General features: G+C 38.7%; 3 protein-coding genes across 5 annotated transcripts; all 3 read left to right on the top strand.

Moving 5' to 3' along the window:
- The first annotated feature begins 19,127 nt into the window (after positions 1-19,127).
- LOC111019592 (LOW protein: ammonium transporter 1-like protein) lies at positions 19,128-22,697 on the top strand. Its single transcript, XM_022295984.2, has 9 exons — positions 19,128-19,482; positions 19,577-19,636; positions 19,769-19,816; positions 20,621-20,753; positions 20,838-20,914; positions 21,880-21,975; positions 22,066-22,136; positions 22,234-22,324; positions 22,419-22,697. The coding sequence occupies exons 1-9, from the start codon at positions 19,261-19,263 to the stop codon at positions 22,527-22,529; spliced, it is 909 nt and encodes a 302-aa protein (XP_022151676.1). The 5' UTR covers positions 19,128-19,260; the 3' UTR covers positions 22,530-22,697.
- An 11,485-nt stretch (positions 22,698-34,182) lies between these two features.
- LOC148210766 (uncharacterized) lies at positions 34,183-37,723 on the top strand. Its single transcript, XM_088125180.1, has 2 exons — positions 34,183-34,489; positions 34,860-37,723. Exons 1-2 carry the CDS (start codon positions 34,183-34,185, stop codon positions 37,721-37,723), a joined length of 3,171 nt encoding a protein of 1,056 aa, XP_087981306.1.
- An 8,213-nt stretch (positions 37,724-45,936) lies between these two features.
- LOC111019594 (heme oxygenase-like, multi-helical) lies at positions 45,937-56,388 on the top strand. Of its 3 annotated transcripts, XM_088125939.1 has the most exons (8): positions 45,937-46,464; positions 46,540-46,714; positions 53,661-53,769; positions 53,933-54,223; positions 54,313-54,727; positions 54,821-55,084; positions 55,530-56,110; positions 56,200-56,388. In XM_088125939.1, exons 2-7 carry the CDS (start codon positions 46,671-46,673, stop codon positions 55,943-55,945), a joined length of 1,539 nt encoding a protein of 512 aa, XP_087982065.1. In that variant the 5' UTR covers positions 45,937-46,464; positions 46,540-46,670; the 3' UTR covers positions 55,946-56,110; positions 56,200-56,388. The 3 variants fall into 3 exon arrangements, with proteins under 3 accessions (XP_087982065.1, XP_087982064.1, XP_087982063.1); XM_088125938.1 differs by lacking the exons at positions 45,937-46,464; positions 46,540-46,714 and adding an exon at positions 51,908-52,362 and having other exon boundaries at positions 56,204-56,388; XM_088125937.1 differs by lacking the exons at positions 45,937-46,464; positions 46,540-46,714 and adding an exon at positions 51,908-52,362.
- Positions 56,389-71,992: the final 15,604 nt, after the last annotated feature.

The raw sequence follows: 71,992 nt of genomic DNA, 5'->3' as shown, positions 1-71,992 counted from the left end.
TGTTTGGAAAGTATCCATGGGGTAGATCCACATACGATCTCACCATATAATATATTAAGAAAACTATGTGAGAGAAATCATCAAATTTTACTTTGCATAGCTTCCCCCTTGCACTAATCTGTTGAGCATGCGAGGTAATTCCAAAACTTTTTGACCTAACATTTGGAATTGCATTAAAAGAGGTGAAGATCAAATCCCATGGATGTTGAAGTGGATATCATTACACGGCCTGATTGACACTACTATCAAGAAAATGTTCTCTTCAATCGATGTAAGTTTCTTATCTTTGATTCACTGATTTTATCTATTTTTGTTCTTACTTTTACTAATTTTACTAACTTTGATATATGCAATTTTAAGTAATCACTATGATGCCTATTGTCGATGAATTATCTTCTTGCATTTTCTCGAATTTGGTGATTGAAGAAGAAAGAGAAGACATGTTGCTAGAAGATGAACTCTCCACAATCAGAATGAGATCGAAGGAGAAGGGAAATAGATATTGAAGCAAAGACTTGACTTCTTTAAATAAGGAAAATGATCAAGAAGTGAAAAAGGTGTAGAAACATATTTTAGAGATGTTGGTTTCTCTAATAGAAATAATCAATGAAAGACGTCCACTGAAGTCAAACGTAGTTGAAAAACAATCTCAAAAATCACTTCAAAAGAATCAACCTTCAACGGCAAGTTTATAGCTTCTTGTTGAAAATATAGATGTTGACAGGATTGTTGAATGTATACAATCACTTTTCAAAAATCAAAATGAGAAAGATGGTAAAAATGAGAAGGAGAAAGAAAAAAGGATAAATCTAAATTGTTTTACTTTTCTTAACATTGATATACTTGCTATTGGAAGGATGATAACATCGAAGAAGAAGCAATAGAAGAAGAAGGAACAAAAGAAGAAATAGAGAAAAATGCCAATGAAGATGCATTGTAAGTAAAATGATCGAATAAGTAGTTTTATTAATTACTTACTCGTTATTCACTCATTAAAACTTATCAATAATTTTTATTATAGGGAAACACAAAAAAATGTCAAAAAAAAGTTCACGATATAGTGATCAAACAGGTAGATTAGTGCTTTACTATTGATTGATACCCATTTAATACTATACCATTGATATATAACTGATATATGTGTAATATATACTTAATATACGTTTGCCACAAATATACAATTGATTTAATTATGATATAACTATGATATCTACTAATATAACTTTTAATATGATTTACCATTGATTTACTACTGATATATGTGTGATATATACTTGATATGCCTTTGATTTACCATGATAGCTACTAATGAACACATATTCCTTTGTTCGTTCTCAGGTGAAAAGAAATGTATATACAAACAAGGAAAATGAAATCCAAGGTCATTGTAGAAACGGTTGATGTGTGTTGGATCGGTATGGCAACCTTAGGGGGGTGAATATGGTTTAATTAACAAAATGTAGACTTTTTAATAAATGGGTCCAATTTAAATAAAGATATAAATTTTTTGAGATATGCAATTATAACAAAGTAAGATAAAATAAATTCTAAGGCAAACAAGAAAATTCTAAAATTAATTGCAAAAATAAATAAGAGATAGTGTTAGAGAAATTTGACACTGCGAATTTTTATAGTGGTTCGGCACAACTGTCCTACCCCACTTCCCAAGAACCTTTTGGGTTGTAAATTGAAATTCTGACTCTTTCAACGGTAGGAGTCAAACCAGTACACTGTTCTTCTCAAGAGCAAAGACGATCCTCTCCACTGTGAGGATCACACTGTTACAAAGAATTTGAATTTTTGAAACACACACATACAAACTCTCAAATAGAGTGAATGTACAAATTTGAGCGCACAAAAATTCAACCTTCACAACAATAAATTTCTCTCACAAATAAGATGAAAAGAAAAATTGAGAACTTGGAGAGAATAAAAATTAGAAATTTTGAGGTTATGGAAGATTGAAAATAAGAGAATTGTGTATAATTTTGAAGTACAAGTTGGGTTTAAATAAAAAAGAGAAAATGGTAGAAAAAATCAAGTTTAATTTTGAACTATTAGATCTTAATTATTGAAAATGAAGGGTTGAAATAATTTAGAAGAAAGAATTAAGAATTATATATATACTTACGTGAGAGATAGACCACATCATCTTCATCAAGACCATTCTCACCTTCGGAGTCAACTTCCAAGGTGATGGTCTTCAATGCTATGCTCTTCTCTTTTTTTTTCTTCTCATCCTCCATGTTTTTCTTGATCTTTATCTCATGCATCATCAACTAACCAATGAGTTCGTTGTTGCGTCCACATAACCGTGTTGACAACACATGCAAGTATACACGAAAATTGCCGATTGTAGCACGAAACGACGTTGAATGGACAATATTCTAACTATATTTGCAGATACCAAAATGTAAAAGCAAAGAAATATATGTGTTGGTGTCGTAACTAAATGCAATATAATAAACAAAGCAATAAAATATATCAGTAGCAGACACACTTCGCAAATCTGATAACAGGAAGAGAGGATAACACAGAATATGGAAATGAGGAGTTAACAGATATGGAAAAGTGGGGGGAATTCAACATGCTTTCATAGACTTCTCGACGTACCCTGTAGCTTACAAATATTCATTAGTGCCTAACTCGACTTGGTTCCCTCCCGAGACACCCAAATATTGGATACCCACAACTCCCATTACTAAGTTCCAAGCAATAAAAACAAGTTTTAGGCATGATTAGGGGACCCAATTCTTCAGCACCACAAATTACTATAGAAAAATACTAATCACAAATAAAACAAGTCGGTAATCTGTAAGCCGTTCCGGGTCAATACAGAAGCTAGTAGACAAGACAAAGTAGCCAACAATATCAGGTAAGATTAAGAAATAAAAACAGCTTTATTTAAAAAAAAATGAAGTAGCTAGAGGTTCAGTTGTTCGTCAGTTAGAACATATGAATGTCTCCCAAAATGGGGTTTAGCTGATGGATAAAAAGAAGAAAATACAGTGGGTGAAGGAAGAAGACAACCCATTCAAGGAAACAGCAGAAAACCAAGGAAGAAGATGACAGGTTGATGCAGTAGTCGAATATCCCCACTATCGTCAGCTTTCTACCCTCGATAATGGAGAGATTCCTCCTCCTTGTCGTTTCAGCTCTAAAAAACGTGTCTCTATTGGGATCTGTGTGTGGCAGCTAGGGTGGGATGATACGAAATAGAGCAGTTGCCAATTGGCATGCGAAACACCTGCTCGTTTTCGGGTTGGGTTCAGGGCTCCCATTTCGAGTCAAGATCTCGATAAACTCCCCTGCAATTAAGCAGGGGAGTGTTAATATTAATATTAATATTAATAATTAATATATATAATATATATAATTAATTAATTAATCATAGTAATTAATAAATGTTAATTAATTATTAATCTAATTAATAATTAATTAATATGTATATATATCAAATAAATAATTCACCCTTAATTATTTATCACATAAATAGAATCATATTCTATTGCATTTCTCTCGTATAACCTATAGTTCTAATGTACATCTTATGCACATTATTTTTAACCTATAGTCTTAATATGAATCTTATTCATATTAATTTTATTTGAATCTCATTCAAATAATTTCTCTCATAATATGTAGTTTTAATTTAGAATTAACTATATATTATAGTGTATCAATATACATATAATCCCTTAAGAAATTTGACCAGTTCAAATTCTTCCAAAAACTTGATCTTTGTTTTACCCGTTATGAGCTAGCAAGGGGATCTAATGGACCTACAGATCCGAAGCTCCAATGATATGAGATTAATTGGTCAAACTCATTGACCGAGTTAATCAACATTCGTTAACTACGGGTCACTCCACTAAAGACCTGCAGTTGCACTCTTCTCACTGCAGAATGTTTTCGTGTCCATGGATATACGACCATTAATGACGAGTCAATCCTTCACAAGTGCTCGTAACTCAAGTTGGGTTAAATTACCGTTTTACCCCTGAGTTACATCTTACTCCTTAAATACCACTGCTCCTCTAATGAACAACCCGGTTATGGTCCGACCAATAACCGGAAGTCTCTCTCGGGCCAATGAGAGGGTGGGGCCCCTTGTTCAAGTCTTGGAGTCAGCATTTAAGGGAACACTCATCTACTCCCCTAAAGTCGGAGAGGAGTGAATTTCATCTTGTGAAGTTATGTTCCCAACTCCTCACTCAGTCTCGTCCCCAAAATGGTAGGAATATTGAGTCAGCATCTCGGGCCACTCTCACCCATACAGATCAAAGGACAAGCCCTCACGGGCAGGAGTCCATAACTCACTCAGGATTGAGAATGAGCTGTCTGGTCATCCTAAGAAACAGCAATCTATTAGTTAACGGTGTTACATCTAAAGATTGGCTATTTCGTGGTCCGGTCTTATACAAACTCATTGTATAGGATACCCCCACTCGCATGTGTCCACACGAACGACCTGGATCGAGTCGTCTGTAACCTTCACAGAGTGGGCCGTACCCATAGTGCTGCCAGGATAAGGTACCCAGCCTTATCCATATACTATAGACCTTTTAGGTTATTCACGGGACATTATCCACTTGTATATCAGGGTATATCAAATATATACCCAATACATATACTGTCCTGGTTACACTAAAACAACCTCGGATGTTTAGTTTATTGCATTTTGGACAATGCAATGCTATGAATTCAACAACAAATTTATTGAATAAAACTTTATTGAATATAGATTTGTTTTTACAGAAAATACAAACTACGAGTTTAGGGCAACACACCCAACAAACTCCCACTTGAACTAAACTCGAGTGGGGTGTACATTATCATAAAGCAAAGGCATTACAATAAACTAGGGCATACACTATACCCATTACATTTCTCCCACTTGCCCTAGACTAATCGTACAAAGCTCGTAGACCTAGACTTTCTAGACGGCCCTCAAACACTTTAGCCGTGAGTGCCTTTGTAAAAGGATCAGCAAAATTGTGCTCCGAAGCAATCTTTGTGACGATCACATCTTCTCGTTGCACTATCTCCCATATAAGGTGGTACTTCCTTTCGATATGTTTGTCTCTCTTGTGGCTTCGAGGTTCTTTAGAATTTGCCACAGCACCACTGTTATCACAATAAAGTGTGATGGGCAAGTTCATGTTTGGAACGACTTCCAAATCTGTCAAGAACTTTCTAAGCCAAACCGCCTCTTTTGCTGCTTCACAAGCTGCAACGTACTCAGCCTCCATGGTGGAGTCTGCGATGCATCCTTGTTTGATGCTTTGCCAAACTACCGCTCCTCCATTAAGAGTGAATACTGACCCCGACGTGGATTTCCTTGGATTCTTGTCTGTTTGGAAGTCAGAGTTAGTGTATCCTGTAAGGATCAAATCCTTAGCGCCATACACGAGCTTGTAGTCCCTCGTTCTCCTAAGATACTTGAGGATTCCCTTAACAGCAGTTCAGTGATCATATACTGGGTTGGATTGGTACCTACTGACCATCCCTACCGCATATCAAATGTCAGGCCTCATGCACAGCATAGCGTACATCAGGCTGCCCACTGCTGAAGCATAGGGTATACGTCTCATATCCTCAACTTCTTGAGGTGTCTTAGGACATTGTTCCTTAGACAGATGAATTCCATGCCTGAAGGGTACAAAACTTTCTTGAAATTCTGCATCGAATATCGAACAAGCATCTTGTCGATATAAGTTGCTTGAGACAGGGCTAACGTTCTGTTCTTGCGATCCCTTAGAATTTGGATGCCAAGAACATACCGAGCTTCTCCCAAATCTTTCATTTGGAACTTAGTCGCTAGCCACTTCTTTATGTCAGTCAGGTATCCTACATCATTCCCAATGAGTAGGATATCATCCACGTACAACACTAAGAAGGCTACAGTTTTGTTGACGACCTTCTTGTATACACAAGGCTCATCAACGTTTTGGTCAAAACCATAAGATTTGATCACAGTATCGAACCTTATGTTCCAAGATCGAGATGCTTGTTTCAGTCCATATATAGACCGTTTAAGCTTGGAAACCTTTTGCTTTTGACCTTGAGCTATGAACCCTTCGGGTTGAGACCTATAAATACTTTCTTCAAGATTGTCATTCAGAAAAGCAGTCTTGATGACATTTGCCATATCTCATAGTCATAATATGTGGCAATGGACAAAAGTATTCTAATGGACTTAAGCATAGCTACAGGGGATAAGGTTTCTTCATAGTCCACCTCTTCCCTTTGTGTGTAGCCTTTTGCCACAAGTCTCGCCTTATAGGTCTGTACCTTTCCTTCGGGGTCTCGTTTTCGCTTATAGATCCATTTGCACTCTATGGGTTTTACCCCGTCAGGTTATCTACAAGTTCCCAAACGGAATTGAAGTACATCGACTCCATTTCCAGGTTCATTGCTTTGACCCATTTGTCCTTTTCAGTATCTTCCATTGCCTTTTTGTAGGTCAATGGATCCTCAACCCCGTCATCAGGTATGACAACTTGGGTTTCAGTTAAACCCACATAGCGGTCAGGTTGTGACACAATCCTCCCACTACGTCGAGGCACCCTCAACACTTGAGGTGGATGTGACTGACGTGATGTACTGACTTCATCAATAACTCTTGTTGTAGTGCCAGTTTGATCAACAACCCTTGTTGACGTGTTTGTAGCCTCTTCAAAAATCTCGTTAATCACTACCTTACTTCGTGGTTTATGATCTCGAACATGGTCTTCTTCCAAGAAAGTAGCAGTTGTTGATACAAACACTCTGTTTTCTTGAGGATCGAAGAATAGACCACCTCTCGTCTCTTTAGGGTAACCTACGAATAGACATACTTTTGAACGAGGTTCCAGTTTCTTTGGGTTAGTCATGAGCACGTGTGTCGGGCATCCCCAAATACGGAAGTGACATAAACTAGCTTTACGACCCTTCCATATTTCAAAAGGTGTTTCAGAAACACTTTTTGATGGAACTACGTTCAAAATATAAACTGCAGTCTCCACTGCGTAACCCCAAAACTAGTTACGCAACTGAGCATGGCTCATCATTGATCGAACCATGTCCAACAGGGTTCTGTTTCTCCTTTCTGATACACCGTTTTGTTGAGGTGTACCAGGGGCTGAGAGTTGGGACGTAATTCCATGTTCTATCATATAGTCCTGAAATCTCAAGTCCATATACTCTCCACCTGATCGAAGTGTTTTAATGATTTTACCTAATTGATTTTCAATTTCAGTCTTGTACTCCTTGAACTTTTCAAGGGCTTCAGACTTATGTTGCATTAGGTATAAATAACCATACCTTGAATAATCATCTATAAAAGAGATGAAGTATTCATACCCTCCTCGAGCTTTAACATTCATCGGACCACAAAGGTCTGAATGTATAAGTTCTAAGGGCTCTTTGGCTTTATAACCTTTTCCAGTAAAAGGTCTTTTAGTCATATTGCCTTCAAGACAAGACTCACATGGTGGTAAATAATCGTCTTCTAACTCACTTAGAATGTCATTTTTAACCAGCTCACAATCCTATTGAGATTAATATGACATAATCTTAAGTGCCAAAGATAGGTATTTTCTTTTTGAGAAACTTTTTGCCTTTTATTTTGAGTTCTAGCATTTTTAAACAACTCGGTATTTAAAACTGCTTTAGTTATGGTTGGTCTTAGCACATACAAGTTGTTTTCAAGCAAAGCAGAACAAATATTAACACCATTTCTCGAAATGAACGCTTCATTCAATTGAAATGAAATGGAATACATATGTTCTAACAAACAAGAAACTGAAATTAAATTCTTTTTAATTTTAGGAACCACGTACACATTATCTAATAATATATACATATTCTTGTTTGTAAACAACTTGAGCTCCCCTACCGCCAGAGCTGAGACGACCTCTTCCGTTCCGACCTTGAGAGTCATCTCTTCGGCGTCAAGCTGCCTCCAGAAACTAATTCCTTGAAATGAAGAACAAATGTGATTAGTGGCTCCTGAATCCAGTATCCAGGCAAAGTCATCGTTCTCCACTAAACATGTTTCCAAAACAAGTAAATCATATTTACTATCTTCGTTGGCTTTCTTCTTTTCGGCCAAGTACTTTGGGCAGTTGCGCTTCCAATGCCCGTCGATATTGCAGTGGAAACACTTTCCTTTCTTTACAACCTTCGCCTTGCCTTTCTTGGTAGCGGTAGCAGCGGAGTCAGGTGTAGACACCTTACCAGCAGCCTTCTTCTTCTTAAAGTCTTACTTCCAGAAGAAGAGGGCGCAGACTTGGTTCCAGAGGACGAACCTCGGTTGAACCTTTTTGAGGTGGCAACATTTGCCTCCCCTTCTTGTCCCTTACTCTTCATAAGAGACTGGTAGGTCTGTAGCTCGTTTAAGAGCATGGTAAGAGTGTACTCCAGCTTATTCATAACCGCATTGTTGCGGAATGGAAGGAAACTCTTCGGAAGAGATTCCAGAATAAAGCTGACCTGACTCTGCTCGTCTATGACAGCCTCGTTCGACTCAGCCATGTTGAAGTGGACCATGAAGAGATATGAATCTCGGAGCGGAAGCGGACCGTTGTTCATGAAATTTGGGAAACAAAATCAAAATGTGTAAAGATGAAAATACAGAAGAAAACCATACCTTTGAAGAACTTTTCTTCAACGGTTTCCACCCGAACACCACCACCGTGTCTTCCTCGCTATCCTCTTGGGTCTCGAGAGCGTGCTTGTGGGAGCACCGATTTGAAATGTTAGGGAGAGTTGAGAGAGTTGGGTGGGAGTTCTTTTTTGTTCTTCTGTTCTCTTCTTTGCAGAACAGTTCTGCAAATCAAAAAAGAGAAGAAGAATGACGTGGGGTAACTCCCCATGTTATATTAACTCCCCACTCCCCTGCAAATTTGCAGGGGAGTTTAATAATATTATTAATATTAATAATACATGACAAATAAATATATATAATATATATAATAATTAATATATATATAAATAATTAATACATTAATTAATATATATATATCAAATAAATAATTCACCCTTAATTATTTATCACATGAATAGAATCATATTCTATAACATTTCTCTCGTATAACTTATAGTTCTAATGTACATCTTATGCACATTATTTTTAACCTATAGTTTTAATATGAATCTTATTCATATTAATTTTATTTGAATCTCATTCAAATAATTTCTCTCATAATATATAGTTTTAGTTTAGAATTAATTATATATTATAACGTATCAATATACATATAATCCCTTAAGAAATTTGAACAGTTCAAATTCTTCCAAAAACTTGATCCTCGTTTTACCCGTTATGAGCTAGCAAGGGGACCTAATGGACCTACAGATCCGAAGCTTCAACGATACGAGATTAATTGGTTAAACTCATTGACCGAGTTAATCAACATTCGTTAACTACGGGTCACTTCACTAAAGACCCCCAGTTGCACTCTTCTCACTGCAGAATGTTTTCGTGTCCATGGATATACGACCATTAATGACGAGTCAATCCTTCACGAGTGCTCGTAACTCAAGTTGGGTCAAATTACCGTTTTACCCCTGAGTTACATCTTACTCCTTAAATACGAACAACTCGGTTATGATCCGACCAATAACCGGAAGTCCCTCTCGGGCCAATGAGAGGGTGGGGCCCCTTGTTCAAGTCTTGGAGTCAGCATTTAAGGGAACACTCATCTACTCCCCTAAAGTCGGAGAGGAGTGAATTTCATCTTGTGAAGTTATGTTCCCAACTCCTCACTCAGTCTCGTCCCCAAAATGGTAGGAATATTGAGTCAGCATCTCGGGCTACTCTCACCCATACAGATCAAAGGACAAGCCCTCACGGGCAGGCGTCCATAACTCACTCAGGATTGAGAATGAGCTGTCTGGTCATCCTAAGAAACAGCAATCTATTAGTTAACGGTCTTACATCTAAAGATTGGCTATTTCGTGGTCCGGTCTTATACAAACTCATTGTATAAGATACCTCCACTCGCATGTCTCCACACGAACGACCTGGATCGAGTCGTCTGTAACCTTCACAGAGTGGGCCGTACCCATAGTGTTGCCAAGATAAGGTACCCAGCCTTATCCATATACTATAGACCTTTTAGGTTATTCACGGGACATTATCCACTTGTATATCAGGGTATATCAAATATATACTTCGTATATCAGGGGTATATCAAATATATACCCAGTATATCAAATATATACCCAGTACATATACTATCCCGGTTACACTAAAATAACCTCGGATGTTTAGTTTATTGAATTTTGGACAATGCAATGCTATGAATTCAACAACAAATTTATTGAATAAAACTTTATTGAATGTAGATTTGTTTTTACACAAAATACAAACTACGAGTTTAGGGCAACACACCCAACAAAATGGAGCATCATTCATGACATTGGGGCAATACACATTTGTAGATGCACCCATCCATCATAAGATAGTTGCACTAGAGGTCACGCAACAGCTTCCCGTGGAGCCTCATGCGAATCTCTTTAGCTTTTCCTTGGCCTTTACAGTTAAAGCTAGTTGATAGGTTTCACTCAACTGTCAGCGACAGGGTTCCCGATCTTCATTAGCTATTTCTGGCAGGAGCTCATTCGTTTACAAGGGACGCAATTTAATATAAGTATAGCTTTCCATCGCCTCCATCTCTTTCCCATTCTTTATGATTCCTGGGTGTTCAGTTCGTTAACTCCTCACGCCGCTACGGCCGTTTCTAGGATCGACCAATGCCTCACCTGCATAGGTACCTGCGTAGTGTAGTGTTGTTTGCCAGGATGAATTAGTTTGGTCTGACCTCTCGCTCGGATGTCAGACTTCCGCTATGATAAGTACTCCACACTGCTATTGGAAGTTCGCATTTGCATGAACACATGATTTTTTTTTAGTTTTATCGTCATGCGTCAAGTGCATATCTCATGCACTTAGCAAGTTTAAAAGAATCTCTAAATCCTACACTTAGGTGGCACATCCTTACTAGAAGAGACAAGTTTTATCACCTCGGTATTTCGACTGTCTACCCCAACCGACGCCTGTTATGGCCAAGTCGACCAAGATCTCATTTGGTCTCGTTCCCATTCTTTATTTGAGCCGACCTAGATGTGTCTTGCTTAGCCACATATTTCAACAAACTCCACGACAACACATCGTGATTCACGCTTACCTTAAGGAGTCATTGAGGCCCCTCGGGAATCCTATCAGAGACCTTGCCTGTATATAGAAATCATTTGCCTCTATCTTAGGTAAGCAAACACTATATTCTCTCTCGAATACTGCTCCGATCCTTCCAGACTTGAGCATCAGAGTGTTTTCTCTTGCAGGTCTCCTGCTCAACACATTTCAGCTTATCCTCAAGGTCATCCTTCCATCTGAGCCAAGCTCGCAAGCTTGGTCATTTTTGTGATCAAACATTTATCTTCGGTTAAATTGAACCCGATCAAAGTCGAGGTCGAAGGCTATGTTATAGCCAGGTCCATTGCACTATCTTCGGTTAAATCGACCCAATCCAAGTCGAGGTCGAAGCATGTGTTAAGGCTAGGTTCATTGCATTTTATCTTTCGGTTAAATCAAACCCGATCCAAGTCGAGGTCGAAGCTTGTGTTAAAGCCAGGTCCGTTGCATTATATCATTCGGTTAAATCGAACCTGATCCAAGTCGAGGTCGAAGCCTGTTGTTAAAGCCAGGTCCGTTGCATTATATCATTCGGTTAAATCGAACCTGATCCAAGTCGAGGTCGAAACCTGTTGTTAAAGTCAGGTCCGTTGCATTTTATCATTCGGTTAAATCGAATCTGATCCAAGTTGAGGTCGAAGCCTGTGTTATAGCCAGGTCCATTGCATTATCATTCGGTTAAATCGAACCTGATCCAAGTCAAGGTCGAAGCCTGTGTTATAGCCAGGTCCATTGCATTATCATTCGGTTAAATCGAACCCGATCCAAGTCAAGGTTGAAGCATGTATTATAGCTAAGTCCATTGCATTATCATTCGGTTAAATCGAACCCGATCCACGTCGAGGTCGAAGCCTGTGTTAAAGCCAGGTCCGTTGCATTTTATCATTCGGTTAAATCGAACCCGATCCAAGTCGAGGTCGAAACCTATGTTATAGCCAGGTCCATCGCATTATCATTCGATTAAATCGAACCCGATCCAATTCGAGGTCGAAGCCTGTGTTAAAGCCAGGTCGGTTGCATTTTATCATTCGGTTAAATCGAACCCGATCTAAGTCGAGGTCGAAGCCTGTGTTAAAGTCAGGTCTATTGCATCTTATTCGGTTAAATCGAACCCGATCCAAGATCGAGGTCGAAGCCTGTTGTTAAAGCCAAATCCGTTGCATTTTATCATTCGGTTAAATCGAACTCGATCCAAGTCGAGGTCGAAGCCTGTTGTTAAAGCCAATCTATTGCATTTTATCATTCGGTTAAATCGAACCTGATCCAAGTCGAGGTCGAAGCCTGTGTTATAGTCAGGTCTGTTGCATTTCATCTTTGATTAAATCGAACACGATCCAAGTCGAGGTTGAAGCCTGTGTTATAGCCAGGTCCATTACATTATCATTCGGTTAAATCGAACCCGATCCAAGTTGAGGTCGAAGCCTGTTGTTAAAGCTAGGTCCATTGCATTATCTTCAGTTAAATCGAACCTGATCCAAGTCGAGGTTGAAGCCTGTGTTATAGCCAGGTCCATTGCATTATCATTCGGTTAAATCGAACCCGATCCAAGTTGAGGTCGAAGCTGTGTTATAGCCAGGTCCATTGCATTATCATTCGATTAAATCGAACCCGATCCAAGTCGAGGTCGAAGCTATGTTATAGTCAGGTCTATTGCATTATCATTCGGTTAAATCGAACCCGATCCAAGTCGAGGTCGAAGTCTGTGTTATAGCAAGTCCATTACATCTTATTTTCGGTTAAATCGAACCCGATCCAAGATTTTTGCCTAGTGTCAAGCGAGTCCATCTATATCATACCTTCTTTGAACAAAATTTTCGCCTTCCCAATACTTTGTGTTTTGCCTTTATCTACCCTTTTAGTTCTACAAGGATACACAAGGGGGGCAAGCTGGAGACACCGTTATTGTTCCAGCTAATTTTTTTAATTATTTATTATTTAAGAAAAGTATTACTTTATTATTAGTTATAAGCTAAAGTTTAAATTAAATTAAAAATATAGATTTTGTTTTAAAGATTTTGATTTTATTAATAATAAGAATTAAAAAAATAAAGATTTTATGTTAAACAAATGGTTTGATTTTTAACAGAATTGATATTTTCCTTGTCAAAGTTCCAGTCACATGGTGTATCCTAGCTTTCCTTTCTTTCTTTTTTTTCTCTATGGTTTTACTCGACGCACACATGTTACTGTTATTTTTTTGTGTATTTAAGGGCACACAACACACAGAGGGGAGGACAGGGCAGAGAGTTAGAAACCCATCACCGCATCTTCTTCTCTCCATCTCTAAAACTCATATTTTTCCTCAATAACAACCAATTCATCTCTTCTCCTTTCTTATCCCACCATCACCACCTTTTCTCCTTCATACCCACGACCTCCGACGACGCAAGGGAGCGACGCGAACAACACAGCAGCAACAACCTTCTTCACAGCTTCTTCCAAGCCCGCTGGCACTCTGACGATCTCCCTCCCGGTAGTGCGTTTTAGTAAGCATAAAATACGTTGGAAAGAATCTTTTTTTTTAAATAAGGTAAAATTGGCTTTGGAAATCATGCTTTTAATTTGAAACAGATTGTTTTGTTTCTATAAAAAGAATTTTTTTTTTTAGAAAAAAAGTTTTTTTTTAAGAAAAAAGTTTTTTTTTTACTTTTTTGGAAAGAAAATGCTTTTAATAAGAAACCATTTTTTTTAAGATACAAAAGAATCTTCTAAATTAATTTTAAATAAGTTTTTGAAAATAAAATAAGGATTTTGATATTTTAAAATTTGTTTTAAAATAAAAAGGTTTTTCTTTTTCTAATAAAGAAGAGTTTTTTTAAGGAAATAAATATAAACTTAATTTTATTTTAATAAAAGATTTTACTTTAAAATTTTGGTTAAAATACGTTGAAAGAATAGAAGTTTTATAAAATAATTCTTGTTTAAAAAAATTTGGATTCTTTTAAATTTGGATTCAAAGTTTAAGAAATATTTTTTATTTAAAAGCAATTTTTTTTAACAAGATTTACTTTTTTTGTGTCAACTTTGTTTTATTTTTTAATTAAAAAAGAATCTTCTCCTGAATTTTAAAAACAAAGGAGATAAAACTGAGTCTTTTAGAATAAAATCTCATTTTTTAAAAAATTTCTTTTAATGGTTTGGTGGGTATGAGTTTGAAAAGAATCTTAACAAAAAATCCGTTTTTTAGCAAATAAGTTTTGTTAAAGTAAATTTGACTTTATTTTTAAATAAAAGATTTTTTTCTTTTAAATAATCTTGTTAATTTCGAAATAAATAAATAAAAAAGTTATTTATTTTTTGTTTTAATTTAACAAAATTCGTAGGTTTTTTTAGTTTAAAAAAAATAAATTAAAACTTTTGTTTATTTAAAAGAATACAATGTTTATATTTTAGGATGTTGGAATAGTGGTTAGAGGTTTGTTTTTTTAATGTACATAACCCAAGTTCAAGTCTTTGCATGCCTCATTCTATCATTGTTTTTACTAAATAATTATTTTAAATAAAAAATTTCCTTTAGAGTTTTTTTTTTAACAAAATTCAAAAATTCAAAATTTGTATTTTAAAAATGAACATAACTTATATTCCAAGGTTGTGGCACGTAAGATGTTGGAGAGTCATCTTGACAAAATGTGGTACCGTTTCCGAACGGGTGTCGTAGGGTGCTAACACCTTCCTACACTCAATCGACTCCCGAACCAACAATTTGTTTTCGCATACATTGTCTTTATTTTTAGGTGACCAATCACACTTTGTAGATGATTGGTGGCGACTCCAAACCCTTATCTTGAAAGAGACCTTTCAGGGGATGATGTCGGTCGCTCCGCGTCGCGATGACGTTGAATATATATTGATGGATAAAAATTACCCTCTTCATGCCTAATTACCTTTCTTGACTATTGGATTATAAATATGTAAATTATATTTCTATTTTACTCATTCATAATATGCATATACATTTTTACAAAAATATATAATACACTCATTTTCAATTATGGGGTGTTTAATAAACATAAATTTATATAATATATTCATTTTCTCTCGTTGTTTAAGTCACGTGCAACGCACGTATAAAGACTCGTGTATATAAAAGTACCCATGTGGAAGAAACTTTTTATAGATGATATTAACCTTGATTTTTTTAGTAATACCCAAGTTATCCTTCTTTTGTCTCTCTCCCACCCCATCTCTCCCATTATTAATTATTTTAGTCTTTTATGTTGGTAGCTTCCATCTCTCATTTAGTTTAACTTTTCATAATAGATATGCCATATAAACCTTCAAAAAATTACACCAAATGTAAAAAATTGAAATATGAAAAAAGTTGTTATCAATAAGAGAAATTAATAATTTTCCCTAAATAATGATTAATCTATATCTATAATCTATGATCTGTAGTATATAAAAGTTTGCATTAGGAGGAATTTTTATTTTTATTTTTTTGCTATTTTTGCCTTTCATTTTTAACCCTTTTCAATATAGATTTGGAGATAAAATAGCCCTCTTACATGCTAGTGTTGAATTTCTTATAATTATCATGATTAAATATTTATTTGATATGCCCCATTTTGTCCCTTTTATTTTTTGTTAATTTTCTTTGGTACTTTTTATAAGGAGTTAATGTTTTTTATTTTAAACTCCAAGTAAAATCGTGCTTAATATTCTAATAATAGCCTGTTGTAGTTACACGTGGATGTTTGGAAGTTGAAAGGGTAAATTAATCGCACATAATTACAAATTTGAACATAGGTCATATTCCCCAATCCTTTTATCTTCCTCTATACTTCCCTATATAAATATTTTTCCTCTCTTTTCTCATGGCAGCAAAAGAATTAAGAGGTTGTGGATGAAACAAAGAAGGAAAACTTTTCCAGTTGGTGTGAAAGCGTAGAGATTATTTTTCTTCTTTGGCAAGGACAACTACAATGTACGTATGGGTGATCGAGAGAAGAATTGATAGTGAAGAGAGATGAACTAAATAAATTAATCCCGAATTGCATCAATGTGAGATTAGTGGAAAGTTGATGGTAACAGTTAGCTTTCTTGGAATTTATCATTATTCAAATTGAAACAAATTGTAGACTGCATTGTGTTGAGATGATAATACAATAGAACCAAGATAAGGCAAATTTCGATCGTTCTCATGATTGAATAATGAGGATAATTATGAGTTTTATTTTTATTTATTTATTTTTAGAAAGTAAAATTTTTGATTTACGTGTTATGTTCGAAACTTTTTGTATAGAATTATGGCAAAAAATAAATTTTTGATCCCCATCAACTTTATCAAATTGAACTAGAGAGAGTTTTTTTAGGGTTTCCTTCTTCTTCTCATTATTGCCTTTCTTCTTCACCAACGAATAAATAAATTTAGGGATTTAACGTTAAAAAATTAACAAACTTAAAAGGTAATATAATGATAATAATTAAGAAAAACGAATAGCAAATTAAGAACATTATATGTTGATAATATAAAATGTGATCAAGAACTTTGGAGAAAGAAGAGAAAAAAGGCGCAAAAGAGAACTTTTAGGTCAATTTTATCTTTCTATTTTAAAAATTTTCACTATTATTAGGATAATTGATCTCTAAATACAAATATCTCTCTAATCCATCGTCTCCATCTCATTCAAGTTCCTCCAACTAATTAATTAAAAAAATTATAATTGTCTTTATTTTCAAATATATTAATTAAAAAAATTATAATTGTTTTTAATTATAACTAATAATAAAATTTCATAAAGCTAGAATGTAAAGAATTAAAGTGTGTAGAGTTTTGTTTCTTTAAATTAATTAAGAAAAAGTTATGTTTCCAGGAAAAACATTAAAAAAAAGTTATGGTTTATTTATAATTATAATTAATAAGTTGATAAGTTTCGGTAATTCTTTCTCCTACAATTATATAAATAATCATTATTATATTTTATTTCTTTCAATGTTTTGTCCAAAACTTTGAGTTTTTCTTTTCTCATTTGTATGGTGGTTTTTCTTTTTTCATTCGCACGGTTTCTTATATATTGCATTTTTTTTTTTAAATTTTAGTTAGATTGTTTTTCAATTTTTAGTTTTTCTTTTAATTATAATGCAACATGAATAATTCTACTTTTACAGAAGATTTGATTACATACGACAGATAATTTATTCAAAAAATTTAAAAATGACATACTTATTTTTTTTCTTTTTAATTTCTCTTTTTTAATATCTTTATTTTCTTTTAGAAATTGTTATTTTTAGGAAAAAAAAAATTATGAAAATTTAAGGATGTGTGTTAAATTGTTTATTCTTGCTTGTTTTATTTCACTCATGGAAAATTTTGAAGCAACAAGCTTCTCAATTTTTTAGTCACCATTTGCCAACCTACGAGTTGTCCACTTTGTCTTCTCAGGTATTTTTCATTCCGACTTATTTCGATCATTATCCTTCCGACTTATTTCGATTATAATTTCTCCGTTTGAGCTAGGGGTGTAATCAAATGAACCGAACCGACGAACCGAATTGAACCGCGTCGGTTCGGTTCGGTTTTGACCCGACAACCAATAACCCTAAATCTTATATTCTCTCTTGCTCTCTGCTCTCTCTTGATAAGCCACCGCTACCTGAAGGAAGGAAGGAACGAAGAAACGAAGGAATGAAGGAATGACGATTCAGGCGACACGAGACGGCATCATGCGGCGGCGATCTCCACGGCAGCAGACGACGATGACTTCCACGGCAGCTGTTGATAGCGACCTGAATAGCAGAAAAGCGGTGCGGTAGAAATTAAGTAAACAGCAGCAGAATCCCAAGCGGTGGCCCCAAACAGCAACAAGCGGCACCGTCCCAACGGCAGCACACGGTGGCGACCACAAACGGCAGCAACCGACGATGCGGCAGCAACATTAAATGGCAGTAATCGACACCGGCAGCACGATGATAACGTACAACTAAATCTTCTCTCTCTCACAAAGGGAATTTCAATTCTCTCCCCATTTGAAAAAGGAAATTTCAATTATCCCCCAATCAGAATAAGGAATTCTCAAATTTCCTCTCAATTCAATTTAATTTGATTGGAAGAAGGAAAGATCTATGGGTTGAAGATGAGAAATTTCTAGGTTCAATTAAAATTTCAAGATCAAAGATCTTTTAATTTTCTATTCAACTTTAAGACGGAAACTAGAAAATTTCGTGGGTCTCTCTCCAATTTCAAATCTCTCCTCTCCAATAATTCCTCCAATTTTGAAGAAAATATCTGGAAAATTACAAATAAATTCGCAGACTCCCTCTCTCTAAAAAAAAATCGAAACCCGACTCGACTCGATCTGGACCCGATCCGGATGAAACCAAAAAATTTCGAGTTGATTTCAGTTTTACCGGAAACCGAGCCGACCTGATGAAACTACACCTATAGTTTGAGCTCCGATGATCCAATAATCGTTTATTATTGTTATATAAAAGCTTATTCATAGCTAAGAGCATCATGAATAATCCATATCTGAATGTAGGTCCCACTTATTGAAATGAGAAGAATCCAAAACATGATCTAAATTTATTATTGTTATAGAATCGATAACTTGCAATAAAATAAATACAAATAGAGATAAATGTCAAAGGAAAAGATCTACAATACAACCCCTCCCTCTTTCGCGCTTCAGCACTCATGCATTAAAGAAAAGAAAAACCCCCTCCATCCCATCGATTTTGTACTATTCCAAGAAAAAAAAAACTCCAAAAGAACAAAGGAAGAGAGAATAATATAGAATAAATTTCTCAAATTAAATTAACAAGTACAGAAAGAAGAATAGAAGAAGAGAAATTAAAAAAATAACAAAAAATAGCAGTGTGAATGTGAAAATGATAATGGAAGTGACGAGAGAATTGGAAAGTTACGTAAATAGGAGAGAGAAATATGATTTCATGAGTGAGTTGAAAACCCAATCTTTTCCACGAGATTTTTTGTCTTTCCATTTAGCCTATTTCCATCTTGACATCTTGAACCAAACGGCTCTGGAGATTAAAAACAAAAATAAACCAAAAAAATAATAATATCAGCTTCTTCTATCTAATCCAGTGGCTGACACTGAACACGCCAAATTCTCACTCCAATGGCTTCTCTTCATCTTCTTCTTCTTCGACCTCTCACATCTCTCTCTCCCCATTCTTCTGCCCCTTTCTTTTCCCAATTTTCTCACCCCATTAGTTTCAGATCCTCCATTACCAACAAGCCCCTTCCATGCAAACCCCTCAATCTTTCATTTGCCCTCGCCGAATCGGACTCCCCCAAGTCCTTGGACCCCGAACCCCAGCTCCTCCTTCAACAACTAGCCGTAAGTATGGCCTTCTACTCGATTTCGCCCGCTGAAATTCCTGAAACTCTCTGTCTATTGTTTATGTGTGGTGTGATTTTGATTTTGTGTGCAGGACTGTTTTGATCTCGCGCGAGATTACTTCGAGAAGCTTCCCCGTGATCTTCGTCTTGATGTGAGAAGAACTTTTGATTTCAATGTGTTTTCTTTTACTGTTGTTGTGTGATTTGGGTGCTCTGTTTTTGATGTTCTTACTTCGTTTTCGGGATTGAGAGTGAATTTCGATAATGTTATTTGATGTGTGAAGCTCAACGATGCTGCTTTTGATCTTTCGAATGGACCCGTTGTTGATGAGGTACTTTTTCTGTGCTGCTCGCTTGTATCTTGCTCGTTGAGGCCTGTTCTTAACCATGTTGTTTTCCTTATCTGATTTTAACAAATGATGTTTATTAATGATTTCTTTACTTTGTATTTAGAGCTCTAACCAAATTTTGAGAACTAAGCTGCTCGTAAACTACAAAACTTGTCCGAATTCAGTCGGTCACAATTCTTAAATAATATTATTGTGTGTGATGTAAGCACTAAACTGACGAAGTTAATGACAGTAATCTATTAGACACGAAAATTTAGAAACATATAAAAACTTTTTAAGGCATAGTGATTTTATACACAAAAGCTTGAAAGTTGCAACAAAGGATGAATCCTTTTTCCTTCTCGCAAACTGCGGGAGCGCACAGGAGCGAAGCCGCTTTACGAGTTTACAAAGGACTTTTTTTTTCTGCTGAGCCATATCTTGCTTTGTGGGACCAAGTGTGGCTGCCCTTGCTCCCATCAAGTTGCTGGTCGGAATCTATTAGAAAATTTTTAAAATACAAATTCTAATTACACAACCTTGAACGTTTATGGACGAAACTTGTAATTGAACCGAACAAAAAAAAATTATTAGGGGAAAAGGCCATTGTTAACTAATTAACAGCCATAATTAGTTGGCACTCTCTCTGGTGCACATGCTTATTTTGAGTGTTGATTTCTCAACTATTTCTTGTTGTAGAACTTTCATGTTAGGATGAACTTTTTGATTTTCGAATAGGAATAAATGTGAATTATCTGCTATAAACAGAACTTGTGTTGTACTGAAAATGTTGGATTTCTGATTCAGTGTGGCCAAGAGATGGGAGAAATATTGTTAAATCTTTCTCGGGCATGGGAAGTAGCCGACACCTCTACTTCACATGCCTTAGTAAGCAAGTTCCCGTCGTTGGTGCAATCTTTGACAGACAGCAACAAGTCAGGCAAGAATAGGACTCAAGGAAATTGATGCTCTAAGTATTTAGTGGAGAAATAAAATGTGACTTTTGTTTGGTGTTTTTATTTAGGATTTGGCAAGCGTTTGATATCTGCAGGAAGAAGGTTCCAGTCGATGGGACAGTACGGTCAGGGCGAAGTACAGAAGGTAATTTATAGATTAGAAAGTATCTTTGCATGATCAAAGTTTTTTTTGGTTGTAAGAAGTTTTAAGGGGTTGATGAGGTAGCCCTGAAGAACAGCCTTGAGATTGCATAGAGATTGTGCTCACTATCTATTTATGGTTTTGTTAGTCTAGGAAACACGGTTAGTATAGGTTGCATTGAATAACGAGTGCGTGTCCAACACGTGTCGATACTCTGATACTCTTATACTTTTCGAAAACTTGTGATCATTGTGGTGTGGAAGAGCCTCATGGAGGTGGATTTGGGGTCTTGAAACGGCGTGGGAGAGCGGCGTTTCATGGGTGCGGCGGCACTGGTGGCGGAGCGAGGTTGACGGAAGCCGCAGGAAGCACAGTGATGTTGGCCTCCGCCGCTGGAGTTGAGGCACAGCATCGAGAAATGGGGTTCCAACACAATTCTTTAACCAGATTGCTCCTCATAATGATGGAACTGGAAGGGAACAGAGAAAAATGGCGGCCACAGAGGAGAAGGCAGAGAGGGAGAGCTACGAACGTTTGAGGAGACATTTTCTAAATTTTCTTCTTTTATAGAAAATGTGTATTTAGTAAATGTGTCTTTGCCATGTCCGTCTCTTAGATTTTTAGAAAATAATGTGTCGCCATGTCTATGTCATGTCGTATCAATATCTCGTGTTCATATGTTGACACTTTTATGCTATATCTTCCTTCTCGATCTTTTAGTTTTGTTTTGGGAAGGGGACTCCTCAACCTATTCTTAGGCTGTTCTTTTGTTTCCTTGATCAATGAAAATATCTTCCTTCTCGATAGAAATATCAAGACTTTGATGAATAATTTACACTATGCTCTACACTACACTAGGTTCTACCCTGAAATTGACTTCCACACAAATTTTATAGTTCACCTCAATACAATAAAAATTTTATCATTCAAGTTTTTTCCAATTTTCTTGAGAGTTTTCACAATTATAGATTGCCAAAGTAATGATTACAACTGGAAAGCTTCTGTCTGCAACCTCTGCTCCTAACGTAGCTGAGCAGCTGAAGAATGAAGCCAGAATGTTTAAGGTAGGTAGGAACTCTACATTAGATTGAAGGTATCTTTTTCAGATTTGAACCTTATTTAAAGTAATATCACATTACCACTCCATTCTTCAGTTTGGAGAGCTTCAAGTTGAACTGACCGCAGATAAGGCGAATATCGGTGCAGCAATCGGTTTTGTTTTTGGGTAAACATCCCCGTTTAACTAGTTTCTTCAATTTTTTTTATTCATTGATGAAAAGGCAAAAATATACCTATTTATGTTTCTAATGTGTAAAATGCAGAGTAATTTCATGGCAACTGGGTCAGGGTGTCCAGAGCATTCCTGAGAGCTCTCTGCAGTATGCAAATGACAATGCTTTACTTCTTGCAAAGGTACTTTGAACCATTAATTTGAATGCTATGATTTTGACTTCTTAAGTTCAATGCTTCCTTGGCAATTTTTAATTTGACAATTTATATATTACAGTCTTTGAGAGGCGCTCTACTTGCGGTTTCGTACTCATCGGCGGTCTTATCTGCCTTCACCACTGTGGGGTTAATATTACTTGGAAGACAGCTTAAATCAAAGGAAGAGTAAGCCTGTCCTCTTTATTTTTCTCTTAACTCTGTAAATGTACTCAAGAAAATGATTACTGAAAATGGTGTGAGTTTTTGTGTACATGACAATAATCTTACTCAATTTTTGAACAAGAGTGGCTGATATTCTCTTGTTTTACCTGGTATATAACAAATTTAAGTTGTGCAACTACTTGATTGTAAATACTTTCTACCATGTTCATTGTAACAACCTCTGTTTCATTACAATTGGAAATATGTGTATTTAGAGAACATACTGTACAGTTGAGAAGTTAAGAGTGCCATTTGGTTTGTTATGAAATTTTTTTGATAATAGACAAGAACAATCTGATAAAGGAAGTAAGATTACAAACTGGACAAAATAAAGGAGCATTAGTTTATGAAAAGAATTTGATATATTAAGGTAGGTTGAATGTGTCATTTTATTTTGTTTAGTTGTCCAGTTTATGCTGCCATCTGTCTGCTACATTGTATTAAATCTGCCAACATTTGTCCAATGTATATATCGTAACATCATTTAATTAAACTACATAGAAATCTAAAGTTCAAGGACGGAATTAGAGTCTTTTATAATGACTTAGAACTATATAGATGCAACCATCAAATTTCGAGATTAAATACTTCTCGTTGTTCTTATGTCTGCTTGATTCTGCAAGGTCTTGTATGGTACTTTGTCAATTTGCACCGTGATAGTGATTTTTTTTTTGGTAGATAATTTCTTTGTTTAAGCTCTTGTACAAGGTTAAACTTTGAAGTTTGAATAGTAGTGGTAGTATGTTGGTGGCTTTTTTTCTTTTTTTTTTTGGTGAAAGAAACAATTTCATTGATGTATGAAATTACAAAAGCCCATGAAGGGGATTACATGAAGCACTTCCAATTGGATAAAAGGGGAGTGTAGCTATAGTTGTGAAATAAAGGAGAACATTTACACCATGTAACAACTAGAAAGACTATAGCCTCAAAAATTCTATCAAAAGAGGAAGAAAGGTCGTTGAAGGTGCGCTGATTCCTTTCTCTCCGAAGGATCCAAAAGAATGCTCTAATGAAGTTTAGCCAGAGAAGCTTCTTTTCCTTTCTAAACGGGTGACCTGCAAGGGTAGCTTCTAAGAGGAGGGGTGGATCGATTGGTAAAGCAGTGAACCATGCAAAGTTGTTTAGGATGTAGTTCCAAAAAGCACCTGCAAATTGGCAGTCAACGAATAGGTGTTGTTGCGTCTCTAGGTTAGTTTTGCAGATCACACACCATCGGGGAGAGAGAGCCATGTATGACATTCTCCTTTGGAGTTTGTCACAAGTGTTGATTGTTTGGTGGCTAAGCTCCCAAAGAAAAATTTTTACCCTTTTACGGTAAGAGTCTTTCCAGATGCTATCATAAAGGCTTGTAGTATGGGTCGGAGCTGGATGAGTCATGTCTTTGATAAGAGAGCTGGTTGAGAAGATGCCGTTTGTTTCTAATTTCCATAACAGAGTGTCAGGCTCCATAGTCAACTGAGTTGTAGAGAGTTTATGGGAGAGAGTTGCCCATTCCACAATTTCTGCATCCTTTAGGTTCCTTGTTAAGCGCAAATTCCAGCCACCGCCATCAGCCAACCGAAGGTCACGGATGGAGGCCTCTTTTTTCAAGGACAAGGCATATAGAAGAGGTGAATGGTGTTCCAAAGGTTCATTGGTCAGCCAAGGTACTGTCCAGAAGGGAATATTGCTGCCATTACCTATTTTATATGTCAATCGATCAAAAACTAGCTTTTGTGTTTTGAGAATCTCTTTCCAATGCCCTTTTCCAGATGGGTGGGTAGTTGTAATAGGTTTGAGGGACCATGATGAGCGACCATACTTGGCTTCAATCACCCTATGCCATAGAGCCGACCTCTCTTTAATGTACCTCCAAATCCAGTTGGCAAGGAGGGCCTTGTTTTTCTGCATCATATTGGCAAGGCCCAATTCCCCCTTGAGGAGCGGCTGCTGTGTAATATCCCTTTTGACCAAGTGTAAACTTGGGGCTTCCTTAGTACCTTTCCAGAGAAAACTTCTAGAGAGGTTGTCTATTGTGTCTGCTACTTTTGTGGGCATAGTGGAAAGTGAAAGGTAGCAGGGTTTTCAAGGCGCAAGGCGCACCTCAAGGTGACAAGCCTCCTTATCGCCTTCAAGCGAGAGGCGACAAAAAGGCGTTGCCTGAGTGAAGTGAGACACACTTATAAAATAATAAAATAAATATTATCTATAGCAATTTTATATATTAAAAAATACTTTAGGTGAAAATATTTGGTGTAAATAAATTTTAACTTAAATAATTAAGAAAAATTATAAATTATAAATTTAAAAAGAAATTAATAAAATTAGTGATTAAGTAGAATACTAAAATTAAATAAAAAATTAACTTAAATAAAAAAAAAATTATTGCCATCTTTGCCTTTTGCTGGATAAAATTGCATGCAATTAGTGTTTAGGATAAAATTGCATGCAATTAGTGTTGCATGCCTTGAAAACGTAAAAGGGAATAGGAAAAGTCTCGACCAAGCATCAAATCCCCATATCTTTTATTCTATTTTTTAATTCTTCTTCTACTTCTGCTTTTCCAATTCTTCTTTCCTGATTCTTCTTATTCATCTCTAATTCTTCCTTTCCGAGCATCTACGTCGCCTTGAATACACGTTTATAGGTGAAATTAAATATTTTGATTGTCTACGAAGAAGGAGAAGGAAGGCTTGATGGCTTCATATCGTGCAATGAGTGGGGGCAAAGGTGGCAGCAATGGCAGCAAAGGATGAAGTGACGGTGAAGGAGGAAGACTTTCGGGTGTGGGTATTTCGATTTTTGGGTGTGGGTTTTCATCTTTTTGGGGCTTCTTTTGTGGGTTTTTTAAAATTATAACGAAAAAAAAAGAAAAAAAGGAGTCGCCTCGCTTCAAAGAGGCGCTCGCCTCACCTTATGGTGATGGTGCCAAGGCGCACAAAGGCGCTCGCCTTGACGCCGTTCAAGACGCGCCCAGGCCAAAGTGCCTCGCCCCTCGCCTTAGGCGAGTGCCTGGGCGTGCCTTGAAAACACTGAAGGTAGTAAGTAGGGAGGTTTGTTAAGGTAGCTTGGATAAGTGTGTGCCGACCACCTTTTGAAATGAAGGAATTTTTCCATGAGTGCAACCTTTTCTTCACTTTCTCATAGGGTCCCAAAAAGAGAGAGTTCTAGTCCTGCCATGAAGGGGAAGACCAAGGTAGGAAGTAGGCCCAGATCATTTTTTGCAAGAAAACTTAGCTGCTATGGTAGAGAGCTCACTGTCAGCTAGGTCAACTCCCAATATTTCAGACTTCTGTTTGTTGGCATTAAGCCCTGATGCTTCTCTAAATGACCGAATGACATTGAATAAGTTGTTGAGGGAGATATCGTCACAAGAAAAGGATGGTGTCATCAGCAAATTATAGGTGGTGTATGTTCAAAGAGTTGTCTCCAAGATCAAAGCCGCTAATGAGATTGTTCCTAGCTGATAGAGACATGAGGCCGTTAAAGACATCAAGCACTATGATAAAAAGAAAAGGTGACAAGGGGGTCACCTTGTCGGAGGTCTCTGAAAGCAATGATTTTCCCCCTTGGACGACCGTTTATAATGATGGAGAAGTTTGCTGAAGATACACAACCCCGGATCCATCTTCTCCATGTATGACCAGATCCTTTAGCTTCGAGGACAACATCTAGAAAATCCCTGTCAACCTTATCAAAGGCCTTCTCAATATCCAGCTTAATGACCACTCCCTTCTTTTGCTGTCTATCCCAAGCCTCAATAAGCTCATTGGCGATTAGTGATGCATCAAGAATTTGTCTTTCAGCCACAAAGGCTGTTTGTTCATTTGATATGGTGCGAGGCAGCAAGTGTTTTAATCTTTCGGAGAGAACTTTTGCTAGAATCATGTATAAGCAAGAGATGAGGCTAATAGGGCGGTAATCCCCTACTTGTCTAGCATCGATCTTCTTTGGGATGAGACAAACATAGGTTTCATTGAGGCTTGCATTGATGATCCCGTTTCGAAAAAAAAAAAAATCTTGGAACACTCTCAATATGTCATCCTTGAGAATGTTCCAAAACTTTTTGTAGAATTCAGCAGTGAAGCCGTCCAGTCCAGGAGATTTATTTGTCCCTAATCTCTGACAGCTCTCCAGATTTCCTCCTCTATGAAGGGTTTCTCAATGTCGAAACTTTGTTGAGGGGTGATCGGGCTCCAGTCTAGGTTCGGTGGGAGAGTTCTTTGGCCAACCTTCTTGGTGTATAATCTGTCAAAAAAAGAAAGAAATTCTTTTTCAATATCATTTTCTTGTAGGAGGCTCACTGTTAGAGGAGAGGATTTCTATAATGGTATTTTTCCGCCTCTTTGATGCTACTATTCGGTGGAAAAAGGAAGTGTTAATGCCCCCCTTATTTAGCCAATTGGATTTGCACCGTTGTCTCTAAAGGGTCTCCCCCTTTGCCACCATCTCAAAGATCTGCGCTATAATGGATTTTCGTTGAATATGCTGCACTTTGTTCATACGACCTTCCTCTTCTAAGTCATCTAAGATAGCTAGCTCAGAGATGAGCGGGCTTTTTTGCTTTTTTGTTGTGTGATGCTACCAAAGGTTGATTTAGTCCAAGTTTTGATCACCATCTTCAGACCTTTAAGCTTCTGGATGAAACCATGGCCTGGCCAGTTTTTCCACCATTACTCGATTATAGGAGAGAACGAATGATGTTGCATTCATGCATTTTCAAACCTGAAAGGAATGGGGCCCCATTTTGTCATGCCAAAAGACGGGTGTATGGGATAGTGATCTGATGTAGGGCGGTTTAATCGCTTGACAGATGCATTCTGAAATTTCAAGAGGAAATTAGCCAAAAATCTATCAATTAGAGTGAGGGTGGGGGGTCCCTAAAATCAGACCACGTGTACAGGCCGTTTGATAGAGGTAAGTTTTGTAGACCAGCGAGATCAATGAAAGATACCCCTGATGAGCCCGAAGTGTCTAGAGAAGTCCAACCAATGTCTTGGGAGCTCCAAAGAGATTTGGTGATAATACGGTCTATTCTCTGGAGTTTTGTTTCTTGAAGGATGACGATGGTGGGATTGTGTTTGTTGATGAGGTTTTTTATCAAGACTAGCTTATCCCATGAGCCAAGACCCCTCACATTCCAAGAGAGAATAATTATCTGATAGAGGAGGTCCCACCAGGAGGCTGCCTTGTATGGTGCTTGTCATAGTTGATGGAGGAGGTGGGCCAGCAAGTTCCTGCTTTCCCCTATTTTCTTTCCGGATAGAGATAGCTTTCTTGGCGATTTTGGTGGGTAGAGGGAAATGCCCATGCCCATGGTGCACAACCAAGGGACGACTACCTGTAGGTAAGTCGATGAGTGTATGGAGGGATCAAACAGGTGGGGGGAGGAGGCGTGATGTTCGGATCAGAGGGTAGAGGAGCAAAGCCTTCATTATAGTGGGAAGAGAAAGCGGGGGATGGGGGCTTGGTGGAGAGAGGGTAAGGGCTAGAGATACACTTATCGGAATCAGATAGAAGTTCCAAGGGGCTTGTGTTTGAAAACTGCTCATTTTTCAAACCTGCATGGTTGACATGATAAAATTGGTTCTTATCATCTCAAATCTTGATCTGTTTAATTTGGAATGTTCTTGTGTTTATGTCGATCCCATGATCGAGATATTATTGGAGAAGGCTGGAGCACTGTTGGAGGTATGATGAAGAAATTAGAGGATTTAGATGTATTAGAGAGAAATTACATGTATTTCGAACGATTTTTAGGAGGCATGTCTAATGGTTATCAGAGAGCAATCACATTGTGACGGTTAGATTCAATAATTTTTTCTCGTGACCTGAAATTAAAGTAATTTATCCGTTAGTTTTTAGGTAAATTTTCAAGGGGGGTTATTATTAGTTTAACTCATTATATTTGGGAGAATAGAACTTGTAACATTATTCTATTTGGGTTTAATATCTAATACTATATTGCAGTTTCTGTACTGTTATGAATTCCAAACTGCTAATGGAGCCTACAAAAGAGAAAGGGGTGAGTAGATATTCATCTTCAATGTGTTTATGCTATTAAGTATGGGCACTTTAGTTTGAATAGTTTGTCCGCATCTAGCACACGTCAAATGTTATGACATTGCAGTTTTTTTTTGGACACGAGTCGAATACATGTTAGTACAATAGATAAGTTGTACAAATTGATACGAGTTTAACATTTTGACACTTATTACTAAGACTTTTTTCGAATAAGCCAATTCATTTGGGATCCTGTAGATCCACTCTTTCCTATTCAAAGATCAGCAGGGAGATGGATACAGAAAGGAAATAGCGATGGCTGATATATCCATTTCGTTAAGACTAAGATAATACATTTTGAGGGTGAGATGTATTTATTTTTTAAAGCATATAAACGCAAACTTATTAACTTCAAATGTTCGTTCAAAAATAACATGTAATTTATAAAGAAATGTGTCCTAGTCTTGCTTATTTGTGCCTCGAACTTGAATTCTATAATGATAGTCAACACGACCATAGTTCAACAGTAAATAACATTCACTCTTTCCCTTGACGCGGGAGCTTCAAATTCTCATATTCCACAATTATTGTATTAAAAAAAAACTTCACCTTCTACTAGAACGATTATTCAGTAAACAAAGATGAGTACAAAAACATATCAAAACTTTTAAAGTACTTTAAAATATTTAATACAATTTTTCAAAACTTTCAAAACAAACTAGATTTTCATAAACAAAGTCTTCAAATAAGATAAAATTTCCAATAAATCAAAACAAACTTTCATTCTTTCAAAACAAACTTCCATTCATTCAAAACGAACTTTTAATTATTCAAAACAATCTTCCATTCATTCGAAACAAACTTTCATTCGATCAAACTTCAAATCCTTCAAAACAAATTTTCTTTCAATCAAAACTTTCAAAATTCCTTCTAAAACATTTGGTACAACTTTCAAACTTTCGAATAACTAAATCATTCAAATATTCAAAATAATCTTACATTCATTCATACTTTCAAAATCAGTGTGGAAAGTTGCATTATTTAGGTAGCTTACAGAACATATGTGGTTACCTGTCGGTAACACTAGTAAATCAGAAGCTTCTATCAGAGTTGTCGAATTAATATCGACCAAAACAGAGTTGTCGAATTAATATCGACCAGAACAGAGTTGTCGAAATAATATCAACCAGAACAAACAAAACGGTTACTTAAGTGTGAGGCCATGAGAGTGAATAACACAAATCTTCCCAAGGAATGCCAAACCACAAAAGTGCCTTCCCACAAATGAGCCAGAAATCCCAATTCCAAATTAGGCTACTACCCCAGCAATGGCATATCCGGATAGCCCATCAAATTAATCAAAATATCTTTCAAATAAAATGCAAAACAAATACTTACTTTCAATATTAAATTAATTCAAAACATTGAACTAATTTAAAACAAACTTTATCAAACCTCCGAAACATGATTTCAAATATTTCACAAATAAACAAAATATCAATTTCAAACCTTTAAATAAATCTAAACAAAATTTTATCAAATCATATAAGAATAATTCAAATACTTTGCAAATAAACGTAATATCAATTGGGAATATGGTAAATTACTTACCATATTTTTCGAAGTGATATGGTAAATCACTTATGAAGGGATATGGTAAATTATTTACGAAGGGATACGTAAATCATTTACCTTTTTCAAAAATCCTTTAACTTCTTCCTTGATAGTTGTCAACTTAGAGATCTAAAAACAACCAATATCCAAAATCAATCCTTAAATCATATCTTGGATTTACCAATTACTAACCAAATCTTATCTACCCAATTTTTCCATAAACCAGATCTGAAACCTGGGTTAAAAAGCCTCTAAAATCAACAATAACAACTTTTAAATTACAAGAATCGGTATAAATTAATACGAACTAAATTTACAAAAAGTTTCTCAACAAAACAAATTTAAAAGCCTTATAATCAATTGAAAATTTGGGGATTTTAAATCTGGAAAATTTTCAGTTTTATAAAATAAAACTTCCAAAATTTTGCATAAAACAATTAACAATTTACTGATTTTTATAGAAAAAATCAGATCCAAAAACTGTATAGAAAACCTTTAAAACTTGGTAAAAACATATAATTTTTCATGTAAAAATGATAACAAACTATAATTTATAGGATATAAATAGGTAAACTTTTTATGCAAAAAGAATGCCAAAAAACAGTCTCATAATGGAAATTTTTAGGTCCTTAAAATCTTTTATTTATAAAAACAAAGATCTCAAAACTTTTCCCAATAAACTGAATTAAAGAACTACAAATCAAGAAAAATAAAACTAAAACAAGAAAAAAGCTTACCGATCTTTGAGAGAAAATACCAAAATTATTCTTCTTTTCTTTTCTTTTTCTCTCATAAAGATTTAATAGAACTTTTTATTTTATTTTTTTAATTCTAAGAACAAATTATCTTTTAAAAATAATTTTTAAAACAAAAAGGTTTATTTTGAGAAAATAAAAAAAACCAACTAAAAAAATATATATATTTCGGTTGTTACAAGATCAGAGAACACATCTCACACCCTTATCAGTGGAGATTCGAACCAATAATTTACAAGAGAGATACAAATAGGTAATCATAAAGTTATATAAAATATGTTTCTTTTTTCAAAATTCGATGTTAACTCCAAATGGTGTTCACAAAAATATGGTGGTTGTTTCAATTTATCTTGGATTTATAGGGAAAATGAAGCCAAAATTCCATTTATAAACATTGCGTGTGTCTTTATACTACGAAGAAAAACTTGGAAATTGAGAGATAACTTTTACATAAAGTTGAGGAAATTAAGGTGAGTTCTTATCTATAGTGTAGGCGTAGAAAGCAATTAAAAAAAAAAAAAAAAAAAAAACCAAAGCACTTTAGGATAACAATAGAATTGGCCTTTTGTGGGTTGTTACTTTTCCCATAATTTAGTCTCTCCTATTTTTTTTTTTTCATTTAAAAAGTTTCAATTTAGCTCCATATGTTTTACTATTTTTAAATTATCTACATTTCGTCAGTGGATTTTAAATATGAATAATGGTAAACCTACGTGACCTAATACTTAGAGACGAGGAATCATGATAATTAAGAGATGAAAATTTATAATTCCTCTTCCAAATTTCGAACATGTTAGTATAATTTTTTATTTTTATTCTTTTAAGTGGCTTAATTTCTTCTCCAAAATTTTACCAACTCACTAGATATGATGCCACGAAATTGTTTTAGTACCACATAAGTACATACTGCTTCCATTTACAATTTGACAATCGTTGAGTGATATATTACAAATACCTTGATTTGATAAACAATAGAGTAATATAGAAAATTTTCCAGAAAATTTTTATGTTTTGTGTCAAACTTATTATTGACCATATTTAACATTTATTTACAATAATATTGCCTTTTTAGACTTTCGTGAATTCTTACATTTTTTCTTTCGTAATTTAGTCTCTATTGGGAGTCTGAGACGAATCTATGTAGGGACCAAGGGACACATGAAAACTTATTGGAAAAAAAAAATGAAGAAGAACATATGTTTGAAATTTTATTTGTTAGGGGTGAAATTATCCTATGGGCTTTAAGTTTGGCCGGTGAAATGGGTATAACTACCTGGGGCATTAGATACATTTTCGTCATCCCACTTTTGGACTTAGCATCACAATGATGTGTAGCTTTGTTTTGTGTTCGGGTGCTTAGTAGAACTTTGATTACCAAAATACGAATCAAAATTCCCACCTCAACATTATAGTATTATAATTTTTATTTTAATTATTTAAGTTATTTATATAAAAAAAATTAATTTTACTCAAAAAACATTACTAAATATTTCTAGTTTTATTATTATTTTATAGTTATATAGATAATTCAATCATATTATATTATAGACAAATTAATATTAAATTATGTATATATGAAGTCATAATTTTCAATATTTATTTTACAATAATTTTAGCGTTCATACCCAATAAACTTCATACCATACCTAATGATCTGTGCCTACTAACCTAAACTTCTTGATTCGCTATTGATTCTCTAGGTATCTTTTTTATTTATTTAGTCGTTACTGTTTAAAAGGTTTCAATTTAGTTCTATAAGTGTTCCTATTTTTAAAATATACCTTTTTCGTCAATGGATATTTGAATATTAAATGTAGATAATGGTAAAACTTACCTGATAGAGAATCAACATAAACTTAGAGGAGGGATTATGACAATTCAGGATCATTTATTTTCTGTTTTTGATTTTTCTTTTTCAAAAAACATAATTGTTTGGTAACTAATTCAATTTTATTTTCTATTTTATAAAAATATTTTAAAAAGACTATGTAAATTAAAAAAAAATTAAATGCAGTTTTTTTTTTGGGTTATGATGCTTTAACTTTTTCTTTCTTTTAATATATTTCTCTCTCCAAAGAGTTTATTTCTCGCCCTAAATCCTTTTATCGAAATTTTAAAATCCCCTCTAAATTTTTCATCTCTAGAATATTTATCAGTATCTCTCTAAATTTTCATCTCTATATATTTACTAGTATCTCTCTGAATTTTCATCTCTATATATTTTTATTTCTTTTCATTTCTATATATTTTTTATTCTTCATTTTTTTCTAATACATAGTTCAATTTTCTCTCTAAAAATTTAATATTTGCCTAAAATTTTCTCTTTCTCAAATGTTGTTTTTTATAATTTTTTTATAATTTTCTTTTCTTCTCTAGGAAATATTTCCATCTTTTCTCTATCTAATATCTCTTTTGAAATTTTCTTTTAATGCGTAACTTTTTTTATTTATTTAGTTTTTTTCTCTAAAAAATATATATCGATTCTTTTTATTGTCTAGATTTTATCTCATAATAGTTTTTCTTTTTCTTCCTTTTATCTTTTGCTCTCAATTTTACTTTCTCTCAACTTTTTTTTCTTTTTTTTTTTAACTTTTCTCTCACTAAATTTTTTCTATTTCTGGCTCTAAGTCTTTTAAATTTTCTCTTTCAAAAGTTTCTGTATTAGGAATGACAAAAATCTCTGGGTTACTTCTCAAGGAATCTAGAATGCATTTCCCTCAATGTCTAGTTCTGACCCCAATTCTATTTTTTTTAATAATGAAAATGTTGGGGGCAAATCCTGGCCTGCCACGTGTCATGATCGCAAAGGTGAGTTGGTTAAACACGCGAGCGAAATGGAGAAAGCAGCTCCAAAATACACAGGTCGGCAGTCAGGGTAGGACCTCTAGTGCCGAGCCGATCTAATAGAGAGTCCGTAACAATGTCTCTTCCGTACCCGACAACACGCCGTGATTTTAGGGTGTGTCAGAATCCCTGTCAGGCCCAGTTTCTATAAATAGAAACCCTAGCCTTAAATGCAAGGTACGCAATCCTAAGTAGACTCGGCAAGTTAGCTCGGACTAGAACTAACTGGCTCGTCGGAGTGCTAACTTTGTTTTGCAGGTCTCAAGAACTGTTCAAGGAAGGTGCGGACCATTGGCCATAGCTCGTCCTGAGCATACCGATCTAAATCGTATCCGAGCTCAATCAATTTCGGGCTCAAACATCTAGCGCCGTCTGTGGGGATTCGACATATCTAGAAGTCAGCCTCACCTTTTGCAATCTGAGCCAATGGCCCAAACCCGCTCCCAGCAGTCACGATCTCAACTTTCGCCCATCCGCTCTCCGATGAGGGATGCGGTCACTTCCCGAGCCCATCCACGCCTCACGTATTCTCAGGTGGCAGGAACTCCCGTCGTCAGACAGCAACCCCACGCGGGGGCGGTCAAGGAGAATGGAGGTCGGATCCGATCCAGTAGCGGTCCGGGATTTCCACCTCGCCCCAGACCAGTTCCCGCCACTGCAACCTTAGAGAAACAGGTTGCCACCCCGCGCACCCCGCCTCTGCAGTTGGGGAAACATAGGTGCACGCTCCGGGGCAAGTGCTGATGCGGGCGTGGACCTCGTCAAGGTAGCCGACGTGATCGCCGAGCTCAGGGAAGTCAAAGCAAGGCTTGAGGAGGTCGAGAGAGGCAGCGAGGTGTCCGGCTCTTCCGTCTCCAGGGATCCCATTCGAGGAAAGGGACCGATGCATCCTACCCAAAGAACGGAGTATCAGTTTCGACCCCGCAGGGAGGCCCGAGCTGGAGCACCCTCGCGAAAGCCACAACGAGTGAGGACAGGCAGTGCCCTAGAAGCACAGATTCACGACCACCCTCGGCAGGACGATCGAGTCGAGGGCCGGCGCCCGAGGATCTGACCAATTCGGACCCCCTTGGCATCTTTCGATAACTCCAACGCCCATCCAGGCCGAGGTGCCGAGACGCCGAGGCGACGAGTAGTGGCTCCCGAAGATCGGGAGTATTTGGTTGACGATGAAGAGGAAAGCCCAGTGGTCGACGTTCAAGAGAGGTCCTCCCACGCTGACCATTCGTTCCGATCTGAGGTGGACCTCCTCCGGGATCAGTTTCAAAGGGAGATAGAAGATCTCAAGCGACAGTGCAGGCCTGTGGATCCGCATCGCGTGGCCGAGCAAGAGGAACCACCTTTCTCCCAAGCGATCTTGGATGCGCCTATCCCACCGAGGTTCAAGGATCCAGTCATGAATTCTTACGACGGATCTGGAGATCAGATCTCCTATGTAGAGGTGTTCGAGGGGAAGATAGATTTCCTGGCCGCGAGCGATGCTATGAAATGCCGAGCATTTCAAATAGCCTTGGAAGGCTCGGCAAGATTGTGGTATCGACAGTTGAAGCCCCGGTCCATCGACAGTTACCAACAGTTGAGGAGGTTGTTCATCAACCAGTTCTCAGCTTGGCAGTTGTTGAAATTGCCACCCTCTCACCTCGGAACAGTAAAGCAACGGGACAGCGAGTCCCTAACAGAGTACATCGCTCGATTCATGGACGAGCAAGTCAAAGTGGTAAGTTGCACCGATGACATCGCCATGATGTACTTAACCACGGGCTTGAATGACAGGAACCTAACGATAGAGTTTGGAAGCCGACCACCGGCCTCCCTGAACGAGATGCTCGCTAGAGCTCGCCAGTACATCGACGGCTTGGAGTTGTGGAAAGCCAATGGAGCTCGGTGGAGCGACCGTGGTAAAGATCGGGACCAAAAGTCCCCTCCTCCCAAGAAGCAGCGCAGCGACGGCTGGAGCTCGTCTCGACGGGCCGACGACAGTAAGAGTAGAGGCCGTCGGAACGAGAAAGCCCCTTCAGACCGTCGGGGGCCGAAGTTCGACAAGTTCACTCCGTTGAATGCCTCAATCGTGGAGATCTACGCTGCAGCCGAAGACACCGACCTGGAGGCACTTTTCGCAGCCCCGGAAAAGCTCCGCCGACCTCTAGGGAAACGAGACAAGCGACTGTACTGCCGATTCCACAAGGATCATGGCCACGACACTTCACGCTGTTTCCACTTGAAGGAACAGGTCGAGGATCTGATCTGGAGGGGTTATCTAAAGAAATACGTCGGCAGGCGTGAAAGGGTAGAGCCAAGAGGGTCGGCTCTGGAGGAGAAGCGAGAGAAGTCGCCGCCGTCGAGACGGAAAGAAGATCGTCCCGCCGTCATAAATACCATCCATGGGGGCCCGAGTGGGGGACAGACGGGGCAGAAGAGAAAAGCTCTAGCTCGGGAGGCGGCACACGAGGTCTGTACCTCGTATCCCAGGGAGCCTGTAAAGCCGATCTTATTCGATGACCAGGACGGCGAAGTAGTGCACATGCCCCATAACGATGCCCTAGTAATCGCCCCACTCATAAATCATGTGAAGGTGAGAAGGGTTCTTATCGACGGTGGAGCGTCAGCCAACATCTTATCGTTCTCGACCTACACGGCCCTGGGGTGGGAGAGGAAGCACTTGAAGCTCAGCCCGACGCCTTTGGTCAGTTTCGCAGGGGAGTCGGTCAGCGCGGAAGGATGTGTCTTGCTCCCTGTTACCATTGGCGAGGGAGATCAACAAGTGACTAAAGTTGCAGAATTTGTTGTGATAGATCGGAGCTCCGCGTACAACGCCATAATTGGTCGGCCCTTGATTCATGATCTCAGGGCAGTCCCGTCTACTTACCACCAGGTCTTGAAGTATCCCACCTCGGCTGGAGTTGCAACAGTCCGAGGTGAGCAGAAGACGTTCAGAGAATGCTACGTCGCTGCGATGAAGGAAACAGCCACTTGTGCGGTGATTACGAGCGCGCCCAAGCCATGTGCCGACGAACCAAAGCCGAGCCGTGGCACCCCGGCTGAAGAACTAGAACTTGTCCCTCTGCTGGGGCCGGAAAGGCAGGTCAGCATCGGCAGCAGACTGGGGGCCGAGGTGAGAGAGGAGCTTGTCGGTTTTCTGAAATCAAATGCTGATGTGTTCGCATGGTCTCACGACGACATGCCGGGCATAGACCCAAGTATAATGGTGCATAGACTTAATGTAGATCCTAGCTATAGGCCCGTGAGGCAAAAGCGTCGGCCTGTCGACGTCGAGCGAAGCAATGTAATTTGTAAGGAAGTCGAGCAATTGCTACGAGCTGAATTCATAAGAGAAGTTCATTACCCCGCGTGGCTATCTAACGTAGTTTTAGTTAAAAAGTCCAACGGCAAGTGGCGCGTCTGTATTGACTTTACGAGCCTCAATAAGGCGTGTCTGAAAGACAGTTTTTCCCTGCCTCGGATAGACCAGCTCGTCGACGCAACGGCAGGGCATGAACTCCTCTCCTTCATGGATGCCTACTCCGGATACAATCAGATTCGGATGCATGTGCCCGACCAAGAGCATACCGCCTTCGTTACCGACCAAGGGTTGTATTGCTACAATGTCATGTCGTTCGGTCTAAAGAATGCCGGGGCGACCTACCAGCGGATGGTCAACATGATGTTCGCCAAGCAGATCGGACGCAACATGGAGGTTTATGTCGACGACATGTTGGTGAAAAGCAAGCAGACGAGCTCCCATTTAACCGATCTAACAGAGGCCTTCAGCGTGCTTCAAAAGTATCAGATGAAGCTCAACCCGAGCAAGTGTGCCTTTGGGGTCTCGTCGGGGAAGTTCCTCGGGTTCATGGTCCATGAACGCGGAATCGAAGCAAATCCGGAAAAGATAAGGGCTGTCCTCAAGATGGAGGCGCCAAGGAATGTTAAAACAGCTGCAGAGGTTGATACGGCCGACTTGCAGCCCTGAATCGCTTTGTGTCTCGCTCCACGGACAAGTGCCACCCTTCTTTTTCCAAATACTAAGAAAAAGGGTCGGTTCGAATGAACCGACGATTGCGAAGTTGCCCTAAGGCAGTGAAGCAATACCTCAGCTCGGCTCCCTTGTTGTCAAAGCCATGCCTCCCCCGGTGACTACTCCCTACCGTACCTAGCAGTGTCGGAGAATGCAGTGAGTCACACATTATCAGGGGAGGCGGAAGAGCGGCGAGCCCTGTTTACTACACGAGGAAAATCATTGACCGAAGTCGAGGCTCGTTACCCCTGTGTAGAAGAAGGCCCTAGCTTGAACCTCAGGCGCTAGCCTTGGTAACCCGACCCTCCCATACTTCCAGGCACACAACAAAATAATCGTCCCGACAAACTTCCCTTGAGGCAGATTTTCTACAAGCCCGAAACGTCGGGTCGCCTGATGAAGTGGGCACTAGAGCTCAGTGAGCACGACATCGCCTTCGAGCCAAGACGGCGTTGAAAGGTCAGGCAGCGCAGACTTTGTTGCCGAGCTGACCCCACCCAGGCCGGGGAACGATGTCCGCGACCAGTGGACACTCTATGTGGATGGTTCGTCCAATGAGAAAGGTTGTGGGCAGGTATGCTGCTCCTCGGCCCTAGCGGTCTTCGGTATTGAGTACGCACTCCAGTTTGGTTTCCGAGCTTCCAACAACGAAGCCGAGTATGAGGCACTGATCAATGGCTAAAGGTCGCCAGGGGGATGGGCGTGAGGCGACTTTTGATTCTCAGCGACTCCCAACTGATTGTCCAATCAGGTTACGAGGAATACCAAGTAAAGGAAGCTCGTATGGAGAGGTATCTGGCCAAAACTCGAGGCTCCTCACCCAGTTTGAGGACTATGTGATTCGACAGGTGCCGAGGTCTGAAAACTCCAACGCCGACGCACTGGCTCACCTTGCCTCGGCATACGAGACCGATCTACCAAGAACGGTTCGAGTTGAAATACTTCCTGAGTCGTCCATCGACCAACCTGAGGTGATGGAGATCGAGTCAGCTCAGCCTACATGGATGGACCCAATTAAAGGCTTCCTGGTCAGTGGCTCAGTCCTCGCCGATCCGAGCCAGGCCAGGAAGCTCTGACGCCAAGCTGCTTACTACCTGATGCAAGAAAGCAAACTCTTCAAGAGGGGATATTCCCTACCATTACTGCGGTGCCTCGATCCAGAAGAGGCGAGGTATGTCATGCGCGAGATTCATGAACGGGTTTGCGGAAACCATGGAGGAGCTCGGTCCATGGCCGCGAAGGTCGTCCGCCAGGGCTACTACTGGCCGACGATTAAGCGCGACACCAAGGAGTTCGCCAAAACATGTGACAAATGTCAGCGCTTCGCGAGCATTTTGAGACAACCCCCGGAGATGCTGACGCCGATCTCAAGCCTTTGGCCCTTCGCTCAGTGGGGGATAGATCTGATCGGCCCACTACCGATGGGGAAGGGGTAGTTGAAATTCGCCATAGTAGCTGCAGATTACTTCACCAAATGGGTGGAGGCAGAACCTCTGGCGTCTATTACCGAGGCAAAGGTCGTCAACTTTGTATGGAAGAGTATAATATGTCGGTTCGGTATACCGAACGCGATCATTACTGACAATGGAAAGCAGTTTGACGGTGCCCGATTTAATCAATTCTGTCAACAGCTCGGCATACGTCACCTCAGCTCATCGCCTGCCCATCCGCAGTCTAATGGGCAAGTTGAAGCGGTCAACAAGATCATCAAACGTGGTCTGAAGACGAGGCTAGAATCTTTGAAAGGTCGGTGGGCAGAAGAGTTACCAGGAGTATTGTGGTCCTACCGAACTACACCCCGCCGATCTACCGGTGAGACGCCATACGGCCTAGCCTTCGGTTCGGAGGCTGTAGTCCCGGCGGAGGTCGGCATGCCGACACCCCGAGTTGAGAATTTCGACGAGCAAGCCAACAGTGAAGCCCTGCTCGTGAATCTTGACCTCCTTGAGGAGAAAAGATCTCACTCCCAGCTCCGGCTAGCAGAATATCAGAACCGTATGGCTCGATACTACAACACCAGGGTAAAAGTCAGAACGTTCAAGCCTGGCGACCTCGTCCTCAAGAAGGTAATGCAGCACGTCGGAGCACTCGAGCCGAACTGGGAAGGTCCGTACAGAGTCCTAAAAATACTCCGACCTGGAGCGTATCTGCTGTCCGACCTCACTGGAGACAACTCCCCCACCCATGGAACGCCGAGCATTTGCGAGTTTATCATCAATGAGATGTATGTAATCCGACGTGTAATATCTCATTCATTAATGAAAGCCGATCTCCAATGACTTGTGCAAAATTTGACTTTATCCGTTAGTGTCGCCTACTACTACCAAGCTACGTCAAATGGGGGCCAAGGAAGACTACGTGGTATGACCTATGCTAAACGACCTACAATAAGTTATATTTCTACAAACACGCGAAGCAATGGTCAGCTCGTAAAAACTTGGTTATCCCAAACACACACCACCGAGCTGAATTGTTCGGCTTATGTAAGCAAGAAATTATGAAGACTTGAGAAACTCAAATAACGAGGCCAAACTAAAATTGAAGCTTAATTAAATTTCTCCAAGTTTAGGGACCTCGGAGAGAACAACTCGAGTTTGGGCGAAGTTTGTTTTCATTGAATTTAAAGTTTGATGAAGAGCCGAGGTATTGTTAAAGTTTAATTAAATTTAACAAGTATAAGGACCTTGGAATGAATTACTCGGATCTAAGCGAAACAACGTCATTTCATTTAAGCAAAAGTTTAAAGGAGAGCCGAGGTATATATGCCTCGGCTCAGTACAAATTTGATTAAAAAGAGAGAGGGGAAAAGCGAGAAGCAATAAAAGGCCGAAGCGATCTACTCCTGAGGAGGATCGGCAGGCTCACCGGGCCCAGCTTCAGCACCAGCAACCTCGACCTCTTTGCTGGCCTCAGCAGGACGGTCCACCCAGATGGACTCGTACTCTTGCTCGACAGCGGCGATGGCATCCTCCGAGCAAGTGAGGTCGAGCCTGTTGACGGCGTAGTACAAGCCCTTGTCTGCCATGTCGCGAGCTAGGCCGTCGAACTCGGGGAATTCTTTGATTCTCTTCTCCAAGTAGGCCCAACTCGCCAAGTTCTGTTGAGCCTCATTCCAGCCCTTTCTCTGCGGCCTCGGCTCGGCCCCGGGCATTCATCAGGTCGGTACGTGCTTCGGCCATCAAGGCTCTCGACCTATCAGCCTCGGCCTCTTTCTCAGCTCGCGCCTTTTCAACCTCGGCCTGAAGTTCAGAGATTCTCCGCTCATGGGAGGTGTTCGTCTCCTCCTCCTTCAAGTCCCGTCCGCCGAGCTCCAAGCTCATCATCGAAGCCGAGAGCCAAGCGTGATAGTGCAGCTGCAAAAGTTCGAGGTTAGATCGGGAAAGAGAAAGAAAAAGGAACGAAGAGTAGGCACGAGCTTACCTCCGCAGCAAGAGCTATGGTCTTTCTCACCGCCTCCGCAGCGTCCTCGGGCGCCTGAATGGCTCGTTCTGCCAGGTGAGAGCTCGAGGACCTCACTTTCGTCGCGGCCTCGTGAATACTGAGGCGGGAGAAAGCGAGCCTGAAAGGGAGTGGGAGCTCGGCGCCATGACCCCGACCATGTAGCGACCCCTCCTCTGAGTCGACCATGATGGGGGGAGGCGGAGATCGGGAGTTAACCTCCTCGGAGGGAAGCGTATCCTTCGCTCGCTTCTTCCTCACTAGAGGGGTGGACGATCCCTCACCCCCAGCGACAGTCTGTAGGGGCTGAGCTTGGAGGGCCTGGAGCTTCGCTAAGTTGGCCAGCCCTGGAGCCGGGACGTCGGCGCTGCCCGTGCGGTGACGAACTTGGGAAGGCGCTGGCGGAGCGGACGAGGCCGAAGCTCGCTGTCGCTTGGTGCTGTTGAGCGCGAGGAATTTAGAGGCCATCCCTTCAGAAAAGACGAGATTAGTTGGGGGGTTCCCAGTGAATGAGTTAAGGTGCCGAGAAGAAGTTACCTTCAGGAGCTTTCCTCTTTTGCGAGATGCGCTGACGAGGTTGGGAAGTTTTTTGAGCTCGTCTGGATGGTCGTGAAGACTGAGACCGCAAGAGAAGAGGTGGGAGTTGGAAACTAGCGCTTCACCCCACAGCGCGTACTTCAATCTCCGACCTTGGGCTCGCCTGATGATCTCCCAAGACTTGTTGCTGATCCTCGGAACGGGGGACGACAGAGCTGCAAAACAGAACCACGTCAGAAACGAAGGCGTGGAAAGTTGAGACAAAAACAAACCGACCCCAGCTCGCACCTAAGACACTCACCTACGTCTCCGAACTCGACTGGGACTTGGCAGGTCGGCTCACCCCCTCCGTCCCTCATAAGCCACTCGCTAGAGACGAGGAACCAACACTCCTTTCAGTTCTTGTTGGAGGAGGGGTTCTTAATCAGCTGACCTATGTTCCGCCGAGCTGAGAGGTAATACCGACCCTCTCCCTCGTTGGAGGCTTTGACGGTGTGGGTCGCTAGAGCTGGTCCACCGTGAGCCTGTCCTCATCCTCGTCTCGGAGGACCCACCACAGGACGTAGGTCCCGAGCACGGTAGACCATCCATTAGGGGAGAGTTGAGCTGGGGCGAGGTTGACTGCGCTAAGGAACCTTTGTATAAAAGGGTGGAGTGGAAGTCTGACCCCCCTGTGGAACATCTGGGGGTAGAAACTGACGAAGCCCGGAGGAGGGTCGTCGAGGTGTTCCCCGATGTAAGGCACCCTAAGCTCTACGGAGTTGGGGATCGAGTAAGTTTTGCGGAGCTCAGCCAACTTACCTACCGAGCAAGATGAAGGAGAAAGTTCAACTACAGGACCGAGGTCAGGGTTTCCTGAGGTCGAGGCTATATTGGGGTTTGCCGAGCTATGCTCGACGCAAGGGTTCCTTAAGGTAGAAGCTAAGGTCGGATCTCCTAAAACGTCATCTGAGCTAGAGGAACTAGACGACCTAGACGACGAATCCCTAGACGAGCTACTCATCGCCAGACCTGACTAGGAAGACTTAAAAGAACTATCTAAAGAAAGAGGGAGAGAGTACCTGACTTGGAAACGGCCGAGGTACACAAAAACTCAAAAGTGAAAAGTGAAAGACTTTCCCCTTTTATAGGACAGTCCGGAGGTACGAGAGCCGTTCGATCAAGGAAGAATCAACGGACAAGATTCGCCCATGCCAGGCTGTCTCCGTGACGACGCTTGGGTTCCCGAAGCAAAAGCTAGGGCTGACGACATCTATGACGTCACACATGCACGCGCGGATTCGACCTGTCTCCAGTTAGCTTGGAGGACTTCGCCAAGCCGACCTCCGCCCCGCCGAAGTGGGGGCCAATGTTGGGGGCAAATCCTAGCCTGCCACGTGTCATGATCGCAAAGGTGAGTTGGTTAAACACGCGAGCGAAATGGAGAAAGCAGCTCCAAAATACACAGGTCGGCAATCAGGGTAGGACCTCTAGTGCCGAGCCGATCTAATAGAGAGTCCGTAACAATGTCTCTTCCGTACCCGACAACACGCCGTGATTTTAGGGTGTGTCAGAATCCCTGTCGGGCCCAGTTTCTATAAATAGAAACCCTAGCCTTAAATGCAAGGTACGCAATCCTAAGTAGACTCGGCAAGTTAGCTCGGACTAGAACTGACTTGCTCGTCGGAGTGCTAACTTTGTTTTGCAAGTCTCAAGAACTGTTCAAGGAAGGTGCAGACCATTGGCCATAGCTCGTCCTGAGCATACCGATCTAAATCGTATCCGAGCTCAATCAATTTCGGGCTCAAACATAAAATATATTTTATCAACAATTTTACTAAAGTTTATTAATAAAATATTAAAAATTTTATAAAACTCATTATTTATACTGGTAAATGATAATTTTCAGTAAAATAGGTCTAATATATACGTTACTCTTTTTTATTTTTTAAATTCTAAAAATAACTAAAATTAAATTTTAAATCTATAGTTTTCCTTGCAAAAATCTTTGTCCTAGAACAGAGATTCTTTGACGTGGACCTCGATTTTTGGAATTGGACAATGAGGTGGAGATAAGAACTAAAAATTTATGTGAGGACGAAGGTAACGAGGATGTCCTGATTCTCGCCTCACCTCATTGTCATCTCTACTCTGTAATACAAAATTTTCTCTCTAGAACACCTCTTCAATTCTCTAACTTTTTAAAAAACTAAAAACCAAAATAGTTATAACATGTTTTATTTCTATTTAAAAAAAACAGTTATCAAACATATATCAATTTTGTTTTAAAAAAATATTGAAATAATGAAAAAAAAATAGAAAAACCAAAAACTAAAAACAGAATTTGTAGGTCCTAAGAGAGGTAAATATGTGATTCTTTCTCAAAATTTCTAAGATGTTGGAAGAATATTATTCTTCTCTCCGGTATCTTAATTTATTCTCAAAATTTTTACCAACTTACTATATATTATGCAAGAAAATTTTCGAGTGAGTACATATTCCTTCCATTTACAATTTCACGCATCATTAAGTAATACATTATTTTCTTCTATAAACCTTAGACCATTTATGAATGTTTTGATTTGGTAAATAATGAATGTATGAGAGTAGTACGGGAAAATTTTTCCACATAATACTAGAAATTTTATATATTATGTCACACAAACTTACCATCAACCACATTTAATATCCATGGACAAGGAATGTATAATTTGAAAAATGTTATTACGGGACTACATTGAAACTATTTAAATAACACTGACCAGATTTCATTCCTTCCAATGTAATGATTTTCTTAAATCAAGTTCTCATTTAGTGGTTAAAAGAATTAAAATGAGAGTGAATTTTTTTTGGTACAACATGTAGGGTGGAAATTCAAACTCACAATCTTTTGGTCAGTAAACTTAACAAATTAAGCGATAATCAGGTTGGCAAAATGGACATGAATTAAGAAAGAATGTTAATGAGTTCATTTTCTATATACGTACACCAGCCCTGAAGAGAGCTTGATTTGGTAGCCAAAAGATTCGATCTATTTAGGATACTCGATAAATTTTGCATCAAAGGCATCTAGATTCATTATGGTTCACTTGATATATCTATGATTGTCGAGGATATATCCAACGCACCGATTCTCTAAGCATCGGGTTCACATGTAGCGTCTATGTTCACTAACGATGATGTGCATTTGAAGAATTTAAGTTCGTTATAGGACCATTCTAATAATTTATAGGACCATTCTAATAACTTATGTCAAATGAAGTTCATAAGTTCATATTTCGTCTAAACTATGAGGCATTACATTTAACCTGATTTTTACCATGTTGAACAAAGGAAATCTCAAAAAAAGAGAAAAAAAAAACAGATAGAAAGAAATATATAGGAACTCTAACATCTGAATAGCCTTGACATCGCAACAAAGAGCATATAAAGTACACTTTTAAAATTTTAGGTTTAAATAGTATTTTGATTTTCTACTTTTCGTTTTAGTTTATTTTGCTTCATTTACTTTTAAAATGTCTATTGTGATCTCTATACTGTCAGCTTTTGTTTAGTTTTAGTCCTTATACTTTCAATTGCTTTGGTCATTGTATTTCTTCAAAGTGGCCATTTTGGTTCGTTAATTTTCATTTTCATTTCATTTACCTCTGCCAAAATTATAGCATGACAGTTTATTTTATAAATTTTTTAAATGTAGCAATAAATTTGTATTAAAAGATTTCTATTGTATAAAAAGGTTTGTCGAAGTTTTCTAAAAAAGGGACAAAAATGGTCATTAAAACACACATTTTGAAAATACGTGAATTAAAATGAACAAAAATTGAAAGTATATGGACTAAAATAAATACTTTAAAATTATATAGATCAAAATGAAAAAAAAAACTGGAAGTAATCAAAATAATATTTAAATCTAAGTAGTATGTATGTAATAATTAAGGGAAAGTTTAATATTTGTAGTACTTTTCAATTTTGCCTCCCATCGTTTGGAAGGGAATGATTTGTGAGTTTAAAAATGTCTTTTTTTTTTTCCTAATGTGGGTGTTGTTATTATGGTAGGACTTTTAATAGACCATTTTCCATATTAATGCAAAAACATTTTAGGTTGGGCACATTATTTATTATTTATTTTTTTGAAGGAAGGAAAATTCATTAATCAAAGGCCACTTGGCTTACAATTTCCTTGAACAAGATTTAGTAACCACATAGGATACTGATGATGCCAAAAAAAAAGATCCAGAGTAATGCAAAACATATTTGACAAGAGTATGGGCTGTATTATTACATCCCCTATCGACATGAGTGAAAGAAATTGAAGAGAAGAGAGGGAAAGAGATTTTACTTCCATTAGCCAGCTTAGCTCATCACCCATAGAAGAAACTTCCTCGTTAAGAAGCCGAACTGCCATCAGGAAGTCTGATTCAACCTGCAGATGAGAAAATTGAAGAGAAATTGTCAATTTTAGACCCTTGATGATGGCTTTGATTTTAGCAAGCATCGGAGAATAGTTGACGGGAACCACTTTGGATCTTGTGGCTATGACCGAACCGCTGGAATCTCAAATAATAAGTCTGAAGCCTGAGCAATTGAGTGTACAAGCCGCATCGACATTGAGCTTCAAGAAGTGATCTTCAGGGGTACTCCAAACCATGGGCTAGCGAGCAGGGGTAGAGCGTTGCATGGCCGGATGAAGGCTCCGATCTACTTGCATTTGCTTGTAGGTTGTGACATATGAAGAAATCCAGGTACATTTTTGGTCGACTGACATGAGTTGCTTTCCATTTAGCACAGAGTTAAGATCCGTCCAAATTGCCCAACAGGTTGTCGCTGCTAGATCCCAATTTTCTGATTTGATCGAAGTTGAGATCGCCCCCTAGAGATCCATAAAACTCTGAACAGCAGTGAAAAGGCTATTCAAGATTTTCCGTGCTCGCTTGCAGAAGAAGAGTTAATGGGCAACAATCTCCAACTGGTGTTTGCAACTATGGTAATAAGGTACCACATCTAACCCCTCTCTTTTTAGAGTAGTCATAGATGGTAGGAGATCATGAGATGCTTTTCACATGAAGATTCTGATTTTTGTTGGTACTCTAAGTTTTCAAATTAATTGTCGATAGTTACTACTGTTATGATTACTCGTTGAGAGCATGGAGCATTTTAAGTTCATAAATAGCTTATAGCCACTTTTTATGCTTTATAATCCTCTCTTATCAAAATGCCATAACCACGAATCTACTGGATTTGAGTTGCTGATTGGAATGAACAATATGTAGTTTCTATCCTCAGGGCAAAAAAATGAGTTGATTTTCTGTTGATCCCAATTTCCATTCGAATGGATGAAATCAACCACTCTGTATTCCGTATCTAAAGAGACAATTGTGAAAGGTCTAAAAGAGAAAGGTCTCGGAATCCATGGATCAGAAAAAAAACATTTATCGTTGAACCATGCATTCCTTGTCCTTGAACGAAGGCCTTTGGCAAGGAGCTCTTTTCCCCAAATGAAACTCTTCCAAAAATAAGAGGATCTAGCATTAGCCTTAGCATGAATCACATTAGGATCATTGAAATAGCAAGCCTTTAGAAATCTGGATACCAAAAGATTTGGATTTGTAAGGATTCTCCAAACCTGCTTTGCTAGTTAAAGCTTGGTTGAAACCCTTCAGATCTCGAAAATTTAAACCACCAAGATCGTTCGGTAAGCACATTTTCTCCCAACACATCCAGTGAATCTCCTTTTATTCGTTGAAGAGCCCCACCAAAAGCGAGCAAACATTTTGGAGACTTCTTTGCAAAAACCTCCGAGTAAGCGGAAAGTACTCATAGCATATGAAGTGATAGCTTGGCCGACACTTTTAATTAAGACTTCATTTCCACCAACAGAGAAAAAAGATTGCTTCCAACCTTGCATTGCTTGCCAGATATTATCCTTTAAGAAACTCCAATCGGAACCTTTCCTGTGCGAAAAGGAAGAAGGGAGACGATAAGATCCAAAATTATGAACAAGCTTAACATTCAGGATGGATTGAAGGAAGTTTTGGCGCTCGGGATGAACGTTTGGGGAGAAAAGAAGAGCTAACCTTGTAAAATTTATACACTGCCCAGATGCCATACATATAAAGATAAAAAGGTCATTGAGCCATAGCCTCCGAGGATTTCAGAAAGATTAGGCTATCATCAGCAAATAGAAGGTGAGAAACTGTCGGATCGTTAAAAGCCGAAGTGACACTTGAAATCTTGCCTGGAGAAGAAGCAATTTGCAGTAGCATCGATAATCCTTCCGCACAGAGAATGAATAAGTAAGGCGAGAGGAGATCTCCATGTCTGATGCCTCGAGATGGAGAAAAGAGACGTCAAGGACTACCATTAAGCAAAATGGAGAAGCGAATTGTTGAGAGGCCATTCATTATTTGAGACACCCAAGAAGGAGAAAGCCAAAGTCAAGCTTTAAAGCTGCCGTGCCAGTGGAACTAGTTTTCTGATTTTTTTAATAAAATGAAGGGATTCATGGCCCATAATAATGAAAAAAAATCAACATTTTTTCACAGTATTGTAAAAAAAATCGACAAAATATGAAAAATATCAACAAAATATCTCTAATACAGGTATATTATTAATATTAATCAAGTATATAGTATTTTAAGAACGTACCTTGCACTCTAGGCCCCTCCATCTTATTTATAAAGGGAGTATCCTTGTTGATTGGATGGATTGACTCGACCGAATTTGGTCGGGTTGGCTAGATTATCCAATTTTGTTCGGGTCTACATGATCGAGTGGTCTGCTTGGTTAGGTCGGGACTGGTCTAGTTCGGTTGTCCAACTCAGGCGTCCCGATCTACTTTCTTAGCTTCAGGTGAACCTAGTATGATAATTTAACTCCTAACCACAGATATATAAGTCAGATAAAATTAGATTAAATCTCATGTTGGTTGCTTGATTTAAATTTTGACTATGGCTTAATTATTTTCATATTTATTTTGTTTTGATCTCCCGATTATCAAAGGTCCTATTTTAGTGTTAGTGTGTAAAGTTTTGACATAAAAATCTAATTTAATCTTTACTTTTAATTTTTCAAATAATTAGTTAATAAGAAAACAAATACATATGGAAATCTAACATCTAATTAACCGGAACGTGACTTTAAATGCCCACTTAAGAATAATCCAGCAGTTACACTTGGCTTACAATTATTTATTACATTCAATTTTAATTAAATTGATTTACTTATTTTATAATTAAAATTAAAATTAATTAATTAATTCATTTATTTAATATATTTAATTAAAAATTTAATGTATTTTAAAAAAGATAATAAAGACAAAATATACACTAGTATAACAATTTGGGGAATAAGGATAAAGTACCTGGAGGTGGAATAGTATTTACTGTAAGAAGTATGAGGGTGGAATAATATTGACTGTAGTAAACTCGGCTTTATAAAACTATAAAACAAACGTGGATTTGCTAGGTTTTTCTTAACAAATCTTACTCCCCGTTTTGAACCAAACACCCGTAGATAAACAAAAAAGATGCGTCTATATCATGTTTTCTGCTAAATAGTTTATTAAGAAAAATTGATGTCAAAAATTAAAATGAACTTCTTACATAAATTTTGGAGAATAAAATTTTAAAAACTAAAATAAAATAACCCGCGGTGTTTTTGGCATAGATTTATTTTAAGCTTTTTATCTTTTTCATATAAAGATAAAAATTGTAAAAAAAAAAATTCATGGTAAAAGATATAAAATGAAGGCAATACATCGAAATGGACGGTATATATAGAACCCTCGATTATTATTAAAACACAAGAAAAAACCTTGTAATAATCAAACATGGACCCCGCAACTTTTAAACTTTAAACATCTGATCTCCATCTAAATTAATATTTAATGATTAAAGATAAAGAAAACTATTTCGTTAAAATACTATTTTGATCCCTGTAATTTTGGTTTATTTTAATTAATATACTTTGAAAATGTTCATTTCGATACATGTACTTTTAACAAGTGATCATATTTGTCTCTCTTTGTAAAATTTTAACACAAATTTTACACCTAACATAAACTATTTAGTATAAAGTAATGTTTACATTTTAAAAAATGTAGTGATTGTAGTGTTACGTTGAAATTGTGATAGAAAAATTAGATTAAGAATAAAATTAAAGGAAAAAATAGTCACTTTTTAAAAGCACATGGACCAAAACAAAAATATTGAATATAGAGACTAAAATGAACTAAGTTTAAAATACAGTTACCAAAACAAACATTGTTAAAGTATAACTTACAAAATGTGATAATTTTGGTCAGGAAAATTTTTTACTTAAAGAGCACGATTTGAAATTAGGTAAAATTTCAAATGATTCTCTCTCATGTGATAACAAATAAGGAGATTCATTTGAAATTCATCAATATTTGAAATCACTCAAATTTGTGAGGTTCCCAAATAGATCATTGAAGTATTGGTTTGGGACTTGAATAACATGATATATATCTGCCTTGTTGATATCCTAAGAGAGATTATCCTACGATGGGAACAAGGAAAGCTATCCATTAGAGAATTAATGGGGCTCAAGGAGCAAAAGGTGGGACGTAGGGCAAAACGGTGTAACTTCGTCTAGCTAGAATCATGAATCACTTTGTGAATGATCGAATGAGCAGTTATGATTATATCCATAGACATAACTCAGCTACATACATGAGAGTACAACCATTGGTCTATAGTGACATCACTTTGAGTTAATCGTAAAATTGAGAAATTGGTTAATTAAAGAGATTAATTAATCAATTTTTGGCTATTGGAGGTCAAAGTTGTAGGACTATAAGGTCTCCCTGCTTAGCTTGTGATAGAAAAAATTAGAAAAAGTTAGAAAATTTTAATTTTAATTAAAAAAATTAGAAAAAATTAAATAATTTTAATTATGTTATTTAAAATTAAATTTGATTAATTTGACTTTTTAGTAATATATATGATTTATGATTCCAAAATGAGCTGATTGATCTTTGGAAGCTAGACAATTGAGTCATCTTTAAGCTCAATTAGACAGAAATGATTCATTAAGTTTTGGAAACCCAATTAAATGTGACTTGTTAGTCTCATAGAAGAGTCCAAAGACTCAATCCACGAGATGGAGGTCAATACATTAATCCTAATAAAAAAATTATTAACTTATTAGATTTTAGGTCCGAGTCTTATAAGGAGACTTATAAGTCAAATGCTAAAGTGTAACTCAAGTTTGTTCCAAATTCACTGTCCCAAAAAGGTGTCCAATGCCCACACACTATTCCTATAGACAGAGGATAGCGTGGAAGATATATGACGTCGATATCTATGACATGCCTTTGTCATTTCGAAGGTAACAAACTTGATCAATATTATGTTTCTCGAAAATTTATTTTTGTTTTAATTAAATTGTGTATTGGATCTGCTAAACCGATTTCTATCACATGTTTTTGTTGCGGCTCGTAGCTAGATCCATTTCAATTTCCAGCAACTTGACAGTTATTATGATCATAGATCAGTATGGAGTGCACATTTTAGTGTGGTTGGTGCAGTTGCCTTTGGAGGTTGTTTTGGCCCTTGTTAATGGTGGCTACACACGTGGCGTGGGAGTTGCCTTATTAGGTGGTATGAGTTTATTTTTTGGCTCCTATAGTATATAGTATATGTAGCCTTCTTTGATGTGATTTTGAGCTACTTTTGGATCACCAAAGACATTCTCAACGATTAGACAACACACTCTTTCTAAATTATTCCAAATCGTCTCAGCATAAAGGAGAAAGACCTACCACAATTGATCCAACTTAATGACCAAGCCACAATCTAAAATACCTAAAATATTACCTGGACTTTAATCAAGTCGACTCAACCCAACTCACAACAATGGAACCCATGACCCAACCTCTCAAAAAATTCCACTCATAAATTCGTAGACTAGATTAAATAATATAACACATATTTCCCTTTTCATACGGTTCTCAACAATACAACAGAGAAGAATCAACAAAGGCATGCCAAAGAAAAAGAGTTTGATTCTAAAGCCAAGAATGAGGTCAAAGTCTTCCCATTTTAACATAGGAAAATAAAAGAGAGAAAAAGTATTAATTTAATTTTAAGCAAATCAAATGAATCCAAAAAAAAAAAAAAAGGGAAAAAAAACGTTGAAGAGAGAGAAAAATAGAGAGTTGGATCATCAAAACTTCCCTCCATTTTCACATATTCTCTCTCTCCTCCTCAGAACCCAAAGAGACCCAAAAACCACCGCCGTCTCCCTCTTCGTCTCTCTATATATACCCTTTCTCCCCCCTTCTTCTTCCTCATGCGCTCACTCTTCTTCGTCTCTCGGATCCCACTCAATTCCCGATTCCCAATCGCCGCCATCGCCGCCCTCCCCCGCCCGCTCCGATCCTTCTGTTCCAACTCCGTTCCGGGATCTTCTGCGGCCATGCCTCCCCGAATGGCTATGATCTCGCAAGTCGACTCCGAAGGCCCTCTCGCTAGAAGATTGTGGAACAAGTGTCGTAGGCAATCGATACTCTCCATTTACACCCCCTTCTGCGTTTCTCTGGCTGCTGGGAATCTCAATATTGATACATTTCGCAACTATATCCACCAGGATGTTCATTTCCTCAAGGCCTTTGCGCGGGCGTGAGTTGGATTCTTTCTTTCTTTGGGTTGTTGTTGGATTGGATTGCGGGGGGAAAATGGGGGTTGCTTTCGAACGAGTAATCGCGAATCTTTAATTGAATTGGAGTTCTTTTGCTTTTGTTGTTGTTGTTTGGCGTCTGGTTGGTGCTGAAGAGCAATATTGAATTTCTTCTGTTTTTCTTTGTTTGTGTTTTATGAGTAATTGGATTGATCGCGAATCTTTAATTGAGTTGGACTTCTTTTGCTTCGACTCTTTGCTGAATCTTAGTTGAGTTGAACTTCGTTTATCTTTGAATCTTTTCTTCTTTACTGTTGTTCTTTGACCTACGGTGGATGACGAAGAACAATATTGAATTCGTTCTGTTTCTTTCTTTGATTCGTTTTCAGTTGTTGAGTTTGCGGGGGGAAATGGGGGACTGTGAGAACGAGTAATCTTGAATCTGAGTTGAACTGAACTTCTTTATCTTTGAGTCGTTTTCATCTTCCTTATTGTTCTTTAGGCTCCGGTGGCAACGATTCTGGTTGTAATCATTAGAATGCGTTTTTGGTGCTTTTTTCCCTCTCTTTTTCAGTCTTTCTAATCAAAGTCTCTTTTCTTGATTGCAAGGCGTAGTTAATCAAAATTAAGATCTGTAAAGATGGTTAGAATGGCATGAATTCATTGATAAACACTTGGTTCTAGTTAAAAAAAAAAAAAAAAAGAAAAGAAAAAGAAAAAAAAAAGAGAGTAAATACTGCTTATGTTATTCCAAGGCAGGCAATGTTATTTGGTTTCAATGATGTTCTTTCCCTTAATGTCTTGGGGTCTTAAATTTTGGCCTATTTTACTGCTGAGAAGTATTGGGAAAGTGAGAACTTAATTTGGAAAACTTGTATGGGCAAAATTTTCATGAAGGCCACCCCTGACTAATTATGACCCCTTCTGAATTCAAGCATCCTATTACGCTTTAATTTTTCCCCATATGACTTCTTGAGTTTGAATGCCTCTGATGCCTATTGCTGCAAAGTAGAATTAATTTCTTTCCAGTGAAACTAAGAAGAATTGAATCATGATGTGGTTGTTGCCTAGTGGTCCAGACTACCGATAAGTTTTGTATTAACTTTTGAGGGTCCTGGTCTTTTATAAAAATGTTTTCCATCAGAGAATGGGTCTAATTCACCACTTGTATAATATTTTATCTGTTTTTCTATCATTTTTCTCAGATTTAAATGGAGGTTTAGAATGTAAATGTCCATCTCCAGTTGCTTTTCTCAGGTCTATACTTTTTGGTAACTTAACTTATTTTATTCTAATCTAGGTATGATTTAGCTGCGGAATGTGCTGATGATGATGATGCAAAGCTTTCTATCAATGAGTTGAGAAAGGAAGTGGTCGCAGAACTGAAAATGCATGATTTGTTTGTTAAGGTAGAACTATAAGGGCATCATCATTTCTCTTTGCAAACTTCCTCCTCCCTTATCCCTTACATTTGATTGCCATTACTACAATTCAGCCATTGTTACGTCTTCTGATCTTTTTATTGTCTCGGGAAGTTATATGACCCTATTGGCTTGATGCATGACTTTTAAGGAATGGGATCCCGAGGTTGGGAAAGAATATCCTGTCAGTCCTGCTACAGTCAAATACACCGATTTTTTGCTGGCAACGGCATCCGGTAAGATTGAAGGAGCCAAAGGTCTTGGTAATATTGAAACCCCATTTGAAAAAACAAAGGTTGCTGCCTACACTCTTGGTGCCATGACGCCTTGTATGAGGCTGTACGCCTATATAGCAACTGAGTTTAAGGGAATTCTTCGTGGTGACCTCAGTGATCACCTCTACAAGAAGTGGATTGAAAACTACTCATCTAAAGGTTTTCAGGTTTGTTTTTGATCGTTGATATGATTTTAGTTTTGCAGTAAAAAGATAGATTACAAAAGTGGCCAACTATTATTATTTTTTGAATCCAGGAAGCCGCTGAGAAAATGGAAGACGTGCTTGAGAAACTATGTGCAACTTTGACTGGTGAAGAGCTTGGCATCATTGAAAAGCTTTATCACCAAGCTATGAAACTTGAGCTGGAGTTTTTCTGCTCTCAGCCTGTTAAGCAGAAGACTGTAGTTCCTCTTATTAAGGATCATAATCCTGCAGAGGAACGGTTGATGCTCTTTTCTGATTATGATTTGACTTGCACGGTTGTTGATTCTTCTGCCATTCTGGCAGAGATAGCAATAGTAAGAGCTCCAAAACCCGATCAAATTCAACCCGAAGACCAAATTCCTCGAATGTCATCAACCGACCTCAGAAACACATGGGGTGCTATTTCCAGGCAATACACAGAAGAGTATGAGGAATGCATAGACAGAATTATGCCCTCTAGTACCGGTAATTACTTACAACACAGATTTTCGTTTATTGTATGGAAATAATTTCAAGTCAGTAAGTATCATCATTAATCATAATATTCTGGTCTTGCAGTGGAATTCAAATATGAAGATCTGTGTACAGCTCTTGAGCAGCTCTCTGATTTCGAGAAAAGGGCGAATAATAGGGTCATCGAGTCTGGAGTACTTAAGGGCTTAAATTTTGAAGATATAAGACGAGCTGGTGAACATCTTATTATACAAGATGGTTGTTTTAATTTCTTCGGAAGTATTAGTAAGAAAGAAAATGTCAATGTTGGTATCCACATACTGTCTTACTGTTGGTGCGGGGATCTCATTAGGTCGTCTTTTAATTCAGGTACATTTCTTTCCAATACATAAATAATTAGTAATTTATTTACAGTACCTAAATATCTTTTGTACGCTTAACAGTTTCTTTTTAATTGACGTTTAGAAGTTTTACATCTTACTTTGTCATATTGATAAGTTGGCCTTAGGATTTAGTGTCATATTAATAGATAGACCAAAATTAACATTACTAACATAAGGGTCGTAATGGTCTTCTCGACGGATTCCTCTAGAGATGAAAATCTTACTCCTAGTCTTCCATTAACAAAAGTAGAGTAATTAGTTATATATTATATGTGCATAGTCATGCATGGTTATAAATGTCTTTGTATAGAAATATGAAGAACAAATGTCTTTGTATAATTTCTCTTGGCTGTTTAGATGAATAACGGTGTGTTTGAGTGTTAAATTTAAGAGAGAGATATGAACCAATTATATGATTATTGTGTTGTCAGGTGGTTTACTACCTGTGGTGAGTATACATGCCAATGAAATCGTCTTTGAAGAAGCAGTTTCTACTGGTGATCTAGTAAAGAAAGTGGAATCTCCCATTGATAAGGTCAAAGCTTTCAAAAAAATCTTAGACAGCTCCAGCAGTGATAAAAAGAACTTCAGTATATACGTTGGAGACTCGGTCGGTGACTTGCTTTGTCTGCTGGAAGCAGATGTAGGAATTGTTATCGGGTCAAGTTCCAGTCTAAGGAGACTGGCAACTCGATTCGGAGTCTCTTTTGTTCCATTGTTCCCCAACGTGGTAAAGAAACAGAAGGGTCTCACCGAAGAGACACGGCGCAATTGGAAAGGATTGTCTGGTGTCCTCTACACTGTCAATACTTGGGCTGAAATACATGCCCTCGTCCTGGGATGCTAGAACCAAGCTTTTTTAGTGGTTCTCGTTCACATTGTCGATTATAAAGATACGACGTTGATGGCAAATTTTATAGGGCCAACAACACCATTTCATTGTTGTCGTCTTGTCCGTCCTCCTTCGTCCATTTAGTGAATCTGAACTTGCCAACGGTTTTGTGTACACAAGGTAAGTTTTGTGTACGATGTTGTTTAATTTTGGTGAAGGTTTTTTGATGACTGATATAAACATTTAATTTTGATGGGTTTTTTGGGCAGGTAGCTGTGAGGAAGGATGGAGAAGCCAATTATTTTGAAACAAAAAAGTTTCTGTCAATATAAACTCTGTATCCATTGGTTGGTTAGGTGCTGTTGTTCTATATTTTGGGATGAATGGCAGTTTACAGAAAAAAGACGATTGTAATTTTCTACATGTTCAATGAAAAAGCATATTACTTGTTGATTGAATTGAATCAGTTTTACTTTCAATTGAACAGGTTGTGAATATATAATTTTTAAGCTATGCTGCAAAGAAACACTAAATTTAAGTTTTTTTTTTTATTTTTTTATTTTTAATTTTATAACTTATAATTTTTTAAATAAATTTTTTAACTCATAAGATGAGCTGCTTATAAAACTAGTTTTGATTAGATGATGAGGAATCCACAAAGAATATGAGAGTTTTTGAAATTGAGGAGTATTTTTCACTATTTCAAACATTTGAAAAAAGGACTAAGCTACTTAATTTAAATAAAAAAAAAAAAAGAGAAAAGAAACTAGTTTGGTATTTCTATATTTCTTTCTTTACAAAAGTTTATGTTCTTTTTATTATTATTTTTGTTGAGTCTATTTCCATTCCACAAAGAATACTGATTCTGATAAACAATTTGCTCTACCCTCAAAGGTTGACAAAGCAACGAATAATTTCAAAGTTGATAGGTTATTCAAATTAGTTTCATTACATCATTAATGCCTGCTTTATCCACTTAATTACGCTCAGTGATTTGTGAATAAATGTTGCAATTTAAACTTAGCTTGACAGATAAATGGTGCAATTAACACCCTTCATTAGTTAAATTTCTATTTTTATATTTAAGGATTTGTTACTAGGTATGAGCAGCCTCACAGTTGGATGAGTTTATTTTAGGATATGCATACAACTAACCTATTTTAAAATGTTAATTACAAAAGTGATACAAAAAAATAAATAAAATTTTGAAAAATGAAACAATCAACCATTCAACACGAAATCGTGCATTTGTTTTTTACTACAACATGTGGGGGTGGGGGATCAAAGTCACAACATCTTGATTGGTAATATATGTCAATTACCCTGAACTATGTTCGCTTTGACCCCCAAATCGTGCATCTAAATGAGTGACATTCCTTTTTTCTTTCTTTATTTTTTTTTTGCAAAGGGGTGACATCCCTTTTCTCTCAAATTGGGTATACGGTGCATCTTTTGATACCCTATTACAATCAAATTTTTTTTTTTAAAGTTATTAAAAATATTTCATTGTCATTTCGTAGTAATTTTTTGGTTTTATTGTCATTTCCACATTGAATCTCACTACCGACAATAATTCCAGCAACTCGAATGATGATCAAAATCCAGATTTTATAGAGTATATGTTGGGTATTTGCTTAATATACTTTATCTTGCGGAGTATATGTACATATACCTTTTAATGTTAAATAATACTTCGATAGTACTTTGAGATTGTGGATTTGAAGTCTTCATGTTGTTGATTATAACTTGAGATTGTGGTTTTCTTAAGACAATCAGTTTTGGTGCAATTCTTCAGAATCTTGTTGAATCATAAATTTTTGGCTGATCCAACATTTCCACATATGCACCAGATATGCACCAGATGAACTTGTATAATAAGTCCATTTTTTTTAATACCACAAATTAAGAGTACGAAGGTTTGAACCTCCAACCTCAAGAATAAAAGTAGGTGCTCATGTCCGCTAAATTCCTGGATGTTTGAATTAGTGGTAGAATTAAGATTATTCGGTATATTAGTTGATGTATTTAATGTTTTTACACTTGGTTCTTCTCTTTCATATGATTTGGTTTATCAATTTTTAGGCTAGCTTTTGTTTTTTCAGGTTGTGCTTGACCTTATTCTCTAAGGTTTGACAAATTCATACTGATATTAGAGTTGGAAATCTCTTTGTGGATCGATTAGGTGTGGACTGGCTCACTAGTGTAGTAACGTTTATAGAGTCATAATTTCCTAGGGTGGGGAATGAAGCTTTCGTAGTTTAGTATTGTTGTAATTTTGGTTGTGTGCATTTTATTGAATACAAATTCTTTCATAATTTCCTTTAAGCATTAATTATTCATTTTGGTAATTTTGTTCCGCTCTATTTGAAATTTGACATATGTTTGATTGAGAAATTTGAGGGATTGATTGCTTTCCTTATTTTCATGATTTTGATTTGGCTACATTTAATTTTGATTATTAATGAAATCTTTTCCATATTTCGGTGATTGTTTTTCTATTTAAATGTTATTAAGACAATTTGATCGATCCAACCGTATTTTTCTCACGTATTGATTGATCGAATTTTGTCTTACTTACTACTTGATCCTTTTTGGTGAAAACCAAAACGGATTATTTGTTCTCTTTTGGTTATATATATTGAAAACATACTTCGATGGAAGACGGTGAGGTTCTTAAACAGTTGCTGAACATATTGAATCTGACACAATGGGAGCTTGTGAACGTAGATCGTCAAAGGGATTGGAACAAGAGATTTGCGGCATAAAAATAAAGAAGAGAGTGCTTTTAAATTTATGCATAAGACAATATGTATTGTGTAATCTATTTTAAATCTCTGGGTGTAGCCTCATGGGGTAGGTTGTGAAACTGAACCACTTTAAAAATGTCGTGTGTTCATCTACCTGTTTAGCTTTGCATATTTTTAGCATTTTTACAAGTAAAATAAAATTTTTATTTATGCAATAGAAAAGTAAATTTTACATTCATCATTATCATTCCATCAAGTCATTAAATAACTTGGATAATTAAGTCGTTTCAATTGGTTTAGCGGTGTCGCTATTTTTTTAATGAGATTTTGGTACATTATTGACCTTTTTTTTTGAGAAAAGACATTATTGACCTATAATCCTTGCGTTTAATATTATGTCTATTTCAGAGGTCTTTTGAATTGCTAGACCTTGTGGGAGCAACCATCCATATTGGAAAATTCGAATGAGGGCATTTATTAAAGCGATGGATAAGTTTGGAAATCCATTCTTGTTGGCTGGACATATCCCACCAAAGAAGATGGAAAAATATTCTTATGAAATTTGAGATGGAATGGACGGTTAAGGAAGATAAGTTATCAAATTCAAATAGTAAAGCTCTTAACGCTATTTTTAGTGGTATAGACGCTGATCAAATCAAATTTATTTCAACGCGAATCAACAAAAGAAGTTTGAGATATTCTTCATAAACCTATGAAGGCGCTGGTGATGTAAAACGAACCAAGCTTATTATGTTAACCTCTAAATTTGAAAATCTTACCATGTTGGAGGATGAATCTTTATCTGAATTTTATGCTAGGTTGTGTGACATAGCTAATGAATCTTTTCTTTTAAGAGAAAAAATGTCTGAATCTAAACTAGTTAGAAAAATAATTAGATCTTTACGTGACAGATTTTCTCCTAAAATAACTGCTATAGAAGAAAGTAAGGATTTAGTCAACATGAAAGTTGATGAGTTAACGAGTTCTCTTAGGACTTTTGAACTTAATCTAAAGTAGAGAAAACAAGAAAAGTCTATTGCTTTGCAATCTTCTTTTTGTGAGAATGACACGTGTGAAAGAGAATGTGACGAAGATGCTCTTGCGCTACTTACAAAGAATTTTGGAAAGTTCATGAGAAAAGTGGCAAAAAGTACAAATAATTAACGAGGACCAAAAAGCAGGAACAAAAGTTTCAAACCTAATGAAAAAAAGGAAGGGAATACAATGTCACGAGTGTGGTGGTTTTGGGCACATACAAGCTGAATGTGCAAACACTCCGAAGAAAAAGAAAGCTATGTCTATCACATGGAGTGACGAAGAATCAAAAAATGAACTAGAAGAGAATATAGTAAGTAATGTTGCTCTAAGTGCTCCTATATCTAACAAAACTATGCATGAAACAATTGAGCAAAAGGAGGAACTTGATGATGTAGATGGTTATGCAACCGATGGATTTGACCTTGATGAGAAAGTGTTTAAAGCTTCATATCAGAATATGTATTCAGAATAGCTAAAGATTTGTGAAACTAACAAAACTCTAGCAAGTAAAAACAATGGTTTGCTTAAGTTTAAAAATGGACTTCGAGATGAGATAGAAAAGTTAAATAAATTGCTCATTGAAAAAAATTTAGAAATTGAGAAAATTAAAGCTGATCTTGGTACCTTCAAATTAGACTATATGATGAGTACAGAAAAGTCTACGAGCAATAAGAAAGCTTTGGGTTATGAAGGAGAAGAGGTGAAGAGACGTACCATTTTTGTAAAAGCACAAAATATAGTTGCAACTCTAAAAGACTCATCAACTTCAAATTTCAGTGCTACAAAGGCAAAAGAACATGTAAATGGACAAAGTGAACCAAGTAAGTTTATTTCGATATGCTATTTCTGTAGTATATATGGTCATATACGTCCAAAATGTTTTAAACTAAAAAACATTATTAAGAAATTTTTTTTTCAAGTTTATGCCCACAAATCAACATCTCCATACTCGTAAATAGGTTAAAATTAATAGTCTTGTGTCTAATTTGACTTGCATGTCACAGTGAGTATGGCAGTTGTTCTTGGTAAGACTCTTGTTATATGTTTTTTTTTTGTGCGTCCCGTTTTGGCCTTGTTTTTTTTATCAAAATCAGGAGGAGATTTTTTATGATATTTTTTTATTTAGGGAAATATTTTTATTATTGATTTGATGTTACTTCCTTGGGAGAATTTTTTTGTAGATTTTTTAGCGGTGTGTTTTCGTCAAAAACAATGCCAAACGGGGGATTGAAAAGGTTTTATTTTTTGGCATTATTTTTTATTTGTTTCATAATTTCTTTACGCATTAATTATTCGTTTTGGTAATTTTGTCCAACGGCTTTATTTGAAATTTGACATATCTTTCATTGAGAAATTTGAGGGATTGATTGCTTTTCTTATCTTCATGATTTTGATTTGGCTACATTTAATTTTGATTGATTAATGGAATCTTTTCCATATTTCAGTGACTGTTTTTCTCTTTAAATATTGAAATGTTTTTAAGACAATTTGATCGATCTAGTAGTATTTTTCTCACGTATTTGATTGATCGAATTTTGTCGTACTTACTGCTTGATCCTTTTTGGTGAAAACCAAAACGGATTATTTGTTTGCTTTTGGTTATATATATTGAACATATTGAATCTGGCACAATGGGAGTTGTGAACGTAGATTGTCAAAGGGATTGGAGCAAGAGATTGCAGCATAAAAATAAAGAAGGAAGTTCTTTTAAATTTATGCATAAGAAAATATGTATTATGTACTAATCTTTTGATAATCTATTTTAAATCTCTGGGTGTGGCCTCGTGCAGTAGGTTTTGAAACCGAACCACATTAAAAATATGATGTGTTCATCTATCTGTGTAGCATTTTTACAAGTCAAATTAGTTTTTATTTATACAATAGAAAAGTAAATTTTACATTTATCGTTATGATTCTATCAAGTCATTAAATAACTTGTGTTTGGGGGTAAAAATATCTGGGACATGTGGAGGACGCTCATTGGTGTTCAAGGAATAAAGTATCCCAAGTCCACCTCGAACCTGCCGAGGAGACTGGGTTCGCCCATCGACAAGGTTGTGTAAAAAGCCCTGGTCCGACCTGGACGTGTTCGATCTGCTCAAACCCGACAGATTCGACGCGAAAAAGGACAAAGGTAACCGCCGATCGTGAATACTGTCGGACCCGCCACCTATAAATAGAGGGCCTCATTTCCCGCTAAGGTATCGAATTTTATCTTGAACTTTATATTGAGCCCGACCTACACTGACTTGAGCGTCGGAGAGTTTGCCCTCTTCTGCAGGTTCACTCTTGAGTTCAGGTCAAGACGGGGACCAGGTTCGAGCTTGGTTCGTTTAACAGCGTTGTGCAATTCTTTGCATAAACATGTGGCGCCGTCTGTGGGGAAGGACAGTCTAAGTCATCCCGATCTAAAAAGCGTGAACAAAGATGGTTCAACCAGCAAACTCAACTAACACGGCCGATCGAAGAGCTTTGGCTGCCAATGATGGCCACTAGAGGGAGGTCGGGGCAGAAGTGGTAGAGGGACAGATTCATTAAGGCCTTGGGACCGAACCTCTCCGCAGGTCGGCACGCATCACCATGCCCGTCTTGCCACTGACACATCCAAAACCGTCTAAGGCCAATGCGACCGAGGTGGTGCCTCGAGGAGAACCACTCAAGGACCAGCCCCAGCTCCTACTAGGGAGAATTTCGATGCACTCCAGAAAGAAATGGAGGCAATGCGCACTCAGATGCGCACTATGGTTACAACGAGATGGTGCAAGCTGCAGGTGCTGGGACTCGATCTGAAGACCGGGCGGCACGCGACGAGGTGCACGAGCAAAGAGGTCTTCACCTTGGTCCAGTCGAGGAAGAGCGCCCAGGAGGAGATGAAGATGAAGAGTACACTTATCAGAGAGGCGATCTCTGCGAGCATCTCAACAGAAAGAGAAGCTTGTCCCTCCGAAAGGGACGATCTCCGTCCTGCTCGCACAAGAATTCCAACCAGCAGGCCGAGTCCTCTTACAACCCGATAACTCCCGAGGGAGTGATCACAAGGGAGGAGTTTGACCAGCTTAAGAGCAAGTTCGATGCTCAGGTTGAAGCCTTAAAGGCTAGGTGCGAGAAAAAAGAAAGCTCGTTCGATGATGGCGACCTGGGAGAATCGCCATTCACCTCGGACATCTTAGAGGCTCCAATCCCTCCGAAGTTCAAAACTCCCACCATGAAGCCTTATGATGGGTCTAAGGACCCAAAAGACTATGTTGAGGTCTTCGAAGGCATCATGGATTTTCAGGCAGCAACAGATGCAATCAAGTGCCGCGCCTTCCAGATCGCGCTCATCGGCAACGCGCGCCTGTGGTATCAAAGACTGTCAGCCAGGTCGATCTCGACCTACTCCCAGCTGAGGAAAGAGTTTATCAGTCAATTCTCTTCCCGGCACTATGAAAGAAAGACAGCAACTCACCTCGCCACCATCAAACAGAAGGAGGGTGAGACGCTTAGAGAGTACGCCACAAGGTTCCAGGAGGAGCAGCTGAAGGTCGCGCACTGCTCCGATGATTCAGCCATGTGTTACTTCCTCACCGGTCTGGCCGATGAGACCCTCACTGTGAAGCTTGGAGAGAAGGCTCCAATCACCTTCGTCGAAGTTTTGCAAAAAGCGAAGAAAGTCATCGATGGGCAAGAGCTTCTTCGGACCAAAACTAGCCGACTTGAAAAGCAGATCGATCAGAAGAAGCCCAACCAAGAGAAGATGAGGGCTAATTCCAAGTCTAAGGACAAGGGGTCGTCCTCCTCCAGCAGCCGAGCTGACTATCGAAGGTCGGATAGCAGTCACAACCGAAGTCGGCCTTATGAACGTTATACTCCGACCACCATCCCAATCTCTGAAATACTTACAAATATTGAAGAGACTGGGATGGAGAAGCTCCTCAAGCAACCGTATAAGCTCCGATGAGACCCAAAGAAGCGCAACAAAGATAAGTATTGCTGTTTTCATCGTGATCACGGTCATAACACATCAAGTTGCTAGGAACTCAAGCGCCAGATTGAAGACCTCATTCAAGATTGACCAGCTCGTAGATGCAACAGCAGGGCACGGGCTCCTCACCTTCATGGATGCCTACTCCGGATACAACCAAATCAAAATGCACGTCCCAGATTAAGATCATACCGCATTTATTACAGACCAAGGTCTGTATTGCTACAAGGTTATGCCCTACGACTTGAAGAATGCGGGGGCGACCTCCCAAAGAATGGTGAACAAGATGTTCGCCAAGCAGATTGGCCGGAATATGGAAGTGTATGTGGACGACATGCTTGTCAAGAGCAAGCAGTCAAAGTGCGCCTTTGGAGTCTCCTCGAGTAAGTTTCTGGGCTTCATGGTAAATAATCGTGGGATCGAAGCTAACCGAGAGAAGATAAAAGCCGTGCTCGAGATGGAAGCACCCAAAACACTAAAGCAGCTCCAATACCTCAATGGAAGGATTGCAGCTCTGAATAGATTCGTTTCGAGGTCAACAGATAAGTGTCTTCCTTTCTTCAAAGTCCTAAGAAAGAAGGGACCATTTGAATGGACGTAGAGTGCGAGCAAGCACTGGAACAATTGAAAAACTACCTCTGCTCGGCACCTCTGCTCGCCAAGCCATTGCCAGGAGACAAGCTCCACTTGTACCTGGCAGTGTCCGACAGCGTTGTCAGCTCGGCCCTAATCAAGCAGGAGGGGGTACACCAAAGTCCCATTTATTACACGAGTAAAGCCATGAACGAGGCCGAGACCAGATATCCCCAAATGGAGAAGCTGGCCCTCGCCTTAGTCACCTCGGCCTGAAGACTTAGGCCGTACTTCCAAGCGCATACCGTCGTAGTACTTACCAACTTGCCCCTGAAGAATATGTTCCACAGGCCAAAAACATCAGGGCGCCTGATGAAATGGGCAATGGAGTTGAGCGGATACGACATCCAGTTTGAACCCAGAACTGCGTTGAAAGGGCAAGCAGTGGAAGATTTCATCGCGGAGCTCACCCCACCGCCTCATTCGGCCGAGTCCGACCTCCCGTGGACGATCTACGTTGACGAATCTTCCAATGAGAGAGGGTGCGAAGCAGGAATCCTCTTGCTCGCACCAGGTGGCATGCAGTTTGAGTATGCTCTACGGTTCAATTTTTGGACTTCAAATAATGAGGCCGAATACAAAGCGCTTCTGGCAGGCCTACGCATTGCCAAAGTACTGGGGGCCATCCATATCAAGGTCTTCAGTGACTCCCAGCTGGTTGTAAATCAGATTAAGGAGGAGTATCAAGCAAAAGACTATCAGATGGAAAAATATCTAAGCAAAGTCAGATCGCACCTCACCCAGTTCAAGACTTACGAGGTGAATCAAGTTCCAAGATCAAGAAAATTCCAACGCAGATGCCTTAGCCGAATTGGCATCAGCATATGAGACCGACCTGGCCAGATCGGTCCCTGTCGAGATCCTGGATAATCCTTCAATCTTGGAGCCAGGTTTGATGGAGGTTGACACTCCAGAACCCTCGTGGATGGATCCAATCGTGGAGTTTATTAAAGGAAATCCACCTCAAGATTCAAAGGCACATAAGAAGATGGCGCGAAAAGCAACTCGATTCATACTCCGAGATGGAGCATTGGACGAGGATTTTCCCTGCCTCTCCTTAAGTGTGTAATTCCAGAAGATGGGAATTACATCCTCAAAGAAATTCACGAAGGAGTATGCGGCAACCATTCATGAGCCAAGTCGCTATCAGCCAAGGTCCCGACAAGGGTATTACTGGTCCACTGTTGATCCGGATGCCAAGCAGTTTGTGAAAGCCTGCGATAACTGCCAGCGCTTTGCAAATATTATCCATCAACCTCCCGAGCTGCTCACCCCCATCTCGGCCCCATGGCCATTCGCACAATGGGGAGTAGATATCATAGGTCATTTTCTTCTAGGCAAAGGGCAAACCAAGTTCGTCGTTGTTGCTGTGGATTACTTGACCAAGTGGGCCGAGGCCGAGGCGCTCTCTCACATCACGGAGTCCAGAGTCACATCTTTCATATGGACAAACATTGTATGTTGTTTCGGTATACCAAACGCTATTGTGACGGACAATGGAAAGCAGTTCGACAATACAAAGTTCAAAGACTTTTGTAGGAAGCTGGGCATAAGCCATATCAGTTCGTCCTCTGCGCATCTGAAAGCAAATGGGCAGGTTGAAGTGATAAATAAAATTATAAAATGAGGGCTCAAGCTGAGATTGGACTACAGAAAGGGTAGATGGGCTGAGGAGCTACCCGAAGTATTATGGTCATATCGGACCACCCCAAGAGAATCAACTGGCGAAACCCCATTTCCCTTGCCTTTGGCTCTGAAGCTGTCGTCCCGGTTGAGATCGGCATGTCGACCGACAGTGTAGAGCAGTATGAACCGCTCAGAAACGAGGCCGAACTGCTCCTTAACCTCGACCTACTAGAAGAAAAAAGGGAAATGACACAACTAAAATTAGCAGAGTATCAAAACAGAATGGCCAGACATTACAATGCCCGAGTTCGACCTCGAAGCTTTCAAGTTGGACATTTGGTCTCAGGAAGATTCAGAGTCATGTGGGCACCCTTGACCCAATGTGGGAGGGACCATTCGAAGTCAAAGGCATAGTCCGATCTGGAACGTACATGCTGGCCGACTAGGGAGGAAACATGCTTGCGCATCTGTGGAACGCAGAGCACCTAAAGCGCTATTACTCTTGAAATGTCAAAATGGTCCTAAAATGGACTAGTAAAAATTTTCAAGGGAAGGAACTTTTAATAAACAGAGTTATTTAATTTCATGACTCTGAGTTCGATCAGAAATTAAATGGGGGCCACGAACTCCCATGAGACTTAAAACCAAAACTCAATCCTTTGAGCGCCTAAGTTAAAGGTGCGATGTGGAACGTTCAAGAAATTCAATCCTCTCAACTCACAGGTTCGAGGTGCGAGGTGAATATTAATTATGGACTCAAAATTCAACCCTTTAAACGTTAAAGTTAAAGGTGCGATGTAAAAAGTTCAAATTAAGTGCGACGTAAAAAGTTCAAATTGTGTAATATTGTCTTTTGGACTTCCGAGTTCGAGGAGAAATATTAAAGACCAGAGAAGGAAACTCTCAAATTCAAACCTTAAAGACAAACATAAATAAAAGGGGCAATGTGGAAAGAGTTCCTCCCAAACTCAATCCTTTAAACTTACGAGTTAGAGGTGCGAGATGAAGTTTACCATATATGAGTTCAAATCTACAAAAGCAAGTTCAAAAGCTTAAGGAAAAAGCAATGAAAGAAAAGACAGAGCTTGATGTACAGAAGTGGAGAAACGAAGATTTCATTGATTAATGGACAGAGCCAAGACTTGTATACCTTGCAGCTCTGCCCAAAGACTTACACAAAAAACAACAAAAATAAGAAACCTCAGCTACTCCCAAAATGAGAAGACAACTCACCTTGGGAGCCTAGAAGGTTGACCTCTAGGGATCCGCCCTGTTGTGAAGGGACTTCTTCTTGAGTGGTGCCGAACTCATTGGGCTCCTGGCTAGGAGCGTCATCCTGTTAGAGATCGGAGTAGTCAGAATCCAGTTCCCTGACATACTTCTCCACCAGCGACTGGGGGCCTGGGGTATTGTTGGGCCCAGAGGCCCATTTTTCAACGTACTTCTTCAGATCGCTGAGATTGATCTGAAGATCAGACATGTCGGCAGCAATGCCCTTCATCAAGAACTTGAAGCCCGCATCACTGAAGTCCTTGGCGAACCCATCAAAGTCTGGGTGCTGTCTGAAAGCTTCCTCCAAAAGCGTCCCGTTGGTGAGGCGCTCCTTCGCCTCCTTGAGCTCGGCAGTAACGGCCCTAGCGAAGCATCCTTCTCCTCAAGGACTCGAGCCAGATCCTCTTTCTCCTTAAGGAGCTGGAACTTCTCCTTCTCCAGCCCTTTAGTGATGACATGGGCAGCTCGGAGGTGGGCTTTATGACTCTCATCCTCCCTCTTCAGTAGCTCGGCCTTGGCTTCCACCTCGACCGTCAGGATATCCACCTCGCTCCGGGCCTTCAGCAACTCGCCATTCAGCGTGGTGGCAGCCTCTAAGGCAGCAGAGGAGTTCTCTCTCTCCTTCGCTACCAAAGTCTTCCTTCCATCCAGCTTGGCCTTTGTCATAACCGTCGAATGAATGGAAGCAATGAACGCCTGCGAAGACCGAGCGCACGAGAGTTAGACCGAGCTATAAGTTGTAAAAGTAAAAGCAAATATAGAAGCAGATCTTACCTCGGCGGCATGGTCGATGGTCCTTTGCAACACGGACCCTGGGTCGCTTACAAACTTGGACGCTCTCCTAAGGCAGCGGTCCAAGCACGCAGCCGAGATACGGGACACCTGGTCCTTCACCTCGGAGCTCGACGGTTCCATTCTGAACCGCATCTTCACGTCGGACGTCCCCCCATCCGAGCTTCAGGGTCGTCCACCAAGTCGACGTGGCTCATGGGCAGGGGCCCACGAGGTCCAACCTCTGAGGAGGAGCTTCTTCTTCTTCCGTCTCCTCTTCAAAGGAGACTCTCCCCTTACCTCATTTAGGGGAGATACGTCTAGCGCTTCGGACTCATTCCTTGGGCGCTTTTCTCTGAAGTGCTCCCCAACAGAGTCCAACTCGATCACCGGAGTTGGAACTTCAGAAGACGGTTCAGCCTTGTCATGAACCACAGGTCGAGCCACAGTAGGGGTTGCAGGCTCCATACCCTCAACGGACTAAAGGGCGTGAGCACGACCCTTGGATTTGCGCTTCACGTTTCTTGTGAATCCTCATACCATCGTAGCAAGGCAAATCAAACAAAAAGTCAGAAATAAAACTTGGGGTGCAAATTTGGAGTAAGACCGAGCTCGACTTACCAAGCTCAGAGTTTGGCCTTGAAGCTTCAACTGGACGCACCAAGGGATTGTAGTCCAACAACCCAGATTCTAGGAGCAGCTTGTCGGTCACCAAGGTTCTGATCTTTCGGCCCCCTGGGAAGTGATCCTTGTAATACTTGAGGGTGTCGAAGGAGGCTTGAGTGAGCTCGGGAATCGGTCTGATCGATACTGCATAAGACAGAGAAGAATTCAAGTTAGATATGAAGAAGTTAGAACAGAAAGGTTTAAGGATGCAAGAAGTAATCATAATGAGCTCATACCTAGGTTCCCAAACCTAACAGGCACGTCAAAGAAGGGACGACCTGATTCGTTCTTTGCCAGCCACTCCCCAGAGGCAAAGAACCATTTCCCTACCCATACTTTGATGGAGGTCGATCCTTTGACTATACCACCCGCGCCTTTCCTTGCACACATATTGTACCGACCTGGCTTCTTAGCTATTCTCTTGGCTTCGAAGCACCCAAGAAGCTGCTCAACACTGAGTAGCTCGGCCTCGTCCTCATCTCGAGCTCGTAACCCAAAAAGGATGGCCAAAGCAAAAATGACACCCCATCCGTTGGGGGCCACTTGAGCAGGTGTCAGTCCAGTTCGATTTAAGAACTCCTGGACAAAAGAATGAAGGGGAAGTCTGAGGCCGTACTGAAACATTTTTAAATAAAGAGTGACCCATCCCTCTGGAGGATTGTCAGCTCTTTCCCCTTCCTGCGGGATCCTAAGGAGGATGTCATTGGGAATACTAAACCTCTACGGAAGGGTCCGAGGTAATGTTCAGGCATCTTCGAAGGGTATTCCAAACCCAGGCCCGAGGTGGAAGTGTCGCTATCATCCCCATCATCAGAAAACCTAAAATTTTCTATCTCTTCCAGCTTGGACTCTAACCTAAGAGCTAAGTCCTCCCCAGAGTCACTAGGTTTGGGGGGCGAACTGCTTATAGTTCGACCTACACTACCTAAACTATCACTACTGGAGGGAGAAGACATGAAAACTACCATATTCGAAAGCAAGATTAAAACACGTGACTGACCTACAGAGGGTTCGAGCTGGTTTCAGGTCGAACTCCAGAAATTCAGGGAACGTAAGGTTTGACCTGAAGTCTCGGAACTATTTATAGCTAATCGGAAAAACCTCTACAATGTACACGTGTAAAGAACGAGCGGCCAGGATCATCTCGAATTTCGTATCGATGGAATGCTCAAGTAGTCCGACAGCTTGACAGGTCGAAACACCTTCCACAACAGTCGTATTTTCCCTGCGAATTAGAAGTCTCCATGTGTCTAAAATTGAGTCGGATAACTTCTCTGCCAGATCAAGATCGGACCTAGCAGAGAGGGGGCCAATGTTTGGGGGTAAAAATACCTGGGACACGTGGAGGACGCTCATTAAATATCCCAGGTCCACCTCGAACCTGCCGAGGAGACTGGGTTCGCCCATCGACAAGGCTGTGTAAAAAGTCCCGATCCGACCTGGACGGGTTCGATCTGCTCAAACCCGACAGGTTCGATGCGAAAAAGGATAAAGGTAACCGCCAGTCGTGAGTATTGTCGGACCCGCCACCTATAAATAGAGGGCCTCATTTCCCGCTCAGGTATCGAATTTCATCTCGAACTTTATATTGAGTCCGACCTACACTGACTTGAGCGTCGGAGAGTTTGCCCTCTTGTGCAGGTTCACTCTTGAGTTCAGGTCAAGCCGGGGACCAGGTTAGAGCTTGGTTCGTTTAACAGCGTTGTGCAATTCTTTGCATAAACAACTTGGATAATTAGGTCGTTTCACCAATAATTTGTAAAAACATAATGGTTTTGTTTAATATAAAATTCAAATTATTTGATATTTTGAATAATATGCAAAATCAATTTTAAGATTTTGAAGATAATTTTAACTTCGGCAAAAATATAAAAGCAATTTTTTTTGTTTAAAAACGTTAGGATAAGTCAACGTCGGGAAAAGTGACTGTAGACACCATATGAATTTTTCGTAATTATTTATTTATTTTATTTTACTCTATTAAATTTTATTTTAATGATTTTGATTTAAAATAACATAAATTTACTTTATTATTGTTTTTAAGGTATAGTAAGTTTAGATTTTGTTTAAAGAATTTGATATAATTTAATTTTATTATTATTTTATTAAGTAAATAAAGAAAGAATTTATTTTCATAGATACAAACGTTTTTTTTTTAAAGAATAGATGTTTCATTTTTTCCTCTAACAAGGTGGCTTTTTTTCCTTGATTTTCCTAGATCTCGTTTAACCCTTCCATATTACCGTTATCACTTTTGTGTATTTAAGGGGATGTTGCATTGGAAAAAACACCGAAAGCACAGTGTAGAGAAAACACAGAACGAGAACAGAGAGTGAGAAGAAATCTCAAAAAACCAACTTCCTCTCTTTTCAACCAACCCCAACTGTACTCCCGCCTTCGACGATCTCCACGAACGACAACATCCTTCGACGAACAAAACCCGACGACCATCTCGGCGTAGCAGATCCGACGAGCCTATCGACCACGACGACTCCGGCAGCAACACAACAGTAAGCTTCGACCAGAAATCTGGATACCCAGTCTGCGAGCTACACTTCTCTGACCCACGACCTCAGATCCAGGCGGCGCGAATAGCACAACCCGAACTCCGGCAGCGGTACAGTCCCTTTTCGGTGATTTCCAACAGCCTTCACCTTCTGACGGACGGTACACTCCACCCGAATATGCAGGATTGCGAATACTTTCTTTTCTTAAATTTTTTTTTTTTAGGTTCGAAGTATCCTAGAATACACACGATACTTCCCTTAATTTTTTTTAAAATAAGGGTTTTGTTTCAAATAAACAAAAGCTTTCAAAATAACAAACAAAGTTTTTTAAAAATATGTTTAATTAAGTTTTCGAAAAATGAATAAAATTTTGATTAGTTGTTAAATAAAAGAGGTGAATCCTACATTTTATTCTTCGTTTTTAAATTTTTTTCAAATAAAGATCTAGTTTTTAAATCTTTTAAATCAAGTTTAAATAAGTTTTAAAAAAGAAATAATAAATCTTAAATTAATAAAAGATTTTTTTATTAAATAAGTTTTAAGAGATTCTAAGGGAACTTTTGTTTTAAAATTAATTAAATCTCAAATCTCAAATTAAGTAAAAGTTTGTTTTTAAAATAAAAGATTTGTGAGTGAGTATTAACAAAAAAAAAAGAATAAGATATCTTTTTAAATAAATTTGATTTTAAATAGGTGATTTTCTTTTTTAAAACGAATTTTAAACTTCAAATAAATAAATGTTTTTTTTCTTTTTAAATAAAAATTTTTTCGTTTTTTTTAAACAAAGTTCAAAAATAAAAAGTTTGTATTTTAACAAAGAAATTTAGGTTGTATCGTA

The sequence above is a fragment of the Momordica charantia genome (assembly GCF_013281855.1).
Source record: "Momordica charantia cultivar OHB3-1 chromosome 6 unlocalized genomic scaffold, Mcharantia_2.0 BLBB01000006.1, whole genome shotgun sequence".
NCBI classification, from domain to species: domain Eukaryota; kingdom Viridiplantae; phylum Streptophyta; class Magnoliopsida; order Cucurbitales; family Cucurbitaceae; genus Momordica; species Momordica charantia.
Note: the sequence above shows the minus strand (reverse complement) of the source record. Positions and strands in the feature narration are given on the sequence as shown.

Coding starts and splice junctions, on each gene's coding strand:
- LOC111019592 (XM_022295984.2), top strand. CDS start 19,261: ATGGCTTCTCTTCATCTTCTTCTTCTTCGACCTCTCACATCTCTCTCT. Junction 19,483..19,576: donor TCCTCCTTCAACAACTAGCC/GTAAGTATGGCC, acceptor TTTTGTGTGCAG/GACTGTTTTGATCTCGCGCG. Junction 21,976..22,065: donor ATGAAGCCAGAATGTTTAAG/GTAGGTAGGAAC, acceptor TCCATTCTTCAG/TTTGGAGAGCTTCAAGTTGA.
- LOC111019594 (XM_088125938.1), top strand. CDS start 52,034: ATGCGCTCACTCTTCTTCGTCTCTCGGATCCCACTCAATTCCCGATTC. Junction 52,363..53,660: donor CTCAAGGCCTTTGCGCGGGC/GTGAGTTGGATT, acceptor ATTCTAATCTAG/GTATGATTTAGCTGCGGAAT. Junction 54,728..54,820: donor AATTATGCCCTCTAGTACCG/GTAATTACTTAC, acceptor CTGGTCTTGCAG/TGGAATTCAAATATGAAGAT.
- LOC148210766 (XM_088125180.1), top strand. CDS start 34,183: ATGGCCCAAACCCGCTCCCAGCAGTCACGATCTCAACTTTCGCCCATC. Junction 34,490..34,859: donor ACATAGGTGCACGCTCCGGG/GCAAGTGCTGAT, acceptor ACGCCCATCCAG/GCCGAGGTGCCGAGACGCCG.